Source organism: Spinacia oleracea, chromosome 1 (assembly GCF_020520425.1).
Source record: "Spinacia oleracea cultivar Varoflay chromosome 1, BTI_SOV_V1, whole genome shotgun sequence".
In the NCBI taxonomy this organism is placed as follows: Eukaryota; Viridiplantae; Streptophyta; class Magnoliopsida; order Caryophyllales; family Amaranthaceae; genus Spinacia; species Spinacia oleracea.
In genome coordinates, this window is record NC_079487.1 from 57284836 (window position 1) to 57356924 (window position 72089).

Below are 72089 nucleotides of genomic sequence, written 5' to 3' on the forward strand. Positions count from 1 at the left end.
TAAGATTACTTGTTTGAGAACTGCTTACTTTGACGTTGACCAACCATCGCACCGTAAATGGAGGCTATAAAGGCAACGCTCAGGTAATCACCTATCAAACGAACTCTAAACTCAAGATCGCAAGATTGGGATTGTCCTCCCATAAATCGGGATGAGATGCTTAAAAGTTGTACAAGGCCACTCGGAGAGCTAGAAACTGTAAAATGCATGGCCGTGCACAGATGAATCATAGGCTATGATTATATGTTTATTTGATCAGTTGAACTCTAAAACCGAGAAACACCTCTAGACGTAATAAGGATGACAACTGTTACCTTATGTTCAAGAGCAAGCATCGAGCGACAAAGGAATTAGGAAATGCACACTTGTCCCTAAGGACAAGTGGGAGACTGAAGGAAAAAATGCCCTTGGTCCAAGTATTTATTTAATGATAAGTCTAATAAATGCGGTTCAGTATTAATTAACAAGTTAATAATTCAGTGAGATCAAGTGAGCTGAATGCCTAGCTTTAGGCCGCTTTATTTCAAGTTGAATTAATGATATTAATCCACAGCTTACTCTTGACTGAACCCGTAGGGTCACACAAATAGTACATAAACGGATCAAGTATTTAATGGCATTAAATACTCCATCTATGGATATTCGGAATCGACGAATCTTGGTTTCAGTGGGAGCTGAGATCGTCAAAGGCAAGTAAATGAATACTCCGGAAACAATGATATTGCCGGAAACGGAAATATGGATCGTATCGGAAATATAAATATTATCCAAGTCGTAGATGTTGTCGGAAACGGAAACATGGTACGTATCAGAAAATATTATCGGAAATGGAAATATTGCCGGAATCGGAAATTAATTCCGGAATCGGAAATATTAATTTCCGGATTCTTAAATATTAATTTCCGGAGGCTTTCTGAAGTTCTTAAATATTAATATTTGTTCGAAACGGAAATTAATTCCGGAATCGGAAATATTAAATATTTTTCGTATCGGAAATGAATTCCGGAATCGAGAATTTAATCGAAAGCGTATCGTACGAATTAGCATCGGACAAGGCCTGCTAGACGAAGGCCCAGCACGAAGCCGGGCCATCGCCCAGCAAAGCCACACGCATCACACATAGCCAAGCCTCGCCAGGCCCAGCGCAAGGCCAGGCCTAGCAAGGCCTTGGCGCGCGCGGAGCAATCAAGTGGGCTGCGACATTGGGCTGCGAGCGAGTGTAGACTCACGTGGGTCGTAAGGCTTGCGCGGGTGGTGCCCGTGCTCGTGCTAGTGTACGGTTGTGTGCAATACAAATCCTAAGGCTATTAGAATTTGTTCTACGATTAAATCCTAATCCTAGTAGATAGATTTATTTAATAAGAGTCCTAACAGGATTCTAATTAAACTAAATTGGTATTCTAATAGGATTATAATTCCTTTCCATAAACTCTATAAATAAGGGCCTAGGGTCACATATTTAGAGAGACGATTTAAAGTATTCATAGGTAAGGTTTTGGAGCGAAAATCAGCCAAACACTTGTAGCCTATTAGCCGAAATTCTTAGTACCTTAAGGGAGATTCTAGTTGGTCAAGCTTAAGGCGTATCCGGACGTGATGTGGACTATCTACGGAGGGACGACACTTGGAGTTCTAAAGACTTGTTCTTGTTCGGTTCGGGCGCACCTAGGGAGGGCACGCTACAAAGTGTATGCATCTGAATTATGCTAAATGATTATGTGTAAATAATATGTTTCCTGGCATTAAGATTTGCCGCATGATTTATGTTTTGTCATATGTATCATAACCTAACATTTGTGACTTGTAAGAAAGCTATGACGAAACCCAGATTCCCTAAAATGGTTAGAGGCCATATATAGACTCAAATGTTTTAGATGGTTAAAGGCCTTAAAACAGAACTAATGTTTTGTTGACAAAATTGAAAATTTTGTTGATTTGCAAGAATAGATTTACACCTATTGGTTGCGAATTGGTTTTAAGGATAAAAACCATCGAACATGGAATTGTGTTCATACACAAAGCTAGATTAGTTGCTAAAGGTCACAAGGAAATTCACAGCGTGGATTGTGTTGAAACCTCATGCATAATTATAATGCTCAAGTCTATAGATCAAGCAATGATTGCATATTGGTATATATGGCAATTGGATGACAAAACGTATTCCTCAATCAAATGTTGGAAGAAACTATGTACATGGCATGTCATAGGATATTGTGGATCCAAATAATGCTTGAAAAGGAAAGCTAGCTTAATAAAATCTAAGTATGGATTTAAGCAAGCAATTGGGAATTGGAATTGTATTTTAGTAAAACTAATAAGTATTTTAGTTTCATAAAATGTACATGATTCTTATAGATATATAAGAAGTTTAGTGGGAGTACGTAAAACTCAATTTGTCCTATGTGTATCACACACATATCTCTCTATTGTGAAATAACATTCAAATGCTAATGACTTAGATTTGAAATTATTCATCAATGATGGACCATGGCGAAACTTAGTACATACTGGGTATTAAGATCCATTTACAAAGATCTAAGAATATTTTTTTGGATTAAGTAATGGCATTTACTAAATCTAACACGAAAGACTCCTTAGGAGATATTCGACCCATATGAATAAATCTAAGTAAAGAATGTTTGAACTATGTATAAGCATTTACTAAGTTAAACATCAAAGGATCTAAGTGAGATTCTTAACCTATATTATATGTCAAAAGAATTTAGCTGGATTTAGTACATACTGAAACTAAATGAGCTAAAGTTACATGAATAGAATTCACTTGGGAATTATTCTACAAAATAATTTATCATGTATGATATAATATAAGGATCGCCAAAAATGTATCGTATGGCTTTAGGCATGACGAACACATACCAATCTCTATTGTTCTAAGTAAAGATCAACTAGATTGAGATCAAGAATACTTATGGTACTTGAAAAAGTACATAGGAATAGTTCTTGATTCAAGGAAATAAAGATATGCTAAATAATTGATGCTACACGCATAAACACTGGCAAAGGATCAAGCAAGATCCCTTTGGAGTTAACCATTAGCAAGGACGAGCTACAGAGCATCGTGTTTTGAAATGGCAACATGGGTTGGAGACCATGAGTTGTTGCGTGGGAAATATTAATTTCTATGTTCTAAGATACAGCTGGAAAGTCTTCCACATATCTGTGAACTGCTTGGATAAGTAAAATCCAAACAAAGCATCACTAGCAACCTAAACAGTTGAAGTAAAAGTACTTATTGCCTAAGAAGCAATAAAACAGGGTTGTTTATGTTAAAGAGTTCTTCTATGAACTTGGGTGGATCACATGTCTGTTGGCTTAATGGTTTTTCATTGCGAAATGTGTAGAACCGCTATTTTAGCAAGAAAGATTAGATCACAAAATAAACATACTCAAAAGATCTTATCATCCTATCTCGAAGAACATTCGATGAAAAGGATATTAAGATTGGCAAAGCATGATAACTAAACCTATGCAACAAGTGAGAAACAACACTCACATTGTGGCACTGGAAATCAAGCATAGCTTTGAATTCCATTAAATTGTTTTAAAGATGGGTTTGAGGCCCATGGTTGTAAAACATTGGGGTTGAACATTTATCATATATGAAATGTATTTTCATATTCCATTTAATCTTGGTTTAGTATTAAATGATGAGTCCCTTCAATTTGACGATATATTCAAGATAGACTGCCAGGACCCGTCCTGTGACTAAGAAATGTCTATCAAGTGAACTTGAATGTCAAAAGTTGAAAATGGTCCCTGGTCGGAGTTTTCTATAAAGATTGACGCATAGAAAACGTTAGACCACTAGAATGAAAGATGTCTAGTAGTTATGTTTCTTGAACTATGTGGACATGGCAATGTCGTAATCATTTGCATAGATACTTACTTTGGGAAGACTAGTATCGGACAGACCTATGAAACTTTACTGTAAGAGATGAAAATCTGTCATAAGTAAATTTCATTAAAATTATTAGACACTAATCCTCAATACTTGAGTGATTTGAGATTACTTATTTGAGAACTGCTTACTTTGACGTTGTCAACCGTTGCACCGTAAAAGGAGGCTATAAAGGCAACGCTCAGGTAATCACCTATCAAACGAAGTCTAATCTCAAGATCGCAAGATTGGGATTGTCCTCCCATAAATCAAGATGAGATGCCAAAAGTTGTACAAGGCCACTCGGAGAGCTAGAAACTGTAAAATGCATGGTCGTGCTCAGATGAATCATAGGCTATGATTATCTGTTTATTTGATCAGTTGAACTCTGAAACCGAGAAACACCTCTGGACATAATAAGGATGAATACTCTTACCTTATGTTCAAGAGCAAGCATCGAGTGACAAAGTAATTAGGAAATGCACACTTGTCCCTAAAGACAAGTGGGAGAGTGAAGGAAATAATGCCCTTGGTCCAAGAATGCATTTAATGATAAGTCTAATAAATGCGGTTCAGTATTAATTATGCAATTAAATAATTCAGTGAGATCAAGTGAACTGAATGCCTAGCTAGAGGCCTCTTCAATTCAAGTGGATTAATGATATTAATCCACAGCTTACTCTTGACTGAACCCGTAGGGTCACACAAATAGTACGTAAACGGATCAAGTATTTAATGGCATTGAATACTCTATCTAATTCATATTCGGAATCGACGGATCTTGGTTTCAGTGGGAGCTGGGATCGTCAAAGGCAAAGAAATGAATACTCCGGAAACGATATGATATTGCCGGAAACGGAAATATGGATCGTATCGGAAATATAAATATTATCCAAGTCGTAGATGTTGCCTGAAACGTAAACATGGTACGTATCGGAAAATATTATCGGAAATAGAAATATTGTCGGAATCGGAAATATTGCCGGAAACGGAAATATTTTCAGAATCGGAAATATTACCGGAATCGGAAAATAATTCCGGAGACGGAAATATTAAATATTTGTTCGAGACGAAAATTAATTCTGGAATCGGAAATGTTAAATATTGTTCGTTTCGGAAATGAATTCCAGAATCGGGAAATTAATCGGGAGCGCATCGTACGAATTATCATCGGACGAGCATGCTAGACGAAGGCCCAGCACGAAGCCAGGCCCGCGTCTAGCAAGCCAGCGCGCCACACGAATAGCCAAAGGTCACGCCAGGCCCACCGCAAGGCCAGGCCAAGCAGGCCGTGGCTGCGCGCGCAGCTACGTGCAATGGGCTGCGAGCAATGTTGCTGCTCGCGTGGGCTTGTAGCTCGCATGGGTCGAGTGGCCGTGTGGGCTGTGCGCGGGCATGGCCTGCACGCTTGCGGGTCATGCTCGTGTAGAGTTTGTGTTCACATACAAAACCTAAAGCGTATAGGATTCGTTTGATGATTTAATTTTCCTAATCCTAAAAAGATAAATTAATTAATTAAGAGTTCTACTAGGATTCTAATTTAATTAATTTGTATCTTACTAGGATTCGATTACTTATTCCATGGCCTATAAATATGAGATCAAGGCTCATAATTTATAAGGAGTTTCAAGTATTCAAAGTGAGTTTCTGAGAGCAAAAATTCAGTCATATATTTTCCCTATAATAGCCGAATATTACTAGTACCTTGAGGGCGATTCTAGTTGGTCAAGCTTAAGGCAGATCCGGACGTGCTGTGGACTTTCTACGAAGGGACGACACTTGGAGTCCTAAAGACTTGTTCTTGTTCGGTTCGGGCGCAGCTAGGGAGGGCACGCTACAAAGTGTATGCATCCTAGAGTAATTATATGATTATGTGCAATTAATATGATTCCTGGCATTAAGGTTTTTCCGCATGATTTATGTTGTTCATATGTAGCATAACCTAACAAAATGCAGGCAGCTATTATTGTTTAGTTATGTTTTAAATCTGACTTAATTTTTTGTTTTGACAACGTAACAAACAACAAAAGGGCTAAAGTATTGATGTTGTAGTTAGGCTATGGGCCTGAATTACTTCGGCACGACACACTTTCCTACACAAAATATAATCAAAATTAAGAGTAACATATCGTCTGTCCTCTATTAATATGTGTATCTCCTTGGGTGCTTGTGTTGGATCATGAACAGAAGTGATGAGATTGATGCAGTCTGTGATGATCTCTATATGCTTGCAATTTGCAAATTACTCAAATTGGACCTAGTTAACCCAAAAGAACCTCAAAATGTTTCTTTATATGTGTTTACAATTACAATAATAAAATAATAATATATCTAACTTAATTTAGATAATCGGCTGAAAATGACTGATCAAATATCGTTACATGGTAAGAAGAAGGCGCCTATAAGAAGAATAACTTGTTTTTAAGTGGTTATCTTGAATTTAGTATCTTTTGCCTTTTTTCTTTTCAACTCCTATGTTATCTACCTAGTGTTTCGAAATGTTGATTTTTATTTGTGTAAAATTGGTCCAGTTTTCCCCTGCTGGCCCAAGCAAGCTCATGGTTACTACTGTTGATTCCCAGGTCCGGATACTGGGGTTAATGTAATATGTAAATATAAAGGTTGGTTACTCATCTCTGTGTTAATTCTGTTTGAGGCTTCTTCTAAGTCATCTTCACTTAATAAAGTATAATAGTTGTTTGGTTGCATGTTGCAATTCACACTTCCAGGAAGTTCTTCAAATTCAAATTCCCGAAAGTTGATGAACATTATGCAATTTTATTTGTACAAGTTGCTCAGTGAATTTGATTTTTGTCCTAATTTCTATTATGTTATTTTCTGTTATCAGGTCTTCGAATGCAGGAAGCCAGATCTCTGCATCATTTACATCAGATGGAAAACACATTGTCTCAGCCAGTGACGACTCTTCTATTTATGTATAGGACTCCAAAAATCAGACACATGTCACACTTCTGAAGCAAGAACTCATTGGGTGCGCTATGTTGTTCAACAAATGCATCGTGGATAGATTACATTGAAGGAATCAAAAAATATACCACTCTATTAATTAATGTGTTTTGCGTAGTTTAATGTTGTGGTCTTATTTTAGAACATATTTATGTAATCAGTTATATTATAATGACAATTGCAAATTTATTTTTATTGGAGATTTGGAATTAATATTTAACTATTTACTATATTATTCACATGGTGTTAATTATGAACTACGTATAGTTTTGTGGTATCATAAAATGAATTATATGGCACAACCAAAAAATACTTTTTAAAATGATAGAAATCACTTTAACAGCGCTTCTAGGATATCTGCTATTATAAAATAATTTATAAGTTGGCGGTAAAAGTTTTAATAGCGTTTATAATGTGCTGTAGAAGAATCATTTGAATTATCGTAAACGGACCTTTTACAGCGCTTCCTAGAAGCGCTGTAAAATGTACCTTTTTCTTTTAACAGCGGAGCGATTAACAACGCTCTTAGGAGCGCTGTTAAATGCAAAAACAAGCGCTGTTAAATGGTATTTCTGTAGTAGTGCCAATGCACCTTGGGTGAAGGAAACATTTCCTTTAGTCTCCCACTTGTCCTTTAGACAAGTGTGCATTTTTTCTCTTGGTGTTACTTGATGAACATAAGGTAAGATCCAAGCCAACCTTATTAGGTAAAGAAGTGTTTCTCGAATTACTAAGTTCAACTGTTAAACTTTTACAGAAGGTTAAGCATTAACCATTCAGAGTACTGCCATGCATTTTCACAATATCTAACTCTCCGAGAGGCCTTGTTACATAATATACCATATCCTATCAAAGATAGGAGGAAAATCCCTTCTTGTAACTTATGAAAGACTTACTTTGATTTATAGTAAGCCTGAATAATTCTTTTATAATCTCCTTTTATGGTTCGATGTTTAGCGAGCATCAAAGCGAACTAATCATCAAATAAGTAATCATAATTCATTTTTTCAAGAATGGTTCTAATCACCATTAATTAGAACGACTTATGACATTACTTTAATCTCTTAAAATGTTCTCCTGGTCAATCCGATATGAATTCCAATAAGAATCTGTGCAAAATATTTCCGACATCCAAGTCCCATCTAGTTCAAGAAAACTATTAATCTACTTGCAATCTAATCTTTATTAGTCATTGTTCGTCCAACCATTCAATGAACTGGATTAGGGATTCTTTGTGACTTCAATATTCAAGTTCACTTATGAGTGTTTCTTTATCAAAGACTCGATCCAATCTTGATACCCCATTCGAATGATTTGAATCCCTTGGATTTCATCATTTAATACTAAACCAAAATCAAATGAATATGAAAATATTATTTCATAAATATGAAAGGTTAACCAATTGTTTTAAAGATAGATCCAACAAATGTTCTAAAACAAAACTAAGCAAATCAAAGTCATTCTCCAATATGCTTGATTCCCATGGTTGCTACATGTGCATTGTGTTTCACTTGTGGCAACGATTTAGTCAATGGATCTACGACGTTGGCGTCCGTTCCAACCATGTATATCTCGATTTCTTTTCTTTCAACGATCTCTCGAAGTATGTAATATTTCCACAGTACGTGATTGACTCTCTGGTGGGTCTTAGGCTCCTATTCATGGGCAAGGGCTCCACTATTATCATAATATAAATCCACTGGTCGGTTTAGGGAGGGGAAAACCTCAAGTCTCGATGGACATCCGAATCCAAACAGCTTCTTTTGGTACTTCTAAGGCAACAATGTACTCGGCTTCAGTTATAGAATCCATAATAGTGCTTTGCTTAACACTTTTTCAACTTACTGCTCCGCCATTAAAGCAAAATACAAAACCAGATTGTGATCTGAAATCATCTCTCTCAGTTTGGAAGCTTGCATCCGTATAGCCTTTAACAATCAACTCGGTAGTTCCATCATAGACTAAGAGTTGATCCTTTGTCATTTTCAGGTACTTTAGGATATTCTTGGAAGCAGTACAATGCGCATTTCCTAGATTTGACTGGTATCTACTCGTTGCACTGAGTGATAACGAAACATCCGGCCTTGTACAAATCATGGCATACATGATAGATCCAATAGCCGAAGTATATTGAATTGTACTCATCTTTCCACGCTCATCAAATGTCTCAGGACACTGATTCTTTCTTAGATATATACCATTCATGTGTCATGGGTAGATGGCCCCTTTTGGCCTCCATCATATTGAACCGAGCTAGCTGAAGGAAATGTGTCCTTCACCCAGGTGCATTAGTCTAATACCGAGGTTTAAATTATTTACGAATAATTAATTCAGTATGATTAAATGATCGGAACTACTAGCTAGAGAAATGTTTCTGAGCAGTTAGTTTTAATCCTTATTATGCTTACAACTTACTCTTGACAGAACCTACAAGGTCACACAAATGACATAAAACAAATCGTCGGATTAAATTTTTCCCAACAAGCCAAGCACGCAAGCACACAAGGCCCACTAGGCGTAGTAGCGCGCCATCCCGCACAAGCGAGGCCCAAGCCTTCAGCTGGGCGCGCACGCACGGATCAGCAGCAGCGCACACAACGCGGCCCAAGGCCCAGCGCCTGTGTGGCTGCGCGTATGGGCTTGCGGGGCTGCTGGCCATCCCTTGGCCTTTGTGCCTAGGCCGGTTAGTGTTATAACAACCTTAGGGTTATAACATTAATCAACACTTGTTGTTTTCCAACCTAAAAATCATACACAAACCCTAGGAATCCTTGAGGACCCTAATGTCAGGGTATGAATAATACAATAATATAATTCATGCGGAAAAACCATAAAGCCAGAATCCAAATTAATTTCCACATAGTCAATTAGCATAATTTAGGTTACATACAATGTGATGCGTGCCTTCCCTATCTGCTCCCGAACCGAACAAGAACAAGTCTTTAGAGCCCCAAATGTTGCCCCTCTGTAGAAAGTACACAGCACGGTCGGATCCGCCTTAGGTTCAACCAACTAGGATTTTACTTAAGGCTTTATGTATCCGGGTTAGGCTATTATGTTCTCCCTTGAACACAATGTAAGTAAAGAATATTGTTTTTGATGTATGAAATTATGAGGGCCTAGCCTCATATTTATAGGGTAGGAAATAAGGATTTTGAGTCTAACTAGGCAAAGAATTACAAACCCTACTAGGATTGAAATTCTTATCCAATTAGAATTGTAACAATAATTAAACTCTTAATTAATCCAATTCTAGTAGGACTAGGAAAACTAATACTAAATCCCAAAGTTACTTGGAAACTAAGTAATCGGACTTTTCTTGGAGCCCAAGACGAAGCAACCAACGTAGCCACAATGGGCCACGCTGGCACGCGTGCCTGCCTAGGCCCAACCGCAGCCGCAGTTGGCCAAAGGCCCAGTGCGCTGCAGTCTGGCCTTGGCGGGCTACTGCTGCCTTGCCTTGCTGCTCGCGGCCCACAATGCTCCTGGCCCATCGGCTGGGTTTTAGCGCTGGGCTTCGTGCTTAGTGCTATGCACTTGGCCTTTTTCTTGTAGAGCGATGGGCCGGCTCGTTTGCCGGCTTGTCGCTCGTCGAGCTTCCGATTCGTTTTTCGATTCCAGAATCCATTTCCGTTTCGAAGAAATATTTACGTTTCTGTTAATATTTCCGATTCCGAAAATAATTTCCTTTTCCGACAATATTTCCGATTCCGGTAATATTTCCGTTTCCGGCAATATTTCCGATTACGGCAATATTTATATTTTCGATAATATTTTCCGATACGAACCATGTTTCCGTTTCCGGAAACATCTACGACTTGGATAATATTATATTTCCGTTATGAACCATATTTCCGTTTCCGGCAATATCTTCATTTCCGGAGTATCTCTTTACTTTGCCTTTTGACGATTTCAGCCCCCACTGGAACCGAGATCCGTCATTTCCGAATTATCATAAATAGAATACTTTAATGAATAATATATTCACTTAAATACTTGATCCGTTCACGTACTATTTGTGGGACCCTACGGGTTCAGTCAAGAGTAAGTTGTGGATTAATATTATGAATTCCACTTGAACTGAAGCGACCTCTAGCTAGGCATTCAGTTCACTTGATCTCACTGAATTAACTTGTTAATTAATACTAAACCGCATTTATTAGAATTAGCATTAAATGCAAACTTGGACCAAGGGCATTATTTCCTTTCCCTAATTCTCTTTATGCTTCCAAAAGTGCGTTCTTCCCAAAGTTCAAACCCTTGATTAATATCTAAGCTATCTATTCTCAAGGCGGATCTGCACGTGTCGGTGGACTTAGTAGAGGAACTACGATTGGAGTTCTCGTTCGTGTTCGTAGACTAATTCAGGAGTACACGCTACAAAATCATGTATTGCTTAAACTACACTTTATACATCGATCCTGGATTCGGGATTATTACGCTATTATGTTAATTTGATTTACCGTAAATCCCATCAGTGGTATCATGAGCTTAATGTATTTAAAGTATTTTTTAGCAATTTTTTCATGTTTTAAATCTGGTCGAATATTCTGTATTTTTTTTCTTTTCGAATATTTATTTTCGGATTATTGGATGAATCGTGTAAATACTATTGTTTTCAAAAAGTATAGAATTTTCAACTTTTCTGAGCCTAAATAGATTCTAATCAACGTTCTATGTTGAACTCATGTGATCAGATCTGTGAAATTCATCCCCGAAGTGTGATTTTTTGGGTGTTTTTCATGTTTACTAAATTAAAACGTGAAATTTATCGTCTTTGAAAATTAATTAGAATATCTACTCGACTTATAATTAATTGAATTCTTTCCTACTGGTTTTTTATGATTATTATGAGGTCTTTAGAATTTAATTCTTTCATAATTTTTAATTATAAACCATAATTCCGAAAATCCTAAATTAATGATTTTTATGATCAAAAATTAATTTTATTAATTGGTTAGATCTGAAAATTTGTTAAGGAAAATAGGGGAATATGATTTCAAGTTTAAATGGCACATTTAAAAATTCAAGGATTAAAACATTGATTAGATTCGTTAGTTTTAATTTTTCGCCTAAACAAAATTTGATAAAAATCTGAAATTTAAATGTTTAGAACGATTTAAATGTTTGGATTGGTTTATCTAAAATTTTAAAATTTTTGTTAATAATAATCATTCGTTAAATTTGATTAATCGTTAACCTAGATTTATTAATTTCATAAATTGGATTATTTAAAATTTTAATAAATCTCCCACTTTAATTATATTTCATAATTAAAAACGATTGAATTGTTGAAAGTGTGCAAAATTAAATCGTGAAAATTTTTGTTTCTTATACTAAAATTTACATTTTATATTCGTTGGACGAGCAAGCCACTCGTACTTGGGCGAGGGGTGGTTGTTGTTTGTAGGGGCGTGTGTGCGCGACATGCCTCCGTGCCTTGCTGCGTGCATGCGCGCTTGGCGAGACGAAGGGTAGGGGTTGTACATTGCACACGTCCTGCGCCTGCCAAGGGGAACAAAGGCCTAGCGCTGGGCGAAGCCTTCAGGCGAGCGTTGGGAGATGCGTGCCAAGCAGGAACACGGTAAGCCAAGCGAGGCAAGCCTGCGTGTTGCTGGGCGAAGCGAAGGGCATCGACGAGAGCTTGCTCGTGCACATGCGTGCAAATGCCTCTCCATTGCTGCTATGTTGCGTGGGGCGTGGGCCTTGCGGCCTGTGTCTTTCGCGATGGATCCATTGCACTCGACGATGATGGGTTGGGCGTAAGCCACGCCCATATTGCATTGTTTTGTGTGATTTTTGCTTCGATTTAATTCAAGGCCCAATTTTTGGGCGTTGGACTTATTTTTTCACGTAGAGGCTAACATTGGACTTGTTTAACTTACTATTTTATTTGACTTGGTCTGGGCCGTGAGTTTATTTATTTAAAATTAAAAGTCCAAACGGTATTGGTTTAAGTGAGAGTCGTTTAAAAGAAATTACTTTAATTAATTTTTTTGTAGGAAATTTATTTTAATTAAATTAAATATTTGATTAGAATAATATTAATGATTAATAATTTTGAATTGATTAATCTTTTAGAGCGCGTTTACATGAACGTGATTTTAATTAATCATTTAATTATGTGTAAGCTTACATGGGAAATTCGTTTTAGGATACGAATGGGTGAATGCATAGTATATTATCATGTATTGCAGGTTATGTAGGTGACTAGTATGGCCCAACTAGGAAAGTTAAATATAATTTGCATAAACTTTTATCTTTGAAAAGTTTTTAAATGTGGTCTGCGTACCATGAAGTTTTGTTGTAATAATTATATTACTAGTTCAAGTACTTCTAGGTAGTTTATTTAAAAATTGTACGTTAGCATTTTGAATGGTTTTCAAGACGGTGTCAAGCTAACAAGGTGAAGAGAAGATTGGATGCTTCAAGACCAAGAATTTTCGGGCCATACTAGTTCACCAAATTTTACATATGCTTTTATATTTTGGTATATCTATATTATGCATGTGTATGTTGTTTGTATGTTTGATTAAGGATATAGTTCACTAAATAATCAAACCAATATAGAAAAAACTAGGTCCTTGGAATATTGAGTTTAAAATTGCCTTCCAAATCAAGCACTTAGAAAATCTTCGAACCTAAGATAGTAGGTTTCGACCAAATCGAGGTGTTATTTTAGTATTCATAGATGGTAAGGTATCCCAAAGGAACTGATTGTGGTTTTAACTCAAACAATATTGGCATATGTTGTGGCAATGGAATAAATTATGGCATTAATTTATGGGAAAATTTGGTAATATTAATCCAACCTTTGGCCGATTTTTTTTTTATTAATCCCAGCTACGGCATATTTTTAAATGATCGCACATTTACTACCCAACGACTTTTATTGGGTTTACGTGACCGGTAACCGGTGAAAAAGTCAACGCGATGGTGATGAATTGATGATGATGACTGAATATATCGAGAGAGAGTAATGCCACGTATGGACATACTACCGCCTACAACAGGTTTATGACCCGTTTGGCCCAAAAAAAATCGTTAGGTAGTAAAGGTGGGATTATTAAAAAATATGTTATAGGTGGGCTTAATAAAAGAAAAACAGCCAAAGGTTGGATTAATGTTACCAAAATTTCCTAATTTATTAACTAAGAGTAGTTTGGATATTACTAGAAATTGGTTTATTCTTACCTAAAATCTTTAAAGGATTAAGACAAGGCAAAGCATGCTTAAGACTTATAGACTTTTAGGGTATTGGATTCGTTTCATTCATTTATGGACCATATTTTATTTGCATGAATGAAATTTTTAATAGCTTTAATGATAGCATGTTTGATTTTATTTCAAAGTTATTAAAGTTTATGAATGGTTATTTATCGCAAATTCTTTTCAATTGTAGAATGTCTAAAATAAAAATCAAAGCATTATAAATTCTGGATGTCGAGTTGAACTTGATTAAGTTTCTTAAATGGGAAAGGAAACTCGTCAAAGTTTTGAAAGCTAACGACATGGACTATGTTGTCAAGCATCCTTTTGCCCAGCTATTATGCGAAGGATATCACTCCAGAAAGGCACAGAAGCTGGGCATTTCACAAGTGCCTTGTCTCGGAACTTATCCTAAACTCTATGCCTGAAGATTGGAGAGAAATGTTCATTATTTATGAGCCTTATGCACTCCTATGGCATCTCAGAGATAGGTGTCGCGTGAGGTATCTACCCAATAGCCAAGAGGTTGGCATTAAGGTTGATGAATTGGCTAATTCAATGAGCAATCTCAGGATCATTACCCCACAAGACTCGTGCCTAAGGGATGAACTCCATGAGGAAAAAAAAGGCATTATTAAGGGTAAGATGGAAAAGAACACACCAGTTCGAAATCTTGTGAACACGATGATTAGACTATTTAATCGCATTGAGACACTTGGTGGTTTCATCAAAGAGCCAATAGTTATAGCTTTTATGCTAAATTCTCTTCATAAGCACTATGAGAGATTCAAGATGCACTATCTCTATAATCAGAAAGAGAACCCATTAAGTGAACTGCTGGAAATGCTTGAAAAATATGAGCTTTTTCTTGAAAAGCTTAAGTATGAACCATTGAATGTGAAGTGCACAAAATTCAAGAAAGTGAGTAAGGGGAAGAAGAGACAAGTTGTATCTTCATCTACTCCAGGAGGGCAAGTGGCGCCTTCCAAGAGAAAGTTGAAGAAAATTACTTCTACTTCTACGACGCAATGCTTATATTGTGATGAAATTGATCATTACAAGAGAGATTTCCCTAAGAGAAAGGAAGAAGAGAAGGACGAAAACGTTGCTTCTCCTTCTGGTATGTATGTTATACATTGTAATATTTCTATTTCTACTTCTTGGGTGTTAGATACTGGTTGTGGCTCACACTTATGTTCCAATACACAAGGACTAAGGAGAAGTAGAAAGCTTGATAAAGGCGAGATGGATCTACGCGTGGGAAATGTAGCACGGATTGCTGCATTTGCCCTAGGATCTTATTTTATATCTTTGCCTAGTGGTTTTGTTTTGTAACTAGAAAATTCTTACTATGTTCCTAGTATCACCAGAAACATCATTTCCATTTCAAGTTTGAATTCTAAAGGTTTTAGTTTTCAATTTAAAGACAATAGTTGTTCTTTTTCTTTGAATGAAATGTTTTATGGTTCATCACAACTAGAAAATGGTCTATATGTGCTAGATAAAAGCAAACAAATCTATAACATTAATACAAAAAAGGCTAAAACTGGTGATTCAGATCTCACATATATGTGGCATTGATGATTAGGCCATATAAACACAAAACGCATGGAAAGACTTCAAAAGAAGGGCATTCTAGAATCATTCGACTTAGAGAAGATTGATCAATGCGAATCTTGTTTACTTGGAAAATGACGAAGCGACCTTTCTCTTAAGTGGGAGAAAGAGCAAGCGAACTACTAGGGCTAATACATACGGACATATGTGGGCCTATGAGTACGAAAGCTAGAGGTGATTTCAACTATTTCATATCGTCTACGGACGATTTTAGTAGATATGGCTATATTTACTTAATGAAACACAAGTCTGATTCGTTTGAGACATTCCGAGAATTTCAAAATGAAGTAGAGAATGAACATGGTAAGAAAATCAAAGCTCTAAGATCAGATCGAGGAGGTGAATATTTTTAGCCACGAGTTTGATGACCATCTAAAAGAATGTGGTATTCTTTCTAAATTGACTGCTCCAGGGACACCTCAATGGATGGAGTGTCGCAACGGAGAAATAGGACCTTACTAGATATGGTCAGTTCAATAATGGGGTCAAGCCGAACTTCCTTTACAATTTTGGGGACATGCATTATAAACAACAACACTCACACCGAATCGTGCTCCGTCAAAAGCTGTTGAAAAGACTCCATATGAATTATGGACTGGGAAACTGCCAAACTTGTCTTTTCTTAAGATTTGGGGTTGCGAATATATGTCAAGAGATTAATTTTGGACAAGCTAGCGCAAAAATCTGACAAATGTTTATTTGTTGGCCGGGTATCCAATAGAAACTATGGGGTATTACTTCTACAAAAAGTCAAAGAACAAAGTATTCGTTGCTCGTGGAGATGTCTTTTTGGAAAGAAATCACATTTCCGAATTGACAAGTGGAAGAATAATAGATCTCAAAGAGATTCGAGACGAACAACTAATCGAGAACTCTTTAGAAGAAGTGCAAGATGAAGAACCTCCAAGGCCTTTGGAAGAGCCTTTGAAAGTAGTTCCGATCCTGAAGACGTTGTTGCCCCTCTTAGATCACATAGAACTAAGGTTCATCCGAACAGATGGACAAGTGTCATCTTCAATAAAAACTTAGTAGTTCTTATATTGGATAGTGATGAACCTATGTCCTACAAGCAAGCTGTGACGAGCCCAAGCTCCGCAAAATGGTTAGAGGCCATGAAATCTGAAATAGACTCCATGTCTGAAAATCATGTCTGGGATTTGGTCGATTTGTCGTATGGGTTTACACCTATCGGAAGAAAACGGGTCTTCAAATAGAAAAAGACAAAGATGAAAATGTATATGCATACAAAGCTAGATTGGTATCAAAAGGTTAAAGACAAGTTCACGATGTTGAATACGATAAAACCTTTTCTCCGGTTGCAATACTTAAGTATGTTTGGGTAATCCTTGCAGTTGTTGCATTTCATGACTATGAAATATGGAAAATGGATGTCAAAACTGCCTTATTAATTGAATGGTATTCTTGAAGAAACTGTGTTCATGACACAACCTGCGGGTTTTGTTGATCTAAAGAATGCATGAAAGGTATGCAAGCTGATGAAAGCTATTTATGGATTGAAGAAAGCATCCAGGAGTTGGAATATTATGATTTGATGAAGCAGTTAGTGCATTTAGCTTCATCAAGAATATTGACGAGTCTTGTGTATACAAGAAAGTCAGCAGGAGTAAAATTGAATTTCTAGTCTTGTGTGTTGATGACATACTACTTATTGGTAACGACTTTCCTATGTTGGAGTCTGTAAAGACTTGGCTTGGAAAGTGTTCCTCAATGAAGGACTTAGGAGAGGCCCAGTACATATTGGGAATCAAGATCTGTAGGGATAGATCTAATAGGATGATTGGACTAAGCCAAAGTACTAACATTGACAAAGTGCTAGCTCGGTTCAATGTGATGGAAGCCAAGAGAGGCCATATACCCATGTCACATTGCATATATCTAAGCAAGACTCAGTGTCCTAAGACATCTGATGAGCGTAGAAATATGAGTACAATTCCATATGCTTCGGCTATAGGATCTATCATGTATGTTATGATTTGTACAAGGTTAGATGTTTTTTTCGCACTCAGACCCAGGAGAGGCGCATTGGACTGCTGCCAAGAATATCCTAAAGCACATGAAAAGGACAAAGGATGAATTTCTGGTCTATGGTTGTACTGATTAGTTGATTGTTAAGGCTATACATATGCAAGCTTCCAAACTGACATAGATGATTTCGGATCATAGTCGGGTTTTGTGTTTTGCCTCAATGGCGGTGCAATAAGCTGGAAAGTGCTAAGAAATACACTATTGCAGATTCTACAAATGAAGCCGAGTACATTGATGCCTTATAAGCAATAAAAGAAGTTGTTTGGATTCGGAAGTTAATTGAAGAACTTGAGGTTGTCCCTTCCATAAAGGGACCAATGGCTTTATATTGCGATAATAGTTGAGCCATTTCCCAGGCAAAGCAACTTAGGAGCCACCAGAAGGTCAAACATGTACTACGACGATTTTACATACTTCGAGAAATTGTTGAACGGAAATAAATCGAGACTTGCAAGGTTGGAACTGACGACAACGTCGCGGATCCATTGACTAAACTGTTGCCACAAGTGAAGCACAACGCACATGTAGCAACCGTGGGAATCAAGCATATTGGAGAATGACTATTATTTTCAGGGGCGGACCTATATGTCCCTGGAGGGGTCCAAAGGGACCCCCATTATTTGAAAAAAAAAATCTGTTAAATTGATATTGAGATAATTAATTGCACTTGAATATTTAATACAGTATATTATTAATTAACTTGTAATATAGACAGTGAAATTTACTTTTAGCTTAGTGGTTCCATGATTACTACCCTTCATGAGTTACCTAGGTTCGACTCCTAGTAAGAGAGGATGTTGAACATTTTTTTTTTCTTCACTTTTTGCCTTTCACTTGTCCTTTTATTGATCCTCTAAATTCTTCATCTTTTTTTTCACCCTTTTGTTGGTCGTTTCTACTTCATCATTTTTCTTTATTCATTTTTTTATTTTTTTTATTTTTATATGATTCATGATTTTGCTTTTATAAAAATACAAAATATTAATAATGTTACTTTTTTCTTCAAAATAATTTTGTAATTGGCATAGTATATATAAGTAATTTATTTTATACTCTATTTTTATATACTTATAGTTGCATATTTTTTGAAATTTTAAGAGGCCTAATTATATAATAGAGTAATGCCCAATACATTGAAAATCATATTCCTACTTTTTTGTTAGTGTCGTTTTGTGCAATTTTTTCAACGACAATTGTAATAAAAAATTCTCATTCAAAGTATGAAAACTTGTCGTATACACTCTTTTTTTTCCCATTTTATTTGAAAGTGCGCCAAGTTAACCTTGTAATTTGGATTATGTGTTGATATTTATTATTATGAAACCCCAAAAATTAAAGTTTCTAAATCTTCCACATATTTTATTATAGAGTTTATAATATTTTAACTACTTAACTTTCAACTTTAACTCCCTAAAATTAGCATATACGAGAATTATAAAGCAAATTATAAATTTTTTGGACCCCCATTTGTAAATTCCTGGATCCGTCCCTGATTATTTTCTTAAATTTTGTTTTATAACATTTGTTTGTATGTGTTTAAAACAATAGGTTTAACCATTTCATATTTATGAAATACTATGTTTCATATTTATTTAGTTTTGGTTTAGTATTAAATGATAAAAGTCCAAGTGATTCAAAATATTCAAATGGAGTGTCAAGGATGGATTCTTTGATAAAGAAACACCCATAAGTGAACAAAATATTAAAGTCATCAAGGATCCCTAATCCAGGTCATTGAAAGGTTAGACGAATAATGACTAATGAAGATTAGATTGCAAGTAGATTTATAGTTCTGTTTCTTGAACTAAATGAGACTTGAATGTTAGAAATCTTTTGCATAGATACTTATTGGAATGCGTATCGGATTGACCATGAGAACACTCTAAGAAATTAAAGTCATGTCATATGATTGCTTGTTTGAAGATTAGTTCGCTTTGATGCTCACTAAACGCCGCACCGTAAAAGGGGACTATAAAAGCAGTATTCATGTGTATTATGAATTAAAGTAAGTATTCATAGATTACAAGATTAGATTGTCCTCCTATCTTTGATAGGATATGGTGTTGTTGTGTAACAAGGCCTCTTAGAGAGTTAGATACTATGAAAATGCATGGCCATGCTCATAATTGTTAAGGCTTAACCTTCTGTAAAAGTTTAACAGTTGAACTCAGTAATCCGAGAAACACTTCAGGGCCTAATAAGGATAACTTGAATCTTACCTTATGTTCAGCAAGTAACACTAAGGGACAAAGGAATGTGAATGCACACTTGTCTAAAGGACAAGTGGGAGACTGAAGGAAATGTGTCCTTCACCCAAGGTGCATTAGTCTGATACCAAGGTTCAGGTTAATTACGAATAATTAATTCAGTAAGATCAAGTGATCAGAACTGCTAGATGGAGAAATGTTTCCAATCATTGAGTTCTAATCCTTATTAGGCTCATAGCATACTCTTGACCAAACCTACAAGGTCACACCAATGACATTAAACAGATCGCCGGATTAAATGAATCGAAAATTCATTTAATGGATTTTTGGGAAATTAGTTCGGAAAACATAAATATACGACAAGACGTTGGATCAGAATCGTATATCATATTGCGTATATTCGTATAGTACGACATTGGATCGTCAAGTACTATACGATAAATTATCGCCGTAACTCATTGGACGCAAATACGAGAATGAAACATTGCAGGCCCAACGAGCCAACCGCGCGAGCGCACCAGCACGCACAAGCGAGGCCCAAGCCTTCGAATGGGCGCGCACGCACTGATCAGCAGCAACAACAACTGTACAAAGGCCGGTTGGTGTTATAACCTTAGGGTTATAACATTAATCCAACACTTGTTGTTTATCAATCTTAACAATCATACACAAACCCTAGGCATCCTTGAGAACCCTAATTTTCTCTATGCCTCCAAAAGTGTTTTATTCCCAAAAGTTCAAACCCCTGATTAAGATCAAAGCTATCAATACTCAAGGTGGATCGGCATATGTCGGTGGACTTAGAACTACGATTGGAGTTCTCGTTCGTGTTCGTAGACTAATTCGGGAGTACATGCTACAAAAGTATGTATTTCTTATACTACACTTTGTACATGGATCATGGATTCAGAATTATTCCACTATTATGTTAATTTGATTAAATGTAAATCCCATCAATAGCACCTTATCAATGTAAGTACTTTGGCTTAGTCCAATCATCTTCTTAGATCTATCTTTACAGATCTTGATGCCCAAAATGTATTTTGCCTCTCCTAAATATTTCATTAAGAAATACTTTCCAAGCCAAGCCTTTACAGACTCCAGCATAGGAATATCTTACTCCCACTGACCTTCTTGTATACACATGACTCGTCAAGATTCTTAATGAAGCCAAATGCACTGACTGCTTCAGCAAATCATATGTTCCAACTCTTGAATGCTTTTTTTGTAGGGGTTTACAGTTAAATATATAACATGATAGCGGAATAACCCCAAAGCCAGCAATCATGTATAAAGTACAGATTAAGCATAACTTAAGTTCGTAGTGTGTTTTCCCCTTGGTTCAATGAACACGAACAATAACTCTAAATATCGTTCCTCTACTTGGTTCACCGACACGTTCTGATCCGTCTTGAGATTGATGGCTTAGATCTCCTTCAAGATATTTTGCTTTTTGAGAAGAACACTCTAATGGAGGCACAATGAGAAATAGGGTTCTCAAGGTGCTAGGATTAGAATTAATTAATTAATTGTATGCAAAAATAACTAGTGAGAGGGAAGGAAATAACCCTTAGGCTTATTAAGCCAACCGGGAAAAGGCATAAAGCCTTCAACCGACCAGCAAGCCCACACGTGCAGCACCATCGCATGGGCCATGTTTGGTGTGCGCAGCTGCTACTGCCTATCCGCGCCCAGCCCCAAGGACATGGGCCTGCTCCATGCACGATGGCAGCGTTGTGGCTTGCGGGCCTTGCTCGCTTGCGTGCTCAGCTCGTTGGTCGCAGCGTTGCTCGTTCCTTATCGTGCTTTGAGTCTAATGCCTTACGGCAATTATTAGTCGTATTGTACGATACGATCCAACATCGTACGATACGATTATTCGTTTCCCCTAGCTTACGAATATACGCAATACTCCTACAATATACGATTCCAATCCAATGCCTTATCATATATTTATGTTTTCCTAACTAATTTCTCGAAAAGCCATTAAATGAATTTCTGATTCATTTAATCCGGTGATCTGATACATGCCAATGGTGTGACCTTATAGGTTCAGTCAAGAGTAAGTTGTGAGCCTAATATTGATTAGAACTCACTGATTGGAAGCATTTCTCCAACTAGCTGTTCTGATCACTTGATCTCGCTAAATTAATTGTTCGTAATTAATCTGAACCTTCGTATTAGACCAAGGAACCTTGGGTGAAGGACATATTTTGGACAAGTGTCCATTTGGAATCCGTACAAATATTTTCAGCGTCGGTCGTTTCGACCATAGAGCAACTGACATCGAAGGGTGGAGCGTGTATGGTCATAGTCACTCCGTTATGGTTAAGCTTGACCATTTGATGCAGAGTTGACGCTACTCCTCCCAAGTCATGGAGCCATGGGCGTCCAAGTAGGAGGTTGAAAGTAGGTTTGATGTCCACTCTTTAAAATTTTTTAGTTCGTGCTACAGGTCCAGTTAGAATGGTAAGATTAATTTTTCCAAGCCCTAGTCTTCCGGAATCGTCGTACGCTAGTATGCCTTGGGTTAAAGGTCGAAAGTCATTGTTATTCAATCCCAGTAATTGAGCGGTTCGCAATGGGCAGACATTGACGGCCGGACCATTGTCTACGAGTCCTAGTGGGATGTTCTGGCCTTTGCATCCAACCACTAGATAGAGTGCCTTGTTGTTTGAACTTCCCTCTTCGAGTAACTCTTTTGCGGTAAAGACCATTGCCTGTTCCTCTATATGGCCGGTCACCTGGTTTACCAATGAATCTGGTGAGATGTCTTTGGGAACCAAAATGTGTTCAAGAGAGCGAATTAATTTTTCGCGATGCTCTTTTGAAGTACACATCAAGTCCCAAATGGTGATTTCCGCTTTGATCCTTTTGAGTTTCTTCAATAGTGGGGTTTCTATAACTTTAGCCATGGTGGCGGTGGGCCGTGCATTTTCAAAGTTTTATCGAACAGGAACACCGTTCGTGGGTGGGGGATGGATGACCGGTTGATATACTCTTCCGAATCGAGTTAACTTAGCAACTCTGGTTTCCTCCGGGATAGGATCGAAGGGAGACGATGTGGGCCAGGTTTCTGTGAAGTAGTCTTGGCCCGTGGTTTGAGACAAATAAACATCTTCGGGCATCGTTGTAGGGGAATACAGTTAAACATAATAACATGTGCGGAAACAATCCCCAAAGCCAGGAAACATGTATAAAGCACAGATTAAGCAAACTTACATTTGAAGCGTGTTCTCCCGAATAATCTGTCAACGAACACGGACTTAGAACTCCACTTGTCGTTCCTCTACTTGGTTCACCGACATATTCAGATCTGTCTTGATAATCGTAGCCTAGACAATCACTCAAGAGTTTGTGCTTTTGGAAAGAACCCATCCATGGAAGCTAAGAGAGAATTAGGGTTTTTCTCTCCTCCTTAGGGTTTGATGTGTGTGACTGATTTGTTGCATTAGAATTAGGAAAAACATAATAGACTAGGTTATATTTATAACCTATTAAGTGAGCCAAGCCAACCGGCCAAGCATAGAGCCCGACCGGCCAGCAAGGCCCACGACCAAACCTCTGCACAAGCGCGCAGCACACACCACGCAGTGGGCTGGGCCACGCTGCTGCTGTTGCTGTTGCTTCTCCGTGCGTGCACAGCCAAGGTAGAAAGGCCATGGGCCTTTGCTCCTTGCGCTTTGCTCGTGGGATTGCATTCGTGTTTGCTTTAATTAATTATCATTCGACAATTCATTTATCGCTTCGTACTTGACGATCCATTGTCATACGATACGATTATTCGTTTCGCCTAGCTTACGAATATATGCAATCACGATATACGATTTCACCATCTAATGTTAAATCGTATAATTATGTTTTCCGAACTAATTTCCCGAAAAGCTATTAAATGAATTTCCGATTCATTTAATCCGGTGATCTGTTACATGCCATTGGTGTGACCTTGTAGGTTCAGTCAAGAGTAAGTTGTGAGCTTAATATTCATTAGAACTCACTGATCGGAAGCATTGCTCCAGCTAGCTGTTCCGATCACTTGATCTCATTGAATTAATTGTTCGCAATTAATCTGAACCTTGGTATTAGACTAAATGCACCTTGGTTGAAGGACATATTTCCTTCAGTCTCCCACTTGTCATTCAGAAAAGTGTGCATTCACATTCCTTTGTCACTTAGTGTTACTTACTGAACATAAGGTAAGATCCAAGCCATCCATATTAGGTCCAAAAGTGTTTCTCGAATTACTGAGTTCAACTGTGAAACTTTTACAGAAGGTTAAGCCTTAACCATTCTGAGCACGACCATGCATTTTCATACTATCTAACTCTTCGAGAGGCCTTGTATAGCAACAACACCATATCCTACCACAAATAGGAGGACAATCCCTTCTTGTAACTTATGAACAACTTAGTTTGATTCATAGCTATCCCAAGTACTGCTTTTGTAGTCTCCTTTTACGGTGAGACGTTGCGAGCATCAAAGCGAACTAATTCTCAAACAAGCAGCCATAACTACTCAGGTTTTGAGGAATAGGTTCCAATCAGCATTAAGGAGAACGGCTTATGACATTACTTTAATTTCTTAAATTGTTCTCATGGTCAATCCTATACGAATTCCAATAATTATTTATGCAAATGATTTCCGAAATCCATGTCCCATCTAGTTCAAGAAACTGGCTATAAATCAACTTGCAATCTAATATTCATTAGTCATTGTTCGTCCAACCATTAAATGACCTGGATTAGGGGTCCTTTTGTGATTAAATATTCAAGTTCACTTATGGGTGTTTCTTTGTCAAAGAATCCATCTTGACATCCCATTTGAATATTTTGAATCACTTGGACTTCATCATTCAATACTATACCAAGATTAAATGAAATATGAAATATAATTTCATAAATGATAAATATTTAAACCAAATGCTTTTCCAATTTATGGGCCTCTAACCCTAAATTAAAACATTTAATGTTTTCCAGATATGAGCCTTTCTCCCAATACTTAAAACATTTATGGAGCTCAAACTTGATTCCATTTTTTCATATGAGTGTTGTATCTCATTTGTTGCATAGGTTTAGTTTATCATACTTTGCTATTCTTAGCATCTTTTCTATCGAAAGCCTTTATAGAATGATCTAGTCTTTCATCGCTGTTAGAATGATTCTCATATTTAAAATAGAAAACCATCCAAATAGCAGACTTGTGATCAACCTGATTTCATTGAAGAACTCCCAATATAAACCATTTCCTTTTGTTTTTTCTTAGGCAACAACGAATTCATTTCAATAATGTAGAATTGCAAATGATGCTTCCCTTTTGGAATATTCCAACCATTTCACATAGATGTGGGAGATACATCTTTCAACTGAGAACTTGGAAACCAATCAATGATTTAGTTTCCCATGCATCATATATGGTTTTGAACCTATGTTACCACCTTTTAATCACGACGCTCAATTGCCCATGTATGTTTGTGGTTTGCCTAACAACAAGATCTAACTTTTGCTTAGGCTATGCATGTAGCATGAATTCTTAGATCATTTTCACTTCCTATTATCAAGTGCTTATCCTACATATCCAAATGCATTGGATGTTTGTTGATATTATTCTAATGATCTTTGATACAGATCAAGAGATATTGGTATAAACTTATCATGATTCAACACTCACGAGTTATCTTGGCGATCTATATATAACACCATACATGATTGATTGTAATGCAAAAACCATTCGCAATTTAAAATCTATCCATGTAACGTTTAGCTCATTCTGTTTCACGAGATACCGAATCTTGCTAAAATCTTGGCATTTCCATGTGATATAAGTTGAAGGTTCCTCTTCAAGGTCCTTCATGTTTAACTTTACACTTAGTTAAAACATTCATTACTTAGACTTAGTTAAAACATTCATTACTTAGACTTACTCATATTGGTTGAGAGTCTCTTTTGAGTCTTTCATTTGTGTTTGATTTAGTAATTACTTTTACATAATCCAAAGAACGCTTTAGATCCTATCCAATAGATCTTTGACCCAATATGATCTAAGTTTCTCCATGGTTCTAATATTGACAAATACTATCAAATCCAACACTTTAGAGTTCGAATTTCATTTTCAATAGATATATGTATTTCATACATAGAACCATTAAATTTGACTTAGCTCCCACTAAACTCCTCATCCATATTTTTCACAAAGCTATGATTTCTTAATAGCCTTGTTTTGAAAAGTATGGTCCGATTTCCCACTTGCATGCATTAATCTACGAATAGCTGTTCATAAGCTTGCTTCTTTATCTAGCATCCAAAACTTTAACATTGTGTAATGTACACAACTCCTTCCAACAAGTAAAATTGAGGAGGATGTTTTGTTTTCCAATTGCCATATTGCCATATGCAATGATTCCTAGATTTATCCAAAATAGTTCAAGCATTCCGACTTGGTGAAAAAGAAGTTGTTTATAATCTTTAACCACCAATCTAGCTCTTCTTTTGTATGGATACTAGTCTTATATGCACGCGATGCATGCGAAATTATGCAAAAAATAAAATTGTATTCTTACAACTAATCGCCACAAATAATAATAAGCAAAAAAATGGTTTACAAAGTTCGCTCATCTAGAGACAAAAAATTCCGTATATAAATGAATCTCTAAACCTTTCGATGAAGTTTTCAATACGAGGCGAGAAAAAAGTGCATTGTACGCCCTCATTGCCTCACCCTACCAAAAAAAAAAAAGAAACAAGTTATGTTATGGAAAAATAACATAATATAAATTGACTAATATAAACATTTACTTCGACATCGAAAAAAGCATTTACCAAACTTGCTTAGTTGTTCCTTGATTACTGTAATGGAAAATATCATAATTACGAATCAATTGAGATTGTACATCATATCGTCGTACACCGCTAGGAAATAAATGCATAATGGTACTCCGTCATCCCGTAACAATATTTTAGAATAAAAGTACGTAGAATTACATAAAACTACACAATATATGAATATCTATATCATACACAAATAAGTTATATCGCTGAATAAATTTAATTGCGGTGATCGAATATTAATGACTTTAAGGTAACAATTTGCACGCGACATTATTGTAAAGAAATTATTCAAAATAAATTTATTGAAATACTTAGCACACGACTAATATTGTCGTAAAGACATATTTAGTGAAAATAAGAATGTATTAATATTTATATTAAAGTTGGAAAATAAGAAATAAAACTTTAAGTCTCTATCCTAAGTATAAGAACCGATTTGATAACTCTCTCGGGGAAAGCCTAAAGTTAAATTCCGATGGTTATTGTATGCGGCGATGAACTTAAAACCATAAAACCTACATAATTAAAATCCGAACATCATAATTGTAAATAGAAAATTGAACATCTCATAATATAAATTCATGAATTTTCAATTTAAATAAGTTTTTGTGTAATGGGGCGATGCAAAACCTACTTTATCTTTTGTTATTTAGTGGTGGTTATCGGTTGCAATGACGAAGTGTAAACCCTGCAAAAAAAAAATGGAAGCAAGTGTTTTTAGTACGACATGTCTATGTTCTATGTAACAACAATTTCTAAAAAAAAGATAAATTTTTAAATATAGGAGGCAGAATTATACAATAACAGTTTCAGATTATATTGTCATTCTTCCGTTATTTTCTATAATAAGTTGATTTTTTCTTTTTTAATAGGCAAGTCACGTTTTTTTTCATTACCTTTTCCCCTTATTCCTTGAAATTAACAAATTTATTGGGTGGCTTAAACAAATGTTGATGAGATGTATAGATTCATGACCAATAATGTACTTATTTGCATTGGCGCGACGTTAATCGTAGGAGGGGCAAACGGTGATGGAGTGGGGTTGTTGATATTTGTGTGTTTTAATTTTCTTTGAAATATTCATCGCATATGACGTCCATTTTAGGTTTTCCGTATTTAGTTAAGTGATGATTTTGAAGATTGTAATCCTTGAATATTTTATTATAATTTCTTTGACTGATAAGACCAAAAATTTGTAATTTTAATGATTGTAATAAGTAGCAATTAATATATTTTGATGTTCTAGCAGATGTTCCATTTTGGCTTGATTTGTGGGTTAAGCTAAATTGAATGTGACTTTCGTTTTTCATATTTACTGTGATTGGTGAGTTAAGCTAATTTTTTGTGCTATTAAACAATACATATTGCTGTGATTAAGGAATATTTTGGGAAATTTTCTTTCTTATTTTGTTGTTGCTAAAATATTGTTTAAGCTAAATTGGTGTTGCTAATCGGTTAACATTTATTTCCTAAATTGGTGTTATTCTTATGCATTTATTTCCTAGGGTTTTATTTTTATGCATTTATTCCCTAAATTTGTGAAATAACACCTTTAGTGTTATTCGGTAAAAAAGTCATAAGGGTGTTATTCTTTCCTAAATTGGCGTGATTTTTGGTTGTTATTATTCTTTCCCAAAATACCCGCTAGCATTTATTCTGCCTTTTCACTTTTGATATTTCACTTTTTTAATTTTTGAATTGCATTTTAAATTAGGGGTAATATAAGTAATTAGGGGTATTTTAGTCTTTTACATGGGGGACACCAAAAGTGGGATTACGGAAATGCCCCTCCCCTCTTCCCTTATGTAATATATATAAAATATCATCTTTGTATGTTTTTGAAAACATGTTTGCAACCAATGGGTGTGAACCCTTTATGAAAAAACAACCACTAGTGGAAAAAACACCTATTGTAGCCCCCTTGACGAGGGGGGCATATAAAATTACGCCTCAACAGCCACTAAGTCAACGCGGGTCAAACTATTTAGCGATATATTGAGGCGGGCTTTTTTTAAGTTCGCTTCAACATGAGCTGTTAGGGCGGGCTTCCGGATGTGCGCCATAACAGATACATGGATGTAAGGGCGGGCTTTTTATTGCCCACTTCAACAGACCGGCCCAAATGCATGCCATCTCCTCAACAGACACATGGCTTTAGGGTTTCTAAATTACTACGCCGTTTTTTGTTCCTTCCTCTCTCCCTCCTCCATTTTTTATCCGACTTTTCTGTATCTGTTCTCAATCGCCATTAAATTTAATTTATTTTTCTTCTAAAACTGATTGCATGTATCGGTGAATCCAGAATTGGGGTGGGATAACATTATTCTGTTTCTTGAGCTTTGCATCGATCGCGTTGCGGACACTAGTGGTGAGTTTAGTGTTTAATCTGATTTTGATTTTGATTTTCACTTTAAAAACTAGCAATCGATATCATTAGGGTTGAGTTTTTTGCTTTTTTGGGTTGAGAATTTTAGTGCAATGCTTTTGCTTGGATGTGCAGCAGATTCAACTTTTTCTTCAAGATCAATTGCTCAGTGGTTGATTTTTCTGATGTTAGATATCTGGTCTTATCGCTTGAATTCGTTCTTTGTTTTTTCCATTTATTTTACAGTTTAATAATTAGAATATGTTATCTTATAATTTCGAATCTTAATAGGTTTTCTTTCAGAAGAATTGAATTAGATGGCGAAGAAAACCATAACTTCGAAGATCTTAACCTTGACCATCGCCTTGACCATCAAATTAGGGTTTGGGGTGCTGACGCTCAACGCCGGTAATACCAATTTCACGATTTTATAAATTTAGCTGTTATTTAAATTTATGATTATGATTGTGATTGCCTTCTGCTTAGGTTTTGTGTAATTTTCTGAACAAATCCAACACTAAAATTTGTTTCTTCAATATGGAATTTATGGACAATGCATTGTTTCCTGGTAATTGAGTAAAATCACATTTCCTGCTTAGGGTTTAGAACAATTTCCCTTTTGATTAAAGTCTATTTGTCAGCTTTTCATTAAAGATTGTCGGTCTTCTTTTGAGAGTATTTGGTCTCGTTAAAATATTGAAAGGCAGTAATTCTATTAAAAATTTCATGTTTAATTGGTTTTGATTCCTTGAAGAACTCATGTATAGAAAACACTTATTCAAGTGTTTCACTCATTGCAACAAAGATGTTAGCTTATTATGATTGTTGGAAAATTTATAAATGTTTATAAGAAGCATATTTTGATACCGTAATAGAAGCTTACATGTTGAATGACGAAGCATATTTTCAATGGTGTATTCAGCTCTCTGCATCCGTCAAGGTTTCGAAGTTCTGGAATTTTCAGGATTCTGTGGGAGTAGTAGTACAAGGCAATAATTTTTCGTACACTGGTATATATTAGTGAGCAGAAGACTGTAGGAGGAAAAACCATTGTTGAGGTTTGTCTTCCTATCTCTTTCCCCATTTGAAAAAGTTTGCTTGATGTAATATATTACTAGAAAATTAATATGTTGGTGTTTCTTTGAGTACACTTGCATTGTTCTCTGCATCCACCGGAAGAGCGGGCTTTTTTGTTTCTAATTCATTCCCGAATCCATTCGTGGATGCCTTTACTCTTTCCTTTACTGTTAGGCTAGGCTACTTCTGTATTTTTAATTATCTTTTTGATGTTTTACAGATGTCCCTGATTCTTTTCTTTTTGTGAACTTGCAAATAAATATGTTCACCCAACGTTACTTATCTAATGAATGAAGAATGTTGCTGCTTTGGATTGATGAGATTAGTACACTCATTCTATGACTTGGTGAGTTGTGTGTATACCGTGTTTGCTGTTTGTTAACGTACATATAGCACATAAAATATTCACAATCTTTCTGAGTCAACGTATCTGTACGATGTTACTGATTCCTTGTAAGTAAAATATGAAAGAGTATTCTTATTAGTTATATGAGTAAATTGTTTCTCAGTTCGTGACTTGGCAGATTGTGTGTGCTCATTTTCAAGGATACTGAAACTAAGGGACAAAAATTAGTCTTTCATTTGCCTTATCCTACGTCTGGTGTAGTCATTCTCTTGTATTCTTCTTTTGGATTTCCTTGTTTCATCTGGACCATCTCTTCTACTTCAGTTTCTGCTTTGATTATTAGTTTCTGCTTCGTTTTTCAGTCTTTATACAATCGATGTGTACTACGGGCATTCTGCCATCGTCGTTGATGAATTTTTTTCTTTTGTCTTGCTTTGTACCTTGCAGTTGCCCAGATTGTGAACTCTACAGAAATGTAGTTAGATAAAATGGTTTTGAAATGAATTTTGTTTTGGCAAGCTATCCCCACTTGGTATTGAGTTTGATTTTGGCAAGCAAATGTTACTTTGCAAAGTAGACTTCCGCAATTTCTAAATCAGTGCTTTCATGTTGATTGGCATGACAGCCTATGTTGGGTTGTACGAGATTGGAGGTGCTAAGAAAGGAGATCGTGTCTTTGTCTCTGCTGCGTTTGGTGGTGTTGGCCAACTGGTTGGACAACTTGCAAAATTGAGTGGTTGTTTAATTACAAGGAAGAGTAATTTTGGTAATGGTCAAGGGAAGCGTAGGCCGAATAATCGAATTGTAGATTCAAAGATTATTTTTGTGTGAATTTATATTGTAAAATTACATTAAACAATATTATTTCAATATTAATGTGAATGAAGTATATATTGTTTACAATTGTCTATTTTATGAGGATTATGGTTCTTCTATTACCTAACAAAGAAAATTAGTGGTGGTAGCCCAGCTTATGTGCTATGTGATGTTGATTAAGACTGCTAGTTGGGGCGGGCAACACAAAGTTTGCCTCAACAGGCTTGTCTGTTGAGGGGGGCAATTTAATGTTCGCCTCAACAGGGTTGTCTGTTGAGGGGGGCTTTCAAATGCCCGCCTCAACAGGCTTGTCTGTTGAGGGGGGCTTTCAAATTCCCGCCTCAACAGGCTTGTCTGTTGAGGGGGGCTTTCAAATGCCCGCCTCAAAAAATATATTTTTGAGGCGGCCAAGCCCACCTCAACAGATCTCTGACCTGTTGAAGCCCCCTCTGTCGAAGCGGGCTATGTTCGCCTCAACAAGCCCGAAATGCCCCCCTCAACAGGGGTTTTTTCCACTAGTGAACCAAATCAAAGACTTGATTCTTAAGATTAAGATATTTCGGATTTAATGGCCTCGAACCATTTTAAGATTTAATGGTCTCAAACCTTAATCCATGTTTGAGAATATTTAATTTGTCGTAGCTTACCTATAAGTCACATGTTCTTGAAGCTCTTCCAAAATCTTCATAGATTTCATTCCTCAAGATATTTATGTATCTATCTTGGTAGAATTCTGTTCCTTATACGGTTTACCTAGGTATTGAACATAAAATGTTAGTGTCTATAAAGACATTACTCAAGTCCTTTGAGTATTAGGGTTTTCTTGAAGCCCTTTGAAGCTTTTCCAAAGACTTCATGTGTGGAGCGCTTCCAAAGACTCCTAAGTATCCTACATTTGTTTGTTGCTTGACTCAAAGTTCTTTTGAGGTCACTTCGAGGTCATATTTCTCCCACTTGCCTTTTTGGAAATACGATGGTTTCCTGAAAGACACTATCTAGAGAAACAACCATGTGTTCTCAAATTTGTGGTAGAATCAATACCTTTTGTTTCTATGAGTCGCTCATTAAGAAACATATATCTATTCTTGAGTTTGTTTTATGTAAACACTAATGCTGAAAAGATATAATGAAACAGAGTTCAATCCTCATGATATCTTTTCTCTAGCTTTGACAAATTTAGTTTTATGTGACAGTTGTTTGAGAGTATCATTTTGGAAATTGTATAGGAAAATAGTTGTGATTATCATTAATCGAATAAAATTCAATTTCTCCAACTAGACATACCATATTCTTGTGGAGCTTTAATTGTAATAATGCCATATAAACCATCTTGATAATAATTCTTGACTCATGCAAAAATCATCTTGATCTAGTCTAGATGTTCCAAATATCTTGCCAAGTTGATTTTATGTTATTTTGTGAATCGCATTGAAGCATTCATGTATTTCACTTTGAGTAAATATAGCCATATTTTCTCAATTTCTTGTGAAATAGATAAGTTATAAAATCCATCTTTGGCCCATGAACATAATTGTCTATAACCTTCTAACAATAGTCAATTTCTATGTCATGTTAAACAAGTAAGGCCCAAGTGTCTTAAATTAATCAACTTTCAAAAAAAATTCATGCCATGGAATCTTAAAATGTTGTCTTGTTGATATGGTCGTATGAAATTGCCAAAAATATGTGGAACACAAATTATATTATTTGATTTGAACCTTCAGAAGTTTGAATGTCAGGAGATTTGCTTGTTTATTAATCAATCATATGAGTCTTTTTAGCCAAACAACAGGCTAAGGGGCGCCGACCATTTTATTCAAATAAACCCTTAACGATTGTTTTTGTTTACTTTGAATGTGAGTCTTTCTGTGTCCAAACAGGAAATTGTTTATGATGATTAATGGAACAAAATTCCATTAAGTTCCAGCCTTTTGAAGGACTTTAAAACAAACAGATGACCCTATAGCTAATGAAGCACAACTTTGCTTCATTTCCCGCTTGTAGGTCAATAACCATACTTAGCTCCCGGAATTTGAGTTCTTAACTAAAGTTAGAACCTCAAGCGGTAATCTAATACCATAAGAGTTTATTTGCTAAGTCGTTTCTTTTCAACACCAATTAGAAGGTAGAAATAGGATTGTGAATTCATTTCTTTTGTTCCTGTTTCCTATCCTTTCTAGCACCTTTTCTTATAGTCCCCAAAGTTTAAACTCTTTGCTTGATCTTCTTACTTTATTATGCTAACAAAGTCCCTTTCCTTCTATTCAATTTGAATGACCATATCCAATGAGTCTAGTTCATTATTGAATCAAAAGGCAATTGGTTGTTAACCATTTGTGATACATGAGCCTTTAACTAAAAACTTCATAATTCCAAAATTACCCAGTATTTTGAATATATGAGGTCCAAATGGTCTACCATTCAAGTTTTAGTTGAAAACAACCATGAAGATCACTATAAGAAAATGTTATATCCTAGATACGCACTTAGTCTCCTTTCCCGGTATTTTGAATGTATGAGGTCCAATTGGTCTACCATTCAAGTATTAGTTGAAAACAACCATGAATATATCTATAAGAAAATTTATATCCTAGATATGCTCTCAGTCTCAAAATTAGTTACCAATCGATCGAGGAAATACCGTAGTTCTATTATGCGAACGCAATAAAGTTGAAGATTTATAATTATATGTATTATAATTTATATTCTACAAAATGAAATAGCAAAGAAAAAATTTATCATAATATAATAACTTTGAAATAAAAGCATACACATAATCATTAAAGCTATTAAACATTTCATTCATGCAATAAAACATGGTCCATAAGGAATGAAACGAATCCAAGATCCCAAAAGTCTTAAATCCTTAAGCATGCTTTGGCTTGTCTTAAGTCTTTTAAGATTCTAGGTAAGAAAAAACTAATTGCTAGTAATATCCAAATTACTGTTGGTTAATAAATTAATGTCATAATTTATTCCATTTCATAACATATACCAATATTGTTTGAGTTGAAACCACAATCAACGTGTTCCTTTGGGATACCTTATCATCTAGGAATACTAAAATAGCACCTCGCTTTGGTGGAAACCTACTATCTTAGGTTTTTGTAAGTGCTTGATTTGGATGGCTATTTTAAACTCAATATTCTGTGGACCTAGTTGTGTCTATGTTGGTTTGATCATTTAGTGAACTAAATCCTTAATCAAACATACAAATAACACATTCATGAACAATATACATTCATCAATATATATAATAGCATAAATAAATTTGGTGAACTAGTATGACCCCAAAAACTTGGCCTTGAAGCATCCAATCTTCCCTTCACCTTGTTAGCCTGGCACCGTCTTGAACTCCATTCAAAAGGCTAACTTAAAATTTTAAATAAACTAGAAGAACTTGAACTTAATAATCTAATTATGACATCAAAACTTCATGGTACGCAAACCATATTTAAAACTTTACATTCAAAGATAAAACAGTACACATACCGTATTTAACTATTCTAGTTTGTCCATACTAGTCACCTTCAATACTTGCAATACATAATAATAATATCTATGCATTCACCCACTCGTGTCCTAAAACGAATGGCCCAATTAAATAAAATATGCAAGTATTTACATGATTAATTAAAACCACGTTCATGTAAACGCGTCCTAAAATATTAACCAAAAATTAATTAAATTAAAATAAAATATCCTACGAAAATTATTTAAAATAATTAATTTAAATAATTTCATTTAAACGGCTCCCACTTAAACCAATATGTATTTTGGACCTTTTAATTTTAAATATTTAAACTCGCGGCTCGGCCCAAGTCAAATAAAATAGAATAATGAAAATATCCACCGTTAGCACCTTCGTGCAAAAATAAGACCAAAAATTAGGCCTTGAATTAAAAACGAAGCAAAAACAATGAACAATTTGATGCAACGTGGGCTAAGCAAGCGCCCAACCCAAACGCTGCCATGTGCATCAACCCTACCGCGCAAGGCGCAGGCCGCAAGCCCACACCCTGCACAGCAGCGTACAGGCACGATGCGCGCACCCGTGCACGAGCACTGCTCGCCGATGTTGTTTCTTCCCTCGCTCAGCGCGCGTTGGCTTGCCGCAAGCGCGTCGATGTGCCTGTTGTCCCGCGTGCACGCGTGCTCGCCCAAAGGGCTTCGCCCAGCACTACGCATCCGCAACACAATACAGGCAGCATGTCAAGGCCATGCGCGTGCCAGCGATGCCTTGTTGTCCCTTCCTTCGTCTCGTTTCCCATGCTCACATGTAGCAAGGCATGAAGCCAAGCCAACACACACACAACGCATGGAACTGAACCTCGCCTTGGTGCGATATGTCGCTCGTCCAAACTAAAAACAACAATCCAATTTTGATTTTTCCGAAACGATAATTTGCACGATTTAATATTTCATAATTTTAACAATTCCAATCGTTCTTAATTACGAAAAATGACAAAGTGGGTGATTTAATACAATTTCAAACAATCCAATTTATGAAATTTATAAATATAGGCTAATGAATATTCAAATTTAACGAACGAAGAACATCAACAAAAGTTTGAATAACTTTCCAATCCAAACATTTAAATCGTTCTTAACATTTAATTTTCATATTTTTTATCAAATTTGGTTTAGGTGAACGATTAAAATTAACGAATCCAATCAAAATTTTAATCCCTCAATTTTTAAATAAGTCATTTAAACATGAAATAATATTCTCCTTCTCACCTAAATAAATTTTCAGATCTAACCAATTAATAAAATTAATTTTCGATCAAAAATCCATTAATCTAGGTTAAATTGGGATTAGGGTTTATAATTAAAATTTATGAACGAAAAAGTTATCATAGGTTCATATTATTATAAAAAATAGTAGGACAAATTTTCAATTAATTATAAGTTGATTCTCTCATATAATTAATTAAAAACGCATCAAAATTAATGATTTAATTCATTAAACAACAAAAATGCCCAAACAATCCAACTTCGGGGCCTCCTTTTGATATTCTTTTCTCATAAGTTGATTTTAAAATGCCGTTTTCAATCAGATTATGCTAAGAAAAATCAAAATTCCAACACTTTACGAATACAATAACTTTTTTAACGATTCATCCAATAATCAAGAAAAATATTCGAAAAATAATAAAAAAAAATTAGAAAATTTCGACAGCACACAAACATATAAAATATGCTAAAAAGTACTTAATTACATGAAGCTCTGATACCATTGTAGGTGTTTACAGTTAAATACATAACATGATAGCGAAATAACCCCAAAGCCAACAAGCATGTATAAAGTACATATTAAGCATAACTTACGTTTGTATCCTGTTTTCCCCTTAGTTCAACGAAAACGAACGAAAATTCCAAATTTCGTTCCTCTACTTGGTTCACCGACACGTTCAGATCCGTCTTGAGATTGATGGCTTAAATCTCCTTTAAGATATTTTGTTTTTTGTGAAAAACACTCTAATGGAGGCACAGTGAGAATTAGGGTTCTCAAGGTGCTAGGGTTAGAATAAATTAAATAGTTATATGGAAAAACAACTAGTGAGAGGGAAGGAAATAACCCTTAGGGTTATTAAGCCAACCGGGCAAAGGCATAAATCCTTCAACCGGCCAACAAGCACACGCGCGCAGCACCAAAGCATGGTCCATGGGCCTTTCTTGGTGTGCGATGATGCTGCTTCCTATCCGCGCCCAACCGCCAGGGCATGGGCCGGCTCCATGCACGCTTGCAACGCTGTGGCCTGCATGCTCGGCTCGTTCCTTCTTTTGTTTTGCGTCTAATGCTTTACGTGAAGGACATAATTCCCTTGGTCCAAGTATGCATTTAATGTTAAGTCTAATAAATGCGGTTCAGTATTAATTAACAAGTTAATAATTCAGTGAGATCAAGTGAGCTGAATGCCTAGCTAGAGGCCGCTTCAGTTCAAGTGGAATTAATGATATTAATCCACAGCTTACTCTTGACTGAACCCGTAGGGTCACACAAATAGTACGTAAACGGAGCAAGTATTTAATGGCATTAAATACTCCATCTATGGATATTCGGAATCGACGGATCTTGGTTTCAGTGGGAGCTGAGATCGTCACAAGCAAGAAATGAATACTCCGGAAACGATGATATTGTCGGAAATGGAAATATGGATCCTATCGGAAATATATATATTATCCAAGTCGTAGATGTTGTCGGAAACGGAAACATGGTACGTATCGGAAAATATTATTGCAAATGGAAATATTACCGGAATCGGAAATATTGCCGGAAACGGAAATATTGTCAGAATCGGAAATATTATCGGAATCGGAAAATAATTCCGGAAACGAAAATATTAAATATTTGTTCGAAACGGAAATTAATTCCGGAATCGGATATATTAAATATTGTTCGTATCGGAAATGAATTCCGCAACCGGGAATTTAATCGGAAGCGCATCGTACGAATTAGTATCGGACGAGGCTTGCTAGACGAAGGCCCAGCACGAAGCCAGGCCCGCGCCCAGCAAGCCGAGCGCCCAAACACGGAGCTGCCATAGCCTCGCCAGGCCCAGCGCAAGGCCAGGCCCAGCAAGGCCTTTGGCGCGCGCGCGCTGAGCGTGTTGTTGGGCTGCGAGCAGCGACTGCTCGTGTGGGCCGCAAGGCCTGCGCGGGTGGTGCGATGCTCGTGGCCATACGACGCTCGTGTTCGTAACGAATCCTAATCCTATCAGAATTCGTGTATTGATTAAATCCTAATCCTAATAGATTAAATTTATTATTTAGAGTTCAAATAGGATTCTAATTAATAAATCCACATCCTAGTAGGATTATAATTCCTTTTCCATATCTCTATAAATAGGTGCCTAGGGTCATAATTTATAGAGACAATTGAAGTATTCAAAGGTAAGATTTTCAAGAAAATCAGTCACTCTCTTGCCCTTATTTAGCCGAAATCTATACTACCTTAAGGGCGATTCTAGTTGGTCAAGCTTAAGGCGGATCCGAACGTGCTGTGGACTATCTACGGAGGGACGACACTTGGAGTCCTAAAGACTTGTTCTTGTTCGGTTCGGGCGCAGCTAGGGAGGGCACGCAACAAAGTGTATGCATCTGAATTATGCTAAATGATTATGTGTGAATAATATGTTTCCTGGCTTTATGGTTTTTCCGCATGATTTATGTTTTGTCATATGTATCATAACCTAACATTACGGCCATTATTAGTCGTATTGTACGATACGATCCAACATCGTACGTTACGATTATTCGTTTCACTAGCTTACGAATATGCACAATACAATATACGATTCCGATCCAACGTCTTACCGTATATTTATGTTTTCCAAACTAATTTCCCAAAAATCCATTAAATGAATTTCCTATTAATTTAATCCGGTGATATGTTACATGCCAATGGTGTGACCTTATAGGTTCTGTCAGGAGTAAGTTGTGAGCCTAATATTGATTAGAACTCCTTGATCAGAAGCATTGCTCCAGCCAACTGTTCCGATCACTTGATCTTACTTAATTAATTGTTCGTAATTAATCTGAACTTTTGTATTGGACCAATGCACCTTGGGTGAAGGACATATTTCCTTCATGTTTCAATACATAAATGGATTACTTGACCTTGCATACCTTTCTTGCATGATTTGGATCAACAAAACCCCCTTTGGTTGCGTCATAAACATGAAGGAAATGTGTCCTTCATCCATGGTGCATTAGTCTAATACCAAGGTTCAGATTAATTATGAATAATTAATTCAATAAGATCAAGTGATCGGAACAGCTAGTTGGAGAAATATTTCCGATCAATGAGTTCTAATCCTTATTAGGCTCACCACGTACTCTTGACTGAACCTACAAGGTCACACCAATGACATAAAACAAATCATCGGATGAAATGTATCTGAAATCATTTAAAGGATATTCGGGAAATTAGTTCAAAAAACATAAATATACGATAAGAAGTTGGATCGTAATCTTATATTGTATTGGGTATATTTGTAAGCTAGGTGAAATGTATAATCATATCGTACGATGTTGGATCGTCAAGGTACCAATGAGCATTTTCCGAAAGGCCATCGGACACATACAAGGAGCTGCCAGCCCACGAGCCGTAGCGCGCAAGCACAAGGCCCATGAGCGTAGCAGCAGTGCGCAGAGCAATGCAGCAGCCCATGGCCCATGGCCTTGCTGCTTACCGCGCACGGGCCACATAGCAGCAACGCAACAATGTTGCAATGCTTGCTAGCTTGGGCGCGGCCCAAGGCCCAATAACGTGAAGCTGTGTGCGTGTGTGTGTGATTATGTGTTGGCCGACCATATGGCCTTAGGCCTTGGTCGGCCGACCATAATACTTTCCCTAGGTCATATTATTAACCTAATACTGTTTTCCACATGAGATACTAATTCATTCAACCCTAGACACAAAACAAGAACCCTAATTTCTCTATGTGCCTCCATTGTTTAATATTCCCAAAAGCCTATTACCTTGAAAGAAGATCCAAGCTGTCGGATTCAAGGCGGATCTGCACGTCTCAATGGACGATTGTAGAGGAACTACAAGTGGAGTTCTCGTTCGTGTTCGTAAACTAAGTGGGAGTACATTCATCAAACGTATGTATGCAAGCTTAAACTATACTTTTACAAGGATTCTGGTTTCGGGATTGTTTCCGCTTTATTAATTTGATTAACTGTAAATCCAAACAGTGGTATCACAAGCTTCATGTTTTAACTTATTTTAGCATATTATTCATGACTATTGTCGTGGTCGATTTTTTTTTGTTATTTTTTGAAGTTTTTTTCGGATTATTGGATGCATCGTGAAAAATTGTTGTTTTAAAAAAGTGTCGGATTATCGATTTTTCTGAGTGTATTGTGAGTGGAGATAATGTTCTAAGAAAGTCTTATAACCCCCCCCCCCCCCCCCCCCCCTAGAATTTTGAAATTTTGCCTCTAAGATGGATTTTTTGAGGGTTTTTCGTTTCAAATCTATTAAATCACGAATAAAAACAGATTTAAAAATTAATTATGATTGCTAATCAATATATAATTAATTGATATTTGTCCTACTTATTTTTTATAATTATTATGAAGTTTTAAAATCTATTTCTTTCATAACTTTTAATTATAAACCCTAATTCCGGAAACCCTAAATTATTGATTTTTACGATCGAAAATAAAATAGATTAATTGGTTAGATCTAAAAATTTGTTTAGGAAAATTTGTGAATATGATATCATGTTAAATGGCTCATTTAAAATTCAAGGATTAAAATTTTGATTGGATTCGTTAATTTTAATTATCACCTAAACCAATTTTGATTAAAATCTGAAATTTAATTGTTTGGAACAATTTAAATATTTGGAGTGGTTTATCTAAAGTATTCAAATCTTTGTTTATTAATATCGTTCGTTAAATTTGAATAAAAGTCAGCCTAGATTTATTAATTTCATAAATTGGATTGTTTGAAACTTTAATAAGTCACCCACTTTAATTATTTTTTGTGATTAAAAAACGATTGGATTTGTTGACTCGTCTCGGAAAACAAAATTGGATTTTGTTTGAAGTGGACGAGAAACCACTCGTACTTGTGCGAAGGCTGATGTCCGCATCGTGGCTGTGCGCGTCATGTCCTTGTGCTATGGCCGTGTGTGTGCTCATGCGGGGAGACGACAACAGGGGCAGCAAATCACATGAGTGGCCTTGGCTCGCCTTCTGCGATGTGCGACGACAGTGTGTTGGGCGAATCCCTTTGGGCGAGCACGCTGCACGTAGCACGGAAGGCACAACGACGCAGTGAGCCATGCGGCAAGCCAGCGCGCGCTGTGCGTGGGAGCAGCAAGCAGCGACGAGCTGGGCTCGCGTGCATGGGCCGCATCCAATTTATGCATGTTCCATGTTTTACGAGCATGGGCTTCGGCCTTTGGCCCGTGCGGCACAACTGTAGCACAGCGCAGTAGTGGGCTAGGCGCAAGCCAAGCCCACATAACAATGTTTTGTGCATTTTTGTTTCAGTTTTAATTCAACGCCTAATTTTTGCACGTAGGGGATAACATTGGAATTTTTTCGGTATTTTATTTTATTTGACTTGTGCCGAGAGTTTAAATATTTAAAATTAAAAGTTCAAACGGTATTGGTTTAAGTGGGAGCCTTTCAAATGAAAGTATTGAAATTAATTATTTTAATTAATTTTCATAGGACAAAACTTTTAATTAAATGAATATTTGATTAGAATATAATTAAGGAATAATAATTTGGAATTAATTAATCTTTTAGAGCGCGTGTACATGAACGTGATTTTAATTAATCATATAATTATGTGTAAGCTTACTTGGGTTGTGAGCCTAATAAGGATTAGAACTCACCGATCGGATACATTGTTTCAGCTAGCTATTCCTATCACTTGATCTTACTTAATTAATTATTCTGTAACTAATCTGAAACTTGGTATTAGATTTAATGCACCTTGGGTGAAGGACACATTTCAACAATATTTCTGTTTCCGATAATATATCCGATTCCGACAATATTTGCGACTCCGACAACATTTTAGCTTCCGAAAATATTTCTATTTCCAATAATGTTTTCTATTCGGACCATATTTCCGTTTCCGGTAATATTTTCGATTCCGTTAATATTTACATTTCCGATATAAACCATATTTCTGTTTCCGGTAATATTTTTATTTCCGGAAATATTCATATTTACGATAATGTTTCCGATAGGACCATATTTCCGTTTCCAACAATATCTTCGTTTCTGACAATATTATCGATTTTGCCTTTTGATGGTTTGTTTAGCTCCCACTGAAACCAACATCCATCATTTTCGAATATCCATTTATTAGAGTATTTACCGAATATTATATTCACCTAAATACTTCATTCGTTCACGTACTATTTGTGTGAACCCACGGGTTTAGTCAAGAGTAAGATGTGTTATTAGTAATATTAGTTCCACTTGATCTGAAGTGGTTTCTAGCTAGGCGTACAGATCACTTGATCTTACTGAATAGTTAACTTGCTTAATTAATCTAAACCACATTTATTAGGTTTCACATTAAATGCAAATTTGGAGCAAAGACATATACTCACTCCGTCCCATAATACTTGCATCGCTTTCCTTAAAAAGTAGTCCCCGATTACTTGCACCATTTCTATAAATGGTATACTTTTATTAATATTATATCAACTATCCACTTTACATGTCATTTTGTGGTCACACACACCCTCCCCCCACCCCTACCCCATTTGAAAAGTTGACACATATCCCCTATCTATATTAAAAAATATTTCACTATCAACTACCATGTAATTAAATAATAAGTCAATTACATTGCATTAAACTTTGTGCCGGTCAAACCGGTTCAAGTATTCCAGGTCGGAGGGAGTATTTCCTTCAACAATAAGGGCACAAAGTGACCGACGAAGTACGTTACACCCTCCGTACTTATTTAAATGATACACTTTCCTTAGTCGACCATAATTTATTAAAAGATACACTTTCTATTTTTGATATGCCATGATTTCCACTTTCAGTTTTATTAATATTTCTCTTTCTTGTGATCCTCACACTTACTCACAAATTATTTTTACTATAATAAATAATTCACCCGCTATCAATTTCTTACAATAAATAATACGGATATTTCATGAAATGCCCTCGAGTTTTTCCATAATTCACCAAACGCCCATCAAGTTTCAATAATTCATAAAATACCCCTCACAATTCGTACAAATACCCAACATACCCTTACTAATAACGGACCGCTAGTCTGCCGTTAGCCAAGTTTTCAATTCACCCAAATGCCCCTATTCTGAAACTTATTTCACCAAATGCCCCTATTGTGAAACTTATTTCACCAAATGCCCCAAACTTAAATATAGCTATTTTGATGTTTCAGCGACTAGTTTTTGTGTTTGAAAGGTAGCTGTTGGTCACGGTTGACTATAAAAGCCCCTTTGCTGAATGGTTCTTGTAAGTTAGATGTTATTTTGATTTGCTTTGCTAATTTCATAAGATTTTTGTCATGAGTTTTCTTTCAAAATCATCATCCACACCCAATGAGTCCACATATATTAGAGTACCTACCAATTTTTGTTATTGTGGTAGGAAATTTGTCATTCGAAGCTTTGATACAACACTCAATCCACAAAGGTTGTACTACAAGTGTGATCCTTGAAACAATCTGAGATGGTGAAAGGGAGTAGTTGAGCAAAAAAAACAAGGGGCAACAACACGAAGGACAATGCGGGGGAAGCTTAGGAAGGAGAAAGTATTGAAAACAGGCGAAACAGTAAGATGCAAGAAGAATTGAAGCAAATGAAGAAGAAGCTAAAACAACAACAAAAAGTAGTCAAAGTTGTAATACAAATGGGGATATTGATGTTTGTAATTTTACTGTTTGTAATCATGAAGTAAACACAAGTAATGAGAAACAAATTCACATTTCATAAATAATTGATGTTGCATAATCTGCACAAAATACCAAACTGGGAAGCATTTCTGTTTTTAGCTTCACTTACAAAACATCTTTGCACCAACTACATTTAATGTTATTTTCTACTCAATGAATATGTGCAAGATCAAAACAGATGTGCAAAAAACTACCCCAAAAAGCATTAGCAGCTATCCAGAAGAGCTTGTGGAACACCACTTCAACCTCCATTCCTACCACAATAACAAAATTTGTTAGGTACCCTAATATATGTTGACTCATTGGGTGTGGAAGATGATTTTGAAAGAAAACTCATGACACAAATCTTATGAAATTAGCAAAGTAAAGTAAAATAACATCTAAAATACAAGAACCATTCAGTAAAGGGGTTTTTATAGCCAACCATGACCAAGAACCACTTTTCAAACACAAAAACTAGCCGTCGGAACATCAGAATAGCTATATTTAAATCTGGGGCATTTGGTAAAATAAGTTTCCTAATAGGGGCATTTGGTGAAATAAGTTTCAGAATAGGGGCATTTGGGTGAATTGGAAACTTGGCTAACGGCAGACTAACGGCCCGTTATTAGTAAGGGTATGTTGGGTATTTGTACGAATTGTGAGGGGTATTTTATGAATTATTTAAACTTGATGGGCGTTTGGTGAATTATGGAAAAACTCGAGGGCATTTCATGAAATTTCCGTAAATAATAATCCAATATCTTACTTTTATCTTATTTTAATAAATTCAATTTAATGTCTTTAAATTATATGCCAATTGATTAAAATGTATATTTTAAATAAATTTATAAAGTTTATCCAACTAAAATAAAGAAACAAATTATACAGGTAATCATTTTCTCTTTTCAAATACCAAGGGCCCCACAATAAGGGTAAGGGACCAAAAATGACTGCTATAAAACGAGCACAAATCCCTCTCTCTCTCCTTAGAACTTTCACTTCATCACTTCTCCCATTTTCCGTTTTCCTTTGACCACCCACACTCCCCACCTCTTTCTCTCTCCTCCGCTTCAAACTCCGGCAGTCGAGTTTTAGGTCCGTTCCTCCAAACCCAATTAATTTAACAAAATCAACCCATTCCCCAACATTGTGTGCGAATCGAGAGCACAAATTCTCATACAAATATTTATACTAGCAGGAGTAAGTTTGACCAAAATACTTTGTTTATAATCTCTCTTTTACTACAAAATAAATGAGAAAGATTCCTCTTCACCTCTGCTTGTCCTTCAATCCAGATCTTATTAATGGCGCTTAACTAACTAAGCCTCTCTCTCTCTCTCTTTCTCTATCTGTCTCTTCGAACTCAACGGTCACATTCATCACATAAATCTCTCTATTCTCTAATTCTCTCTCCTCAAAAGCACCATTTTTCTGTTGAAGAATGGCGCAGACGAGTGAAGGCAAACCGGTGGCGGAGGCGGAGAAGAAGAAGGAACAAACGTTACCGTTTTATCAGCTGTTTACATTTGCTGATAAGTATGATTATCTTTTGATGAGTGTGGGGAGTTTAGGAGCCATTATTCATGGCTCTTCTATGCCTGTTTTTTTCTTACTCTTCGGTGAAATGGTTAATGGTTTTGGTAAAAATCAGTCTGATCTTCAAACTATGACTAATGAAGTTTCCAAGGTAATTTTTTTTTCTAACCCCGCTTATTTTTAATCTGTTATGCACTCGGGTGTACCTAAAACATGTTACACATGCCTGAAACATTTCATGATAAATCGCTAAATGAACGTTTGCAATTGGATCTTTGATCTTTTCTGATTTTGATTTCTTTATTTTTGGGCAGTATGCTTTGTATTTCGTCTACCTTGGCCTCATTGTATGCGCCTCGTCCTACGCAGGTGAGTTTTTTGGATGAAACTATTTCCTTTATTATAGATGCAAATTTGTCCCTAAAATTAAGATAAATTAAGTTAATGCTACTCCGTATTATATATTCCGTCTGTCCGGAAGTAGTTGTCATGTTGTCGCAACCCTTTCGACCACCCGGGTAAAGAATCTTGAACAATAATTGGGTCCGTCACAATGTTTTTCACCATTCATTCCAAATGGGTTACTTCATTATTTCAGAAAATACTTTGTGTGATTTTTTTTATGGACATCTTAACACTTTTTTACGGAGTAATATGTGATTATTGTTATTTTTGGATCAATGGTGTGACACTTTTAAAAAAAATGATCAAAGTGAAGTGATGGAGGAGACTAGAGAGTGGGGTGCAAAAAAGAGGAAGTGTGTTCTTTAAATCAAATAATGAAAAACAAAGTATGATTTTGGTACAATGACTTGATGAAATTCTTACTGTTGGGTATGATTTTAGTGATGCAAAGTTGCATATAAAAACCATTTGTTAGGTGTGGCCTTTGCACAATTGCACGTGGTCCGTGGACCGTGCTTTTGTCGTTTTTATCTTTCATCTATCAATTTTTTTCATAATATTATCCCCACCCATCACATTTACAATCTATAATACTGGTTAAATTGATTTTGACACATCGCTTATGTTGCCCATTCTTTCAATTATTATTAGTGATATAATTTTTTCTATTATTGTGGGGTTGGAAATTGGTTTTAGTAGATAAAAGAATTTATCGAATTTTTGATTGATTTTTGTTTGTTTTTAATAATTGTAGAAATTGCGTGTTGGATGTACTCTGGAGAAAGGCAAGCAGGAGCATTGAGAAAGAAATATTTAGAGGCAGTTTTAAAGCAAGATGTGGGGTTCTTTGATACGGATGCTAGAACTGGTGATATTGTTTTCAGTGTTTCCACTGATACTCTTCTTGTTCAAGATGCCATTAGCGAGAAGGTTCTTGAAAACTTCTTATATAACGAAACTTATCTGAACATATAAGAACTTGTCAGCAATGCGTATTTTAGTTGTCAATTAACATGGGTTAACCTTTATTTGAACTTATTTAAAAGGCGAAAAGAACAGAGAGGAAATCTTTTTACTGATGAAGACTGAGGTCAACAATTGTGGGAAAAGAAAATGTTACTCCATATTTGAGTAGTGTACAAATTTTCTATGATTAAAATAAATTTAATATCCACTGTAAAGGTGCACCCACCCATTCATTAGTGTCATGAAGAAGCACGTTAGAAAGTCTGTCTTATCAGGCGCCCTGTTATTGCAACTTTAACATGTTTCCTCTTATGCTTTGCTATTGTTGGTACTTCCCATTTATGCAACAGTGACTCTTCATTTCAGTTATCACGTCTTTGTCAAAAATTCTACCTTCCCAAATTTGATTGAAAATGCTTTGTCATTTCCGTTTATGGCATGTTAGATATTGGAAAATTTTCATGAAAGGGTAGAGCATGACACAACAATATGTACATTTTAGGTGAAGTGAATTCATGTAATGTGTCCCTTGTCACATAGGCCTTTCACATTCGAGATAATTTCTCATTTAGGGACAGGGAGGAGAGGAGGAGTGGTGTAGTTTGTACTGCATGTTTTGTACTTTACCAAGATATTTTAAAAGAATGAAATGTAACGTCCCTTTTCCTTGATGTTATAGTATATTTAGTACCACTTAAGTACTTGAGGAAAATGATCTTGGGTCTAAATAAAAAGTTTGATGGGTGAATGAAATATATGCAGGTGGGAAATTTTATACATTATCTATCAACGTTTTTGGCGGGATTGGTGGTTGGGTTTGTATCGGCATGGAAGCTGGCATTATTGAGTGTTGCAGTTATTCCTGGAATCGCATTTGCTGGAGGTCTTTACGCTTACACTCTCACCGGACTCACGTCTAAAAGCCGTCAATCATATGCCAATGCTGGTATTATTGCGGAACAGGTCAGTCCCAAATTTTCCTTTTGCAGTGATTCAAGGGAAATTTTTTTGACCAAAATGGGGAGAGGAGAGGGGAATGAACAAGGAAATTCATAACCGGAAGTTTTGGTGCCATGATTATGATTATGATTATGCTATGTTGGTGCATTTTTGTCATGAACCTGGCATGCGTTCCATGTTTTTTAGCTAACAGCTTTGTTTTTTTGTATCTTCATGATTACTCTTTTCCAAACCAAAAACTTTTGTTTGTGAGTATTATCATTATCATTATCATTACCCCATTGCCTCAAAGAGGCTCCCGCAAGAAGCGAGGTAAGTGGGGGTCGGACGTACGCAGCCTTACCCTCTAATTGCAGAGAGGTTGTTTGTGAGTATATTTATAGAAATTGCTTACAACGGATATGGATTGTCCTTTTGCTATGCTGCTTGCCTGCTCGTCTTTATTACACTGTATATTAGGAATAGCTTGATAGAATTATTAACATAATAGTTGTGAGAACTTGGATTAGGCCTAAATAGATTACTTTTAATATATTTGATACCTTATGGTGATAATTGTGGAATTCCTGTTGTTTAGGCCATAGCGCAAGTTCGAACGGTGTATTCATATGTTGGGGAGACGAAGGCGCTTGATTCATATTCTGATGCCATTCAAAATACACTTCAACTTGGTTACAAGGCTGGGATGGCAAAGGGTTTGGGTCTTGGATGTACGTATGGTATTGCTTGCATGTCATGGGCCCTTGTTTTCTGGTATGCCGGTGTTTTCATCAGGAATGGGCAGACTGATGGAGGAAAGGCATTCACTGCCATTTTCTCAGCCATTGTTGGTGGCATGTAAGAACAAAAGACTTTTTAACTTTTAAGACTAAATTCCTGTTTTTTTAAAGGAGGGAACGCAAAGGTGCTGGTATTGATTTTTGCAAATTCGTTGTTACAGGAGCTTAGGTCAGTCATTCTCAAACCTGGGGGCCTTTAGCAAAGGGAAAGCAGCTGGATACAAGTTGATGGAGATAATCAAACAAAAGCCAACCATAGTCCAAGATTTGTCCGATGGGAAGTGCTTGGAAGAAGTCAGTGGGAATATAGAGTTCAAGAATGTATCATTCAGCTATCCTTCTCGTCCAGATGTTATGATCTTTCGAGATTTTTCAATATTCTTTCCTGCGGGAAAGACTGTCGCAGTTGTTGGTGGTAGTGGTTCAGGGAAGAGTACTGTTGTCTCCTTGATTGAGAGGTTCTATGATCCTAATGGCGGTAAGTTAGACAATTCGGTTTCACTAGTGTATCGTAAGAAGACAGGAATGGATGTTTTTGCTAAAAAGTGATACTTGCACGTTTACAGGTCAGGTTTTGCTGGACAACAATGACATTAGGACACTGCAATTAACATGGTTGCGTGGTCAAATTGGTCTGGTGAACCAAGAGCCGGCGCTCTTTGCAACCACCATTCTCGAAAATATTCTCTATGGAAAACCTGATGCTACAATGGCTGAGGTTGAAGCTGCTGCCTCTTCTGCCAATGCACACAGCTTCATTACCTTGCTTCCAAGTGGATACAACACTCATGTAAGATTCTACTGTTGGAATATGAAGATTTTTGTTAGTCAACTCTTTATTAATATCTTCATTTATTCATCAATTTGATGAAAATGCAGGTGGGTGAAAGGGGTGTTCAGCTTTCCGGTGGTCAGAAACAGAGAATAGCTATTGCTAGAGCAATGTTGAAGAATCCTAAAATTCTCCTCCTAGATGAAGCCACAAGTGCACTTGATGCTAGTTCTGAGAGCATAGTCCAAGAAGCACTTGATAGGTTGATGGTAGGAAGAACAACAGTGGTTGTTGCTCACCGACTTTCCACCATTAGAAACGTTGACACAATTGCTGTAATTCAGCAAGGACAAGTTGTCGAGACAGGAACACATGAGGAGTTGATAGCTAAAGCCGGTGCTTACGCGTCATTGATCCGGTTCCAGGAAATGGTTGGAAATAGGGACTTCTCAAACCCTTCCACACGCCGTAATCGCTCATCAAGATTAAGCTGTTCTCTCTCCACAAAATCCTTGAGCCTTCGTTCCGGAAGTTTGAGAAACTTGAGTTACTCATACAGCACAGGTCTTGATGGCCGTATTGAGATGGTTTCTAGTGCTGAGTCTGAGAGGAAGAATCCTGCACCGCGAAATTATTTTTGCCGGCTTCTTAAACTCAATGCCCCTGAATGGCCTTACTCAATTATGGGCGCAGTAGGATCAATACTGTCTGGCTTCATAGGTCCAACTTTTGCTATCGTGATGAGCAATATGATAGAGGTTTTCTACTATTCAAATTATGCTTCTATGGAGAAGAAGACTAAGGAATATGTCTTCATTTACATCGGGGCAGGAATTTATGCGGTTGTTGCATACTTAATCCAGCATTACTTCTTTAGCATCATGGGTGAAAACCTCACAACAAGAGTTAGAAGAATGATGCTTGCAGGTAGTTTATGTTCTCCCCTTTTTTTTTCACAATCTCTAAAACATGACTATATTTTACAGTTTAGCATATCAAATGGAATGTTTTCGTTTGATTTTGTGCAGCAATTATGAGGAATGAAGTCGGATGGTTCGATGAGGAGGAGCACAACTCTAGCCTCTTAGCAGCTCGCTTAGCAACTGATGCAGCTGATGTGAAGTCTGCAATTGCGGAGAGGATCTCGGTTATACTGCAAAATATGACCTCTCTTCTCACATCCTTCATCGTTGCTTTCATTGTGGAATGGAGGGTTTCACTTCTCATTCTAGGAACATTCCCACTTCTGGTCCTTGCAAACTTTGCTCAGGTAAACATTTTTCACCTTCATTAATATGCAAAATTTACCGTTTCTTTCTTCCAAGTTGCATTCTTCACTACACATGATTCACATAGTATTCAAAAGCTGACAATTTTGTAAAGTTTCCTTTAACCTTGATTTAGCAACTGTGTAATTCCTATGATGTTAAGATATTAACTGCGACCAAGTTACTTATTAACCTATTTACCCTTGTTAAACCCGAACTCCAATCACCAATTTAAAGCATCAGTCTTTTGGCATACGGTTAATGACCTTTTTCAATGACATAACAGTCGTTCCACACGACGTTAGAGCATCAATACTAAGCTTACTCTTATTTGCCCCCTCTTAATCTCTCTCCTTGTCCAACTCATCACCATCTCTTAATAAGAGTTGCCCATGAAAAATTCCAAGAAATAGACTAACTCTTACTACGTATTTGCTACCTCTTAAATACCCTTTTACATATTTTTCTTTTTTAAAAAAATAAAAAATGAAAAAACAAACACAAACCTCCACCTCAACCCCCTCTTATTTTCTAAGAGCTACCTCTTATTTAGAGGAAGTCACAATCAACCTCTAAATAAGAGGGGGCTAAGAGTTACTACATTTTAGTTAAGAGTTAGCTCTTAAAGAGAGAGAAAATTTAAGAGGGGGTTAAGAGTTGTCTATTAGTGGTCTAACTGTTAGAAAATTAGCCGAACTTGTTTTTCATTAGTATGGTAATGATAGGTCGAAGGAAGAGTACTTTGTAGACAACTGTAAAATTTACAAAAGACATGGGTAATGGGTATTGGCAAAAATGTCAAAGACCAAACAATTAAATTTTTAGCTGAGAGTGTTGTCAGGACCCCTGTATTTCTGAGCTTCTGGGTTGTCATCTATTGGAATCTTATGTTTTCATTACTTGCAAAGAAGTAAACGACAAATGGGTAAAAGACTCCCTCTTTCCACGCATATGCCTTGCACGTGCTTCCCCTTCCATACCTCTCAATCTCCGGAAATCCACACTAACCCCGTTTTTCAATAATGCATCTTTGGACTAATATAATGCAAGAATTACACTTTCTCAAAACTTCGAATGCATACACTGGGCTGCTGGAGTGGTTCTTCAAATATCTCTTGCCAACATTAAGGCTCTCGAAGGACTATTAAGTATAAAAATTGAATCTTGTTGACAAGAATCCACTTTATTTGTGTAAGCCAATCAATTATGACATGTGGCTAAAAACAAAAATTGAAATGGGAAGATCATTTCGGGAAATCATAAAAGAAAATAGGAAAACGTTGAAAGGAAGGAGTACTTTATGATAAATCAACTATTTAATTATCATCAATACATATTATGGATATGAGGTTAAATAAATAAAAAATATTTGCTCGTTTAAAAAGAAAGATTAAGAAGTGTCTCACTGTCCACATAAATTCGGTTGAAGTCTATTTTGCTCTAGATTAAGGAACGTACCTAAAAAGAAGTGGTAAATATATTGGGCAAAATTGCTACTGTTTATTTATCCATCTCTAGGGTGTTGTCTCTCCCATTTGTTACCTTTACTTAACTTCCTGCCAGAAGATCTGAGTGGGTGAATTCTCTCTTGTGATAATGTTATTACCTTTTCTCTCTCCAAATTTTAACACTGCCTTTTAAGTACCTATGTGAGAGTTTCAAAAGATTCTTAGTCAGACCCCGTGATCACATGCTCTTTTTTATATTACTCCGTATATTATATGAATTTCATACTCCATACAAATATCCAATCATTCATCATTTCTTTTTATGTGTGTTTGTGTTTTCTACAACTTATGACATACGGAGCTGAAAATCCAATTAGACTCCTCCCAAAACTAAGTTTAACTTAGATATCCGCTATTATGTGAATAGTGTTAAAAATTAAATGGATCTTCTACAAATGCGAACAGACAAGTAGTTTTTATGGGCCTGGCAAAGATTTATTGCTACAATAATGTGCCTTATGTTTACCTTTTTTGCCTATTAAGTATTAACCCAATGGTGAAAAAAGTTTCATTAACTGTTTTCCACCACTTTTTACTGTTTAGGGTATTTCAGGTAAAAATTCTCCCTTGCCTTGTCATTGTTCTTGTTCTAGGGTTCTGCAGCACTAACGTTTTGTGTATCAGACAGTACTTTTTGGGTTGATTGCAATTATTTTCTTATTTGTGTTTTTAACTTTTTATTATGGAGTAAAGATTGTAAGTCCCAACATTTAGTCAAGTTCATCAGTCCACGTGTCAGTCAAATAGGTCTGCTACATTTGTGGTCCTCTGCTTTCCTTAATTAAATTGTTCTGCATCCGACCCACCATAATTTGCAGTGCTTCAGTAACATGCAAAGCAACATTATTGTACAAGAAATGTGATTAATAATACGGGAAATAAAACAACCGTTAAATGTTTTTGAACATCTTTTGTAAGTTTACAACTGATTAACTGTATATGAAGTATAAGTGTATAACATTTGATCTTATTCCTTTTATGCATGTACCCATTTTTCATTACTTGTAACCTTGTTGGGTGTGGCATTCTCAAGGGGTTTTGAACAAAACAACCGTTAATAATACTAGTAGGATGGTGGTGATAACAGGCAAATAGATATAATATTGCTACTACGGATACGAACATTAAGGACAGTTCGGTAAAAGTTAATTTTTCCGTTTAGTGTAGTTTGAACTACAGTAGACTACGGCTACGAACATTAAGGACAGTTCGGTAAAAGTTAATTTTTCTGTTTAGTGTAGTTTGAACTACAGTAGTAAAAATCAGATGGCGGTACTAGTTTATGCTTTAAGACCACTTGACAATAGTGATAAAATTTAGAAAGTAATCTAGTCATCTCTATTGTCAATTTTGCTTCCATGTGATTTATTTATAAAGATACTCACTTTCTCTAACATGTAATGTTTATAAACTTATAATCCCAAACTATTGGTCTTTTATTGATGTGATATGACTTTGTAGGACATTGATTGTGCACTAGAAAAACTAAGTAGGGCATTGTTCTTTTGGAAAGAAAGTGACTGATGTTATGGATTAGTTTCTCCTTAGATTTTTCAAAGTTGGTGCATCTAAAAGTGTTCATATCAAAAGAATCTTGGTGGAACAATAAACTTTATGGAATGGACGTGATGAAAAGAACTCCATTATATCCCATATACGAACTAGTGTTTAATATCAAGTACTATAAATTCTCCTAGTGCTATCTGCTGGGTGGCTACTAAATAGTGTTTTGCAATTGTGCAAACTGCAGCAACTATCACTGAAAGGATTTGCAGGAGACACAGCAAAGGCGCATGCAAAAACGAGCATGATTGCAGGCGAGGGGGTGAGCAACATTAGAACGGTAGCAGCATTCAATGCTCAGGAGAAGATCCTTTCCCTCTTTTGCCACGAGCTGCGGGTCCCACAAAAACGTAGCTTCCGCCGTAGTCAAACTTCTGGGGGTTTGTTTGGCATTTCTCAGCTTGCTTTGTATGGTTCAGAAGCCCTGATTCTGTGGTATGGTGCTCATCTCGTAAGCCAAGGTCTTTCGACTTTCTCTAAAGTCATTAAGGTTTTTGTAGTCCTAGTCATCACAGCCAACTCAGTCGCTGAAACTGTTAGCCTTGCTCCTGAGATCGTAAGGGGTGGAGAGGCTGTAGGATCCGTTTTCTCAATCTTAGACCGTTGCACAAGGATTGACCCAGATGATTCAGAAGCAGAACCTGTTGAATCCATCCGTGGGGAGATTGAATTCCGTCATGTTGATTTCTCATATCCAACTCGCCCTGATGTTCTCGTGTTTCAGGATTTCAATCTCAGAATCCGAGCAGGCCAAAGCCAAGCCTTAGTCGGAGCAAGTGGGTCTGGAAAGAGCTCTGTGATTGCATTGATTGAGCGATTCTATGAACCAAGTGCCGGAAAAGTCATGATCGATGGCAAGGACATCCGAAGATTGAATCTCAAATCTCTTAGACTTAAGATAGGTTTAGTACAACAAGAACCAGCTCTGTTTGCTGCTAGCATTTTCGATAATATCGTGTATGGGAAAGAAGGAGCGACAGAGGCAGAAGTGATAGAAGCTGCTAGAGCAGCCAATGTACATGGCTTTGTCAGTGCATTGCCTGAGGGCTACAAAACTACAGTTGGTGAGCGAGGAGTTCAGCTCTCAGGAGGTCAAAAGCAGAGGATCGCTATCGCTAGGGCAGTACTGAAGGACCCTGCCATCCTTCTTTTAGATGAGGCTACAAGTGCCCTAGATGCAGAGTCAGAATGCGTCCTCCAAGAGGCCCTCGAGAGGTTGATGAGAGGCCGCACCACTGTCGTCGTTGCACATCGTTTGTCCACAATAAGGGGAGTTAGTAGTATAGGAGTGGTACAAGATGGGCGCATTGTAGAACAAGGTAGCCACTCCGAGTTAATCAGTAGACCAGAGGGAGCTTATTCCCGACTTTTACAACTTCAACTCCACCATGTGTGAACAAGCAAATAGCTATCCAATCATAACCGTAAGGGGGGCTTATTCGTGGCATCCGAGTTGCTGAGATTGGTTAAAGTTCTGTTATCCGCGACATTAACAAGCTGTCGGTTTTAGCTAATTCTTTTTTCAATGATGGTGGTGGGTGACCGATGATGGTGATATTGCTGTAGATATGGGCATAGTAAGGGTATTTCTAGGTATTTCTTTTCTTTTTCTTTTTTCAAAATCCGATTTGATTTCTGTATGGGAAAGAAATCATTGTATTTTATGTTTATGAATGGAGGGTGCAGAAAAAAGGGAAGTATTTGCATGTGACTGTGAGGCGCTGGGTTTGGTTAAGAGTTTTGTTGTAGGCTTTTTCACTTCCTTACTGTAAGTTGTTACCTGGAAAAAGATCTGCAGAAGACCTTTCCAGCTTAACTAAAAAAAGCTCCCTTTTTTTCCTATTTTTAAATGTTTGGTAACATGAATGCATAATTTTGGACTAATTTACTCATATTTCTCTGACCCATGTTCAGTGTTTTTGCTAGCATCATACAATTGTTTTGTTTGAAACTTTAGATAAGTTTCCCAATTTGTTGGTACCTCTAAATGGCCGTGTCATTACAGCCCAAAATAGTTCATAGTAATAACAATGAAGAGTTTTATTATGGAAAAATTACTTTTAATAATCCAACCTTTAAGCCATTTGCCAAAATTAATCCAACCTTTTAATTATTTTTTATTAATCCAAGCTTTATACCCCTTTAATTTTTATTGATCCAACATGGCCCGTTGTGGCTGCGTTGGGTTGTTTCGTCTTGGGCTCCAAGAAATATCCGATTACTTAATTCCCAAGTAACCTTGGATTAAGTATTTCTAGTCTTAGTAGAATTCAAATGATTAAGAGTTTAATTAATGTTGCAATTCTTAATGAATAAGAATTTCAATCCTAGTAGGGTTGGTAATTCTATTCCTAGCAAGACTCAAATTCCTTATTTCCTACACTATAAATATGAGGCTAGACCCTCATAATTGTATACATAGATTGAATTCAAATCATATTCTTTATTCCCATTGTGTTCAAGGGAGAACATAATACAAGCCTAACCGAATACATAAAACCTTAAGTAAAATCCTAGTTGGTTAAACCTAAGGCGGATCTGAACGTGCTGTGGACTTTCTACGGAGGAGCAACGTTTGGGGATCTAAAGACTTGTTCTTGTTCGGTTCGGGAGCAGCTAGAGAAGGCACGCATCACATTGTATGTCACCTAAATTATGCTAATTGACTATGTGGCAATTAATTTGGATTCTGGCTTTATGGTTTTTCCGCATGAATTATATTATTGTATTATTCATAACCTAACAGTGGTATCACGAGCCTCTAATTAATTCAATAATAAATTATAGTTAACATAGATTAAATTTTATAAATTTGCAATGAATTAAAGGGGCGATTAATTTCGTGGATGTAATTGATTGCAAATTCGTGCGATTATTTGATTATACGTTCGCAGGATTTTTCGGCAGTTTTGTCAATAATGGTCGAAATCTTATGTTTTTATAGTGAATTTGGCATGTAAACGACGTTTTAAAATTTTGACAAAATCAAAGATTTGATTCCGAACCCGGAATTCCCAAATTCGAAGCCTAACTATGACCTTTCGAAGGTTTTAGTTTTTCGAATGCAAAATTTGTAATTTTTATGATGTTAAATTAAATATTTGCGAATCTTGTATGTAAATCTTGAATCTATGATTGACCTACTGTATATGTTTAACAATTTTAAGGTCTAATTTTGTTAATTATACAACCTAATTTGTAATTATAATTAATTCGTTGAATTTCAAATAATTTTAGAATTTGTTTTGAATTTCATAATTAGTTGATAATTTAATTAGGATCCTATGATTAAAAACCACCATAAAATTTGTTGAAATTGAAAAGTTTTAAAATTTTATGACCTAGATTTGAATCCCTAGGAAAATATTTAATCGGAAATTAATTTGAATAATAAATTTTCGATTTTTTGCCTAAATTTAGTGAAATTAATATGAATTATTAATTTGTCGTTAAATTTAAATATAAAAGTTTTGATTTTTATAAATCGTTCACAAACTTGCACGCACGAAGCAATGGAAGCTAAGTGTTACCCTTAAGGGGTGTTGCATAGTGCGGGTATGCGACGACGAGCAAGGGAGCATGTCGCCCATGCGGTACTAGGCATCGAGCAAGCATGAGCATGCGCGCACAGGCACGGGCCTGTGCAGTGTGTGCTGTGCAATGTGATGGAGCAAGGCGACGAGTGTCAAAGTGCAAGGCAAGAGGCAGGGCAACAACACAACGAGCAAGGGAGCTCGCGTGCCGCTGCGCCAAGCCCCCTGCCCAGCGCACGGCAACAAGCACAGCGTGGGATGTTGCGTTGCTCGCTGTGATGCATCACTCGGCCAGCGACAAGCAGGCCATGGGCGCTGCACTTGTGCACGCGGCCCATGGGTGCTGCGGTGTGGCTTGCTTGGGCGAGGCGTGGGCTTCGGCCTACGGCCTTGCCTTGGCACATTGGGTTGTTTATTTGTTTTTCGGTTGAATGTCGATTTTAATTAAATTTCGTAATTTTTAATTTTCCCCGGAATTTAATTTTGATTAATTTAATTATTATAAATTATTTTATACTAATAATTTTAATAAAATTAAAACGTTGGTAAAATTATAATTAATTAATTTTAATCAACTGAAAATAATATTAAGGGATTTAAAAATTATTTTATATGAGCTTTAAATCTTAATTAAATTTGTAAGTTTCTGGTTGGACTAGGAAATACAAGTTTATGTTTAAAATTTGTAAAGCATGTGAATTCTTGGTTTTAGTGGGAGCTTTTAGTCATTAAACTCTTGATTAGGTCTTTATTCCTTTAAGGTTATAACAACTCGATTAGAACTAATAAGGTTGAATAATTTTTAGATTGTTGGAACCTTTGATTAGTTGCTGCAAATTTTTATGTGATGCATGCTTTTTCTACTAACTTGCTATGTGGGCAATTCATTGATAAATGAATGGATGAATGGTATATTGTAAATGTACTGTTTTGCAGGTTATGGAAAGTGACTAGTATTGCCCAAATAGAATAGAAAATATGGTCTGCGTACCATTAATTTGAATGGAAAATTGGTCTTATGCACCAAAGTTTTATAAATATGGTCTGCGTACCATCAAATAGTTGTAATTAGTTTTAATTATAGCATATCCTATTTGAAGAAAATGGCGCCTCCCATGGTGAAATTCAAGACGGAGTTTCCAATCAATTTTCAAAGACGGAGTTTGAAGTTGAAGCTTCAAGATGAAGTCGGGCCATACTAGATCACATTTAAGTCTTATGCATGCTTTAAGTTATTTATTGCTTTAAATATGTCTTAATAATGCATGAGATTATGGCTTGATTATGTTGCATGATTAAGGATTTTAGTTCACTTAAAATCTAACCAACATAGAAAAAGCCTTAAGTTCCAAACTTTAAAAATTGAGTTAAAAGGTGCCATTCCAAAATAACGCTTACTTGGATAACCTTTACATCAATCTAAGTAATAGTTTTCCGCCATAGCGAGGTGTTACTTGTTGATTCTAAAGGGGTAAGGTACACAAATAATTGTGAGTACATGTTAGTTTTGGTAAAACTCAACGATATGAGTAAGGAGTCCTTTTATGTCGTGGCAAATGAGATAGATTTACCTAATAAGTTTTTAGACGTACCTATAAACCAAGAGTAGTTTCTAGACTATTAGCAAAGGATTTGCTTACCTAAAATATTTTAGAATTGAGTCAGAATACATAATGTGATTAATTCTTCAATGATTTAAGGATCTTGGATTCATTTTATTCACACCTGTCCGAACACAAAAACCTGAATAAATTAAAATGCTTAATAAATATTGAATTATGCATGTATGATAGAATTAAAGTTTATTAAGAGAAAATATGAATGGATATTTATTTGTTTATTCTTTTCAATTGTAGTTTTAACTATGGCAAACAACAATCAAAACATCATCAAGGGTTCTGAACTTATGATCAAGTTGAACCTAACAAATTTCTTGAATGGCAAGATAGGCTGGTTGAAGTAGTGAAACTTAATGGCGTTGAGTATGCACTGTTCTACTCCATGCCAAGCTATTATGCAAGAGACATGACTCCTGAAAGACATGCCGCCTGGGATGCGGTTCTCAAGAAGGTCATGAGTTTCATGCTGAGCAACATCCCTGACGATTGACATAGAAGGTTTGTAGCTTACGAACCATATATGCTTCTCGGGCATCTAAGGGATATCTGTCATGGAAGCACGGAAGAAAGAGACCTAAATGTCCATGAGTTGATTGAATCAATGAAAGGGCTGAAGGTTGATCTTCATAATAGATGTTTCAGGCAAGAAGTCCAGGAAACACATGCTCAAGTCCTTTGCACTAAACAAAGAGTTGGCAAACCACTTAGGGATCATGTGAACTACATGTTATCATTGTTTGATCACTTAAGTATGCTAGGTTCACCAATAAGCGAAAGGATGGCTGTCTCCGTCTTACTCAATTCACTTCATGAAGGATTTAGACGCTTCAGGCAATACTACATGAGTGAACCAAGAGAAGAAACAATCATATCGGTGAGTTTATTCGGCTAGTAAAAAATGCTGAAATAGTACTCGACTGTGAAGCCAAAGATTTACTCAAGGCTAAAGGGAGACCTTTCAAGAAAGGTGGAAATTCCAAGGGCCTTGCTGAGTCAGTTCCTAGAAAGAAGACAAAGCACGACAAGTCCAAATCAAGCTGTCTTTATTGTGATGGAATTGGCCATAACAAAAGAGAATGTCCCAAATATAAGGAAGATCAGAAGAACGGAACTGTCGTTCCATCTTCAGGTATTTTCGTTATATACTGTATACTTGCAAATTCAACTTCTTGGGTATCAGATACAGGTTGTGGCTCACACTTATGTTCCAATTCACAAGGACTAAGAAGAAGTAGAAGGTTACGCAAGGGTGAAGTCGACCTACGAGTGGGAAATGGAGCAAGGATTACTGCATTAGCTGTAGGAACTTATTATTTGTCGTTGCCCTCTGGGCTAGTTTTGGAACTGGAAGAGTGTTTCCATGTTCCAAGTCTTACTAAAAACATCATTTCTGTTTCTTGCTTAGATGCTAAGGGATTTAGCTTTTTAGTAAAAGACAATAGTTGCTCGTTTTATTTTAAAGAGATGTTTTATGGATCTGCTAAATTAGTCAATGGACTTTATGTGCTAGATCACGACAAACAAGTTTATAACATAAATACCAAAAAGGCCAAAAAGAATGATTCAGATCTCATCTATCTGTGGCATTGTCGATTAGGCCATATTAACATGAAACGCATAGAAAAACCTCAAAAGGAAGGAATTCTAGAACCATTTGACTTAGAGGATTATGGTAAATGCGAATCATGCTGACTTGGTAAAATGACAAAGCAACCTTTCTCTGAAGTTGGAGAAAGAGCAACTGGTCTATTGGGTTTAATCCATACAGATGTATGTGGACCAATGAGTTCAAATGCTAGAGGTGGTTTCAGCCACTTTATAACTTTCACTGTTGACTTCAGTAGATATGGTCTTGTCTACCTAATGAAGAATAAGTCTGAATCCTTTGACAAATTCAAGGAATTTCAGAGTGAAGTAGAGAATCAATTAGGCAAGAAGATTAAAGCACTGCAGTTTCATAGAGGCGGTGAATTTCCGAGCTATGAATTTGATGACCATCTGAAAGAATGTGGGATCTTGTCAGAATTGACTCTTCCTGGAGCACCTCAATAGAACGGTGTGTCAGAACGGAGGAAACAGGACCTTGCTAGACATGGTTCGATCAATGATGGGTCAGGCCGAACTTCCAATAGAATTTTGGGGACATGCACTAAACACAGCTGCACTCACACTAAATAGAGCTCCGTCTAAAGCTGTTGAAAAGACTCCATATGAGTTATGGTTTGGAAAGCCTCAAAATGTGTCTTTTCTTAAGATTTGGGGTTGTGAAATGTACGTCAAACGATTAATTTCAGACAAACTTCAACTGAAATCTGACAAATGTATCCTTGTAGGCTACCCAAAGGAAACAAAGGAGTATTACTTCTACAATACATATGATAACAAGGTATTTGTTGCTCGAGATGGTATCATTTTGGAAAGAGATCACATTTCCAAAATGACAAGTGGGAGAAAAGTAGACCTCGAAGAAATTTGAGTCGAACAACAAACTCTAGAGAATGCTCAAAATCACATTCAAGTTGAAAACTCAGAGACCTTTAAAAGTATCTGGTGAGAATCAAGAACCAACTAGAAATGTAACCCCGCGTAGATCGCAGAGATATAGGTCTCAACCAGAAAGATACAAAGGTATTTTGACAAAGCAGAACCATGAAATTCTATTGCTGGAAAGCAATGAACCTGCGACTTACAAACAAGCTATGACGAGCCCTAGCTCCAAGCAGTGGCAAGAAGCCATGCAATCTGAATTAGACTCCATGTCTGAAAAACAAGTTTGGGATTTGGTCGATTTGCCAGATGGCTACCAAGCCATAGGAAGCAAATGGGTTTTCAAACTGAAAAAGGACAAGGATGGGAAACTAGAGGTTTTCAAGCTGGATTGATTGCAAAAGGATACAAGAAAGTCCACGGTGTGGATTATGATGAAACCTTTTCACCAGTTGTAATGTTGAAGTCTATTAGGATAATGTTAGCAATCGCTGCAAATTACGATTACGAAATATGGCAGATGGATGTCGAAATCGCTTTCTTAAACGACGTTTTAACAGAGGCTGTGTTCATGACACAACATGAGGGTTTTGAGAATCCAAAGAGTGCTAAAAAGGTATGCAAGCTTAAGAAATCCATTTATGGATTCAAGCAAGCATCAAGGAGCTGGAATATACGTTTTGATGAAGTAGTAAGGGACTTTGGCTTCGTTAAGAACGCATACAAATCTTGTTTATACAAGAAAGTCAATGGGAGCAAAACTGCTTTTCTAGTATTATATGTCGACGACATATTACTTATCGGAAATGACATTCCTATGTTGAACTTTGTCAAGATTTGGCTTGGGAAATGTTTTTCGATGAAGGATCTAGGAGAAGCACAATACATATTGGGTATCAAGATCTACATAGATAGATCTAAAAGGATGATTGGACTTAGTCAAATCACTTATATCAATAAGGTGCTTGAAAGGTCCAATATGACTGACTCCAAGCGAGGCTACCTACCCATGTCTCAGGAATGAGTCTAAGCAAGACTGAGTGCCCAAAAACACTGGATGAGCGTAGAAGAATGAGTGGGATTCCATATGCATCATTGATTGATTCAATAATTTATGCTATGATATGTACACACCCGGATGTTGCGTACGCACTCAGTACTATGAGCAGATACCAGTCAGACCCAGGAGAGGCGCATTGGACTGCTGCCAAGGATATTCTGAAGTACCTGAAAAGGCACAAAGATGATTTCCTGGTCTATGGTGGAGATGATGAATTAATTATTAAAGGCTAAACGGACGCAAGTTTCCAAACCGACAAAGATGATTTCAGATCACAATCTGGGTTTGTTTTCTGCCTCAACGGAGGTGCAATAAGCTGGAAAAGTGCTAAACAGAGCACCATTGCGGATTCTAAAACTAAAGCGGAGTACATTGTTGTACATGAAGCAACAAAGGAAGATATTTGGCTAAGGAAGTTCATAGGTGAACTTGGTGTAGTCCCCTCCATTAAAGGACCAGTAGCTCTATATTGTGACAATAATGGAATCTTGTCAGAATTGACTCTTCCTGGAGAACCTCAATAGAACGGTGTGTCAAAACGGAGGAAACAGGACCTTGCTAGACATGGTTCGATCAATGATGGGTCAGGCCTTCCAATAGAATTTTGGGGACATGCACTAAATACAGCTGCACTCACTATAAATAGAGCTCCGTCTAAAGCTGTTGAAAAGACTCCATATGAGTTATGGTTTGGAAAGCCTCCAAAAGTGTCTTTTCTTAAGATTTGGGGTTGTGAAGTATACGTCAAACGATTAATTTCAGACAAACTTCAACCAAAATCTGACAAATGTATCCTTGTGGGCTATCCAAAGGAAACAAAGGGGTATTACTTCTACAATACATCTGAGAATAAGGTATTTGTTGCTCGAGATGGTATCTTTTTGGAAAGAGATCACATTTCCAAAATGACAAGTGGGAGAAAAGTAGACCTCGAAGAAATTCGAGTCGAACAACAAACTCTAGAGAATGCTCAAGATGACATTCAGGATGAAACTCAGAGATCTTTAGAAGTATCTGGTGAGAATCAAGGACCACTAGAAATATAACCCCGCGTAGATCGCAGAGATATAGATCTCAACCGGAAAGGTACTTAGGTATTTTGACGAACGAGAGCTATAAAGTTCTATTACTTGAAAGTGATGAACCTGCGACTTACAAACAAGCAATGACGAGCCCTAGCTCCAAGCAATGGCAAGAAGCCATGCAATCTGAATTAGACTCCATGTCTGAAAACCAAGTTTGGGATTTGGTCGATTTGCCAGATGGCTACCAAGCCATAGGAAGCAAATGGGTTTTCAAACTGAAAAAGGACAAGGATGGGAAACTGGAAGTTTTCAAAGATAGATTGGTTGCAAAAGGTTACAGGCAAGTCCACGGTGTGGATTACGATGAAACCTTTTCACCAGTTGCAATGCTAAAGTCTATTCGGATAATGTTAGCAATCGCTGCATATTACGATTACGAAATATGGCAGATGGATGTCAAAACCGCTTTCTTAAACAGTGTTTTAACAGAAACTGTGTTTATGACACAGCCTGAGGGTTTTGAGGATCCAAAGAATGCTAAAAAGGTATGCAAGCTTAAGAAATCAATCTACGGATTAAAGCAAGCATCAAGGAGCTGGAATATACGTTTTGATGAAGCAGTCAGTGACTTTGGTTTCATCAAGAACGCAGACGAATCTTGTGTATACAAGAAGGTTAGTGGGAGAAAAATTGCTTTTCTAGTATTATATGTCGACGACATATTACTTATCGGAAATGACATTCCTATGTTTAACTCAGTCAAGATTTGGCTTGGGAAATGTTTTTCGATGAAGGATCTAGGAGAAGCACAGTACATACTGGGTATCAAGATTTACAGAGATAGATCTAAGAAGATGATTGGACTTAGTCAAAGCACTTATATCAATAAGGTTCTTGAAAGGTTCAATATTGCAGACTCCAAGCGAGGCTACCTACCCATGTCTCATGGAATGACTTTAAGCAAGACTCAGTGCCCAAAAACACTGGATGAGCGTAGACGAATGAGTGGGATTCCATATGCATCATTGATTGATTCAATAATTTATGCTATGATATGTACACACTCGGATGTTGCGTACGCACTCAGTACTATGAGCAGATACCAGTCAGACCCAGGAGAGGCGTATTGGACTGCTGCCAAGGATATTGTGAAGTACTTGAAAAGGCACAAAGATGATTTCCTGGTCTATGGTGGAGATGATGAATTAATTGTTAAAGGCTAAACGGACGCAAGTTTCCAAACCGACAAAGATGATTTCAGATCACAGTTTGGGTTTGTCTTCTGCCTCAACGGAGGTGCAATAAGCTGGAAAAGTGCTAAACAGAGCACCATTGCGGATTCTAAAACTAAAGCGGAGTACATTGCTGCACATGAAGCAGCAAAGGAAGATATTTGGCTAAGGAAGTTCATAGGTGAACTTGGTGTAGTCCCCTTCATTAAAGGACCAGTAGCTCTATATTGTGACAATAATGGAGGTATTGCACAGGCGAAGGAGCCTAGACACCACCAGAGAGTCAAGCATGTACTTCGTAGATTTCACCTTCTACGAGAGTTCGTGGAAAGAAAAGAAATCGAGATAAGAAAGATTGGAACTGACGACAACATCTCAGATCCATGAACTAAACCTCTGCCGCAAGCGAAGCACAACTCGCACACCGCAGCTATGGGAATCAAGCATGTTGGAGAATGGCTTTAATGTCCTAAATGAATGTTTTAAAGTTTTATATTTTAATACTTTGTAAAACTTTTTGGTTAACCATTCATATAAATGAATAGAATTCATTTTTCCATTTAATTTTGTGGTTTATTAAAAGATGAGTCCTTTCAATTTGACAATGTATTCAAGATAGACTGTCAGGACCTGTCCTGTGACTAAGAAATGTCTATCAATTAAGTGAACTTGAATGTCAAAAGTTGAAAATGGTCCCTGGTCGGAAGTTTTCTATAAAGGCGGACGCATAGAAAACGCTAGACGACTAGAATGCAAGATGACTAGTAGTTTTGTTTCTTGAACTATGTGGACATGGCAATGTCGCAATCATTTGCATACATACTTACTTGAAAAGATTAGTATTGGACAGACCTATGAAAATTTTCTGTAAGAGATGAAAATCTGTCATAAGTAAATTTCATTACATTATTAGACACTAATCCTCAATACTTTTTGAGATTACTTCTTTGAGAACTGGTTACTTTGACGTTGTCAAGCGTCGCACCGTAATAAGAGACTATAACGACAACGCTCAGGTAATCACCTATCAAACGAAGTCTAACCTCAAGATCACAAGATTGGGATTGTCCTCACATAAATCGGGATGAGATGCTGAAAGTTGTACAAGGCCACTCAGAGAGCTAGAAACTGGAAAATGCATGGCCGTGCTCAGATGAATCATAGGCTATGATTATCTGTTTATTTGTTCAGATGAACTCTGAAACCGAGAAATACCTCTGGACATAATAAGGATGACTACTGTTACCTAATGTTCAAGAGCAGGCATCAAGTGATAAAGGAATTAGGAAATGCACACTTGTCCCTAAGGACAAGTCGGGGACTGAAGGAAATAATGCCCTTGGTCCAAGTATGCATTTAATTCTAAGTCTAATAAATGCGGTTCAGTATTAATTAATAAGTTAATAATTCAGTGAGACCAAGTGAACTGAATGCCTAGCTAGAGGCCGCTTCAGTTCAAGTGGAATTAATGATATTAATCCACAACTTACTCTTGACTGAACCCGTAGGGTAACACAAATAGTAGGTGAACGGATCAAGTATTTAAGTGAATATATTATTCATTAAGTACTCCATTTATGAACATTCGCAAACGAAGGATCTTGGTTCCAGTGGGAGCTGAAATCGACAAAAGGCAAAATAAAGAGTGCTCCCGAAATGATGATATTGTCGGAAACAGAAATATGGTTCATGACGGAAACATAAATATTATCGAGTTCGTAGATGTTGCCGGAAACGGTAACATGGCTCGCATCGGAAAATATTATCGGAAATAGAAATATTGCCGGAAATGGAAATATTACCGGAATCGAAAATATTGTCGGAAAAGGAAATTATTTTCGGGATCGAAAATATTAAGGGAAACGTAAATATTTGTTCAGAACGGGAATGAATTCCGGAATAGGAAAACGAATAGGAAGCTCGACGAGCGACAAGCCGGCAAGCGAGCCCGCCCATCGTTCGACAAGCCGGCAAGCGAGCCGGCCCATCGCTCGACAAGCAAGGCAACATCGTGGGCCGCGCCCTGCGAGCAAGGCCGCAGCCGTGGGCTGCGCCAAGCTACAAGCAAGGCAACAACCGCATGGGTTGCACCAAGCTGCAAGCAAGGCAACAACTCATGGGCCGCGCCAAGCCTACGGCAAGGCATCAGCTCTTAGGCTGCGCCCAACCAGCGAGCAGCGAGTGCAAGGCCTGCCGAGGCGAGGCACTGGGCCGAGGCAACACACACACCAACGTGGCTCGTTGTGGCTGCGTTGGCTGCGTTTGCTTAATTCCCAAGTAACCTTGCATTAAGTATTCCTAGTCTTACTAGAATTCAAATGATTAAGAGTTTAATAAATGTTGCGATTCTAAATGAATAAGAATTTCAATCCTAGTAGGGTTGGTAATTCTATTCCTAGCAAGACTCAAATTCCTTATTTCCTACACTATAAATATGAGGCTAGGCCTTCATAATTATGTACATCAATTGAATTGAAATCATATTCTTCCCATTGTGTTCAAGGGAGAACATAATACAAGCCTAACCGAATACATAAAACCTCAAGTAAAATCCTCGTTGGTTAAACCTAAGGTGGATCTGAACGTGTTGTGGACTTTCTACGGAGGGGCAACATTTGGGGCTCTAAAGACCTTTATTGTTCGATTCGGGAGCAGCTAGGGAAGGCACGCATCACATTGGTATGTCACCTAAATTATGCTAATTGACTATGTGGCAATTAATTTGGATTCTGGCTTTATGGTTTTTTCGCATGAATTATATTGTTGTATTATTCATAACCTAACAATATCTTCTCCCTTTGGAAGAATAAAAAAGGTTTTCTTTCAAAAGCATGGAACAATATGAGTGAGTAAGAGGAGAACTGAATCAATGTTACCCTTTCATTCAAAGAGCCACATTGCAGCTCAAGTCGGTCAACAAGTTTGATCGCACCCCTGCAAGCAAGTCAAGGAAAAATGCAACAAAGAAAACAAAGCAAGCAAAGATCCTGCAAGTTAGTGTAGGGTAATTATCAGAACGTAGGAAAAGCGCAATAATGAGGTTTAGTCATTACAAACCAGGCGCAAAAAAAAAAAACTGTTTAGGAGAGCGCAAAATTAAAGAAATTGTTCATAGGAGGCGCAAAATATATGGAGTGGGGGTTGGGATTATAGGCTGGTAAGATTAGGCTGGAGGAGAATCAGGGGCAGCTTCCTCAGTGTGGACCACTTCATCTAGGTGTTAGTTTATGATACATAAAATTGAATATAAATCATGCGGAAAAACTATAAAGCGAGGAATCCAAATTAATTGCCACATAACAATTAGCATAATTTAGGATGCATACTCTTTGTAGCGTGCCCTTCCTAGCTGCGCCCGAACCGAACAAGAATAAGAACACGTCTAGGACTCCAAATGTCGTCCCTCCGTAGATAGTCCACAGCACGCTCGGATCCGCCTTAGATTTAATCAACTAGAATTGCACCTAAGGTTCTATGAATAATTTTCGGATATTATGGCAAATAATATACTTTGTTTTAATCCTTAAAACTTAATGTATGATTGAAAATTTTGTTGTCATAAATTTGTGAATTCCATCACATATTTTTAGAGTTGGAATATGGTATTGGAATTCTACTAGGACTTTAAGAATCCTATTTCTTTTAATATTAGAGTTCCATTTAAACTAGTAATCAAAAAATTGATCTAATCCTAATCACTTAAGGATTCGAAGTATGAACAAACTCCAACACGCACACGAGCATGGCCCACATGCGAGCTGAAGGAAATAATGCCCTTCGTCCAAGTATGCATATAATGTTAAGTCTAATAAATGAGGTTCAGTATTAATTAACAAGTTAATAATTCAGTGAGATCAAGTGAGCTGAATGCCTAGCTAGAGGCCGCTTCAGTTCAAGTAGAATTAATGATATTAATCCACAGCTTACTCTTGACTGAACCCGTACGGTCACACAAATAGTACGTAAACGGATCAAGTATTTAATGGCATTAAATACTCCATCTATGGATATTCGGAAACGACGGATCTTGGTTCCAGTGGGAGCTGAGATCGTCAAAGGCAAGCAAATGAAAACTCCAGAAACGATGATATTGCCGGAAACGGATATATGGATCGTATCGGAAATATAAATATTATCCAAGTCGTAGATGTTTCCAGAAACGGAAACATGGTACGTATCGGAAAATATTAATGGAAATGGAAATATTGCCGGAATCGGAAATATTGCCGGAAACGGAAATATTGTCTGAATCGGAAATATTATCGGAATCGGAAAATAATTCCGGAAACGGAAATATTAAATATTTGTTCGAAACGGAAATTAATTCCGGAATCGGAAATGTTAAATATTGTTCGTATCGGAAATAAATTCCGGAATCGGGAAATTAATCGGAAGCGCGTCGTACGAATTAGCATCGGACGAGCTTGCTAGACTGAGGCCAAGCACAAAGCCAGGCCCACGTCCAGCAAAGGAAACGCGCGCCACAACACGCCAGCCCAAGGCTGCGCCAGGCCCATCGCAAGGCAGGCCTAGCGCGCGCCCTAGGCTGCGGCAGTCGTGGGCTCCGTGGCAATTGGGCTGCGTTGCTCGGGCTGTGCGCGCGCGCGCATGGCCCCCCTCGTGGGCTGCTGTGCGTGCGTGTGTGTTTGTGTTCACATACGAAACCTAAAGCGTATAGGATTCGTTTAATGATTAAATTCCTAATCCTAAAAGATAAATTAATTAAATAAGAGTTCTACTAGGATTCTAATTTAATTAATTCGTATCCTAGTAGGATTCCAATTCTCTTTCCATACCCCTATAAATATGTGGCCTGGGTTCACAATTTATAACGAGTTTTCAAGTATTCAAAGTGATATTTTTGAGAGCAAAATTCAGTCATATTATTGCCCTATAATACCCGAAAATTATAGTACCTTAAGGGCGATTCTAGTTGGTCAATCTTAAGGAGGATCCGAACGTGCTGTGGACTATCTACGGAGGGACGACACTTGGAGTCCTAAAGACTTGTTCTTGTTCGGTTCGGGCGCAGCTAGGGAGGGCACGCTACAAAGTGTATGCATCTAAATTATGCTATATGATTATGTGTAAATAATATGTTTCCTGGCATTATGGTTTTTCCGCATGATTTATGTTTATTCATATGTATCATAACCTAACAGCGGCATCACGAGCCTCTTATTATTTTCATAATCTAAATTGCATTAACATGGTTTAATTTTACAAATTTGCAAAGAATTAAAGGGGTGATTAATTTTCGTAATTAATTGCAAATTGCGTTTATTTAATTATATGTACGCAGTTTTCAGCAGTTTTTCGGCAGTTTCTTCATTACTCATCCAAATCGAGTGATTTTTGTGTCAATTCCACATGTAAAAGGCATTCTAAAATTTTGACAAAAATAATATTATTCGGCCGAACCCAGAATTCCCAAATTTGAAGCCTAACTATGACTTTTCGGAGGTTTTAGTTTTTCGAACGCAAAAGTTTGTAAATTTAAGATGTTAAATTGAATATTTGCGATTCTTGTTGATAAATCTTGAGTTTTTGATTGACCTACAGTATATGTTTAACAATTATGAATGCCTAGACTTGTTAATTATACAACCTAATTTGTAATTATGATTAATTTGTTGAAATTCGAATAATTTAGAATTGATTTGATTTTCATGATTAATTAATAATTTAATTAGGTACCAATGATTAAAATCCACCATAAAAATTGTTAATTTATGTTAATTTTTAATTTTTATGACCTAGATTTGAATCCATGTTAATCGGAAATTAATTGATTAATAAATTTTCGATTTTTCGCCCTAAAATTATGAAATTAATATGATTTATTAATTTGTCATTAATTTTGGAAATAAAAGTTTTATTTTTTATGCAATTCGCTCATAAAACTTGCACGCACAAAGCAATGGACGCTACGTGTTACCCTTAAGGGGTGTTGTATAGTGCGGGTATGCGACGACGAGCAAGGGAGCTCGTCGCCTATGCGGTACGATGCAACGAGCAAGAGCCATGGCACACGAGCACAAGGCAGCACGCTGCCCTGTGTCGAGTGCTGTGCGCATATGGGCGAGTGGGCAAGGGCGAAGGGCCAAGGCGCAAGCCATCGGGCAGACGCGTGTGGGCAGCAAGCGTGCTGCGCCACAGCGCGCGCTGCCACGCCCAGCAAGCAAGTAGACGCGAGGCAAGCAGGCGTGGCGAGCGAGCGGGAGCGCGCAACGTGGCCTGCACTGCTGCGTTGCGTGTGGCCTGCTTGCGTATTGCTACACGAACAGTTGAGGGGCGCTAAGCCTCGTGCACTCGATGGGGCTTGGGCGCAAGCCCAAGTGCTCGTCGTATTACGATTGTCGCGTTTTAAATTTTAATTTGAGGTTTTCAGTTCAAGTAATTTTAATTAATTTTAAAATTAATAATATACATTGTTTTCTTGGATTTTAATTTTGAATATTATAATTATTATAAATTTTAATTTATTATAATTATTTTACTAAAATTAAAAACCTTGAATTAATTTAAATTCGACTGAAAATAAATTAAATAAGTGGATTCAATTATAAATTTATATGAGCTTTAAATTTTAATTAAATTTGTATGTTTCCGGTTAGACTAGAAATACATTTTTATGTTTAAAATTAGTAAAGCATATGAATTTATTGGTTTAAGTGGGAGCAATTTTAGTCATAAACTCTTGATTAGGTCTACAAATCCTTTAAGGTTAAACAACTTGATTAGAATTAATAAGGACTGAATATTTGGTAGATTATTGGTGCCCTTGATTAATTGCTGCAAATATATATGTGATGCATAACGTGTTTTACTAACCAGCTACGTGGGCCATTCATGATAATGAATGGGTCAATGGTATATATTTTATATGTACTGTTTTGCAGGTTATGAAGTGACTAGTATGGCCCAAATAGGATAGAAAATATGGTCTACGTACCATTAATTTGAATGTAATTGGTCTAAAGCACCAAATTTGTTTTTCAATTAAAATATGGTCTGCGTACCATCAAATAGTTGTAATTAGTTTAATTATAGCTTATCCTATTTGAAGAAAATGGCGCCTCGCACGAAGATTTTCAAGACGGACTTTGAAGTTGAAGCTTCAAGATGAAGTCGGGCCATACTAGATCACATTTATCTTATGCATGCTTTAAGTTATTTATTGCTTTTAAATATGTCTTAAATATGCATGAGATCGAAGCTTGATTATGTTACATGATTAAGGATTTTAGTTCACTTAAAATCTAACCAACATAGTAAGAGCCTTATGTTCCAAACTTAAAAAATTTGAGTTAAAAGGTGCCATGCCAAAATAACACTTACTTGGATATCCTTTTTTCATCGATCTTAGTAATAGTTTTCCGCCATAGCGAGGTGTTACTTATCGATACTAAAGGGGTAAGGTACACAAATAATTGTGAGTACATGTTAGTTTTGGTGAAACTCAACGATATAAGTAAGGAGTCCTTTTATGTCGTGGCAAAATCGATAGGTTTACCTAATAAGTTCTTAGACGTACCTATCAACCAAGAGTAGTTTCTAGACTATTAGCAAAAGGCTTTTGCTTACCTAAAATGTTTTAGAATTGA

General features: G+C 36.7%; 1 protein-coding gene across 1 annotated transcript; it reads left to right on the forward strand.

Moving 5' to 3' along the window:
- The first annotated feature begins 44754 nt into the window (after nt 1-44754).
- Nucleotides 44755-55431, forward strand: LOC110792116 (ABC transporter B family member 19). Its single transcript, XM_021996927.2, has 10 exons — nt 44755-45456; nt 45620-45674; nt 46465-46640; nt 47439-47639; nt 48214-48473; nt 48577-48893; nt 48982-49205; nt 49295-50114; nt 50216-50457; nt 53714-55431. The coding sequence occupies exons 1-10, from the start codon at nt 45211-45213 to the stop codon at nt 54920-54922; spliced, it is 3750 nt and encodes a 1249-aa protein (XP_021852619.1). The 5' UTR covers nt 44755-45210; the 3' UTR covers nt 54923-55431.
- Nucleotides 55432-72089: the final 16658 nt, after the last annotated feature.

Bases quoted from the DNA above. Each gene is read 5' to 3' on its own strand.
- LOC110792116 (XM_021996927.2), top strand. From the start codon at position 45,211: ATGGCGCAGACGAGTGAAGGCAAACCGGTGGCGGAGGCGGAGAAGAAG. The intron at 50,115-50,215 runs GTAGTTTATGTT...GATTTTGTGCAG, and splicing joins TAGAAGAATGATGCTTGCAG to CAATTATGAGGAATGAAGTC. The intron at 50,458-53,713 runs GTAAACATTTTT...TGCAAACTGCAG, and splicing joins TCCTTGCAAACTTTGCTCAG to CAACTATCACTGAAAGGATT.